Genomic DNA, 72,089 nt, shown 5'->3' on the forward strand with positions numbered 1-72,089 from the left:
AACACTTGGGGTTATTTTCACAAACTGTATGCATCCAGTTAAGCAAACCTTTTGATGTGTTTTAACTGAAATAAAAAACTGATCAAAAACTGCTTCTCATCAGATCCACAGTTCCATAAAACACCATAAACCTAAACATTTTACACAAAAATAGAAAAAGCAGACTGAAAGCAACGGTGAAAAGTAAGTGTATGCAGTTTAATGTCACATTTAAGAATCATTTATTCATTTTCTTTTTTTGCTGGCGTGTTACATAACAATGTCCTCCTGTGGGATTTCTGTTGCAGACGTGACAAAACTTGGACCTTTCAAAACACAGACTGAATACTAGCAGAGGAGAGAAATAAGGCAAAGCAAATATGTGGACTTAATAAAAAATAACAGTGAATTACAGAATTAAACCTGCAATGACAACACGTGTTGTTCAAAAAAATAAATATTTCAAACTTTTACATTTGAAAAGTAATTTAAGTTTTTTGTAATTAATCATTACATATTTGTTGCTCAGTTCTAATTTTTATTTGATATCTGTGTAACATAAAACATTTTAGATTTACTTTAAAACAACATCTACAGCATACAAACTGGGAATAAATATATGCAAATAAAAATAAAAATATCATCCACAGATAAAATTCACTTTTGAGACAAGATTTTGATTAAATAAAAGTATATTTTGCTGTTGTAAAATCAATAAGCAAACAGTGGAAGAAATTTTGTTTGAGCATTTGCAGATTTTGCCAGATTGAGGCTCCGAATCCTCTATTTTACAGAGTGATAGTGTGAAAATCAATAAACTATACAAAATGTTTTGTTTCAAATTATTTAAAATTGTGAATGAATTGCAAAACATACATTTACTTCAGCTCAGTTCCAGTGTGTGATGATTGGATAAATCAATGTTGATGTTAAGAAATCCAAGCATATTTATTCTTCAAGTGGTGCTGACCGTATATTACTGAAAACTATAAAAATCAAAATAAAAACAAAGATTTTTTCTTTTTTGTTAAAAGTACTTCAAATAAAGGAGCACTCCTTCCATAATTACTTTCCAATTTACAATATCTGAATAATAATCAGGGACACACACGTATACACACGTGCACACACACACACACACATCGATACAGTATAAATCTGGGGCTGAAGCAAAGTGCTCTGCCAAGTTTAGCCATGTATGTGGAGTTGCAGCAGCACAGAAGGTGTTGCAGACTGAGAGGAGATCGGAGAGACGACAAGCAGGGAGAGACGGGGTATTTTATTATTCACACAAGGCATAATAAACCAGGCACGCTCGGTTAGCAACACTTAAAGAGCCTGCGCTGTAGCGGTTAGCCACTAATGCGACAGCAGTGATTTGGACACGTCCTATTAATAGTGCAGGGGGAGGTTTCCATGCATGTTAATGACGGTGTGTATTAGCTATTAATAGAATCAAATGGGAGGTCTATGGCTGGGACACTTCTGTGTGAGTGTCAAAGGTAGGACTGCGTGCGTGTGCAGGGGTGTGTGTGTGTGTGAGGAGTGAGTAATGTTCACAAAAATAAATGCTAAATCATTGTTTTGAATCAATTAAAAGTGAAAAAAGTGAGTTGCTGAACTAAAACTGAGACCAGAGAAAAAGTGTGTAATATTTGGTGGGTTTATTTTGTCTCCACAAATATTTAAGCACTTTTTTTGTAAGTTTTTTTTTTCTTTCTTTTTTTAATCCTTGTCAATGTGAATTTCTAAGGTTGTAAACAGAGCACAAGTCAGATGGGAGGAAGAGACGGAAAGGTGAAGCAAAATGGGGAAGGGCTGTGCACAAAAACAGAAAGTGCACAGTGAGGTTTTCAAAGGCAGGAAGATGTGGTGTGCTGTAGAGGGAAGTTTGGAGGTGCTGAGCGCTCACTCCTCCTCAGCATGGATATTTAATGACCTGAGACCCCGACGAAGCCCTCAGATTCTCCCCTCTCCCCATCCTCTCCACCTCCACATCCTTCTGCTTCTCCACCCCCTACATTGCGATGAGAAGAGAAAGCTTCCCTTCTTTGCTCAGAGTCAATGTATATGCCAAGAGCTTAGAAGCATCAAGGAGAATATTAGAGAAGAACCCCCTGAACCAAGAAGTCAAAGTCAAGAATGTAGAATTTAATGTACGAACCGCTTTCTTTTTTTATCCGACTAGGAGAATAATATAGAAAAGAAAATGCACTTTGTTGCCAAATGTGAAAAACTATCTTCAGTGTGGCCGTATCAGAGTTGATTTTTGATTAAAATCAAGATTTTCTAATGGTTTCAGAATAAAAGTATATGACAAAGAAACAATGCAGCAGCAATTCAATTATTTTGTCTGAGGCTTGTACTGTTCTCTATTTTATTGTTGTTAATTCTGAGTGGAAAGTGAAAAAAATATCATGAAGTTTTTTTTTTGTTTTAGTTTGTAATTTTTCTTGACTAAATAAAATTTAAAAAAATAGAGTGACTAATTATGTTTTAAGGAAGTAGCATTTTTGGTTCTATCTAGAACAACAAATTCAAAGAAATTTCAAAATAACCTGTATTAAACATGAATTTTATTGGTCAAACGTTTCTGTAATAAAAATGTTTTTTTCAAGGCTCGGATGTGTTTTTATCTTAGAATTCAGATGTCCATTTATTGATGAAATTAAGGGTTGAAATCTATATTTTGTACTTGATCTACATGAGTTTCCCTTAGTGAATTGAGTATGAGAAGTATGTACTTTTTTACATATTCTAATGTGTTGAATATGACAATAAACACACAAAATCACTGATATATCAGGAGAATGTTCAGCTGGTGTGAAACTTTCAAGGTCAGCAAAACATCACTGGATTCACAGTTTGTCAATTCACTCAGTCAAAAGAGAGATGATAAGTTTTTTAAGTTTTAAACAGAAATGCATTTCTTCAGTTGTGGTTTTAAAAAAAAAGCTGAATTCAGAGCCGAGTCACTTTAACATTTATTATGTTTATGATGTATGTGTTTTAAGTAAATTCCCATAAGATTTTAGCAAGCTTTTACAAATATGACTGACATAAACTCACGTTTTTTTCACACACGTATATTTAATGCATGGTAAAATGTCTTGCCTGATTTACCAGAGAAAGCTTATTGCCTTTCTCTCCGCAGAGCAGCTAAAAACCAAATTTGAAAGTATTTTAAGCAAACAATTAGTTTAGAAAGTGATTGTTCATCATGAAATGGTATTACTTGACAGTTTGGAACTGATATATATCTAAGTGTTTAGGTGTATTTCTGTTTTTCCAGATAATCTTTTTTTTCATTGAGGTGAGACAGCATGTGTTTGCCCGTGCAAGAGCACATGATGGGCAGGCAGGTGTGTGCTGACAAAGGTGACTGCTTTCACTCTCCATATTTTCACACATGATCACATAATTCCCACATTAAAACACACATCTGCAACATGCTAGGACACTAAATCATACAGTATTTGAATTGCAGATACAGCCCAAATTCATACGTGTTGGTTCATGTTAGTAAAAGCGTTCTTTGTTTTGTCCGCCATGCTTCTGATCAAACACCTTAGCAGCGGGGTAACCGAGAAGAAGTTAATGTGGATCTAATGAGTTGTTCATCCAGCAGGATGAAGGAGTGCATATGTGGAGTAATGTGAGAAGATATGCTAGTGTCTCCTTGAGGGATGTGGATTTTGAGCGGCATTAGATGGAAGACCGCAGCAAGGCCACGCGCTTCCCTCCTCCCACCTTATACTGTTTCCTTCACTCTCCTCTAAATAATTCCCCATACTGGATGTATGGACTCTTGCCTGCAGCCCGACATGCCCGCCCTGGGAGTAATTGATTTCCTCAGAGCTCCCTGTTGTGGTGGTGGAGACGATGGTGGGGGAACCAGCGACGGAAGCTCTTAGTCTTTTCTATGTTTTCAGCACACTCATACACGGTAGTGATGCATGGGGCGGATTACACCAAGACTGAAAGGATAGTTGTATTCAGAACAGGCTATTTACCCAGATCACCTTTTTTGATGGAATATTGTGGTAAGGGTAAGGAAAAGGGGTTTTATTTGTTGGTCAACTACAGAGCTTTACAAAACTATCTCTAACTTTTTCCCCATTTTGTCACTTTGCAAACATGAGATTGCATTTTGATTGTGGTGTGGAAGAGATTCATCCCCCTTAAGTTTATACATTGTTGAACCACCTCTTGTTGTAACTATATCTACAACTGTTTTAGAGTGTGACTCTAGCTCTGCATATCTAGAAAATGTAATCACCCATTAATTTTCTTTACTTGTCCCTTTGTGGGGTCGGGAGGGTTGCTGGTGCTTATGTCCAGCTAACGTTCCAGGCGAGAGGCGGGGTTCACTCTGGACAGGTCGCCAGTCTGTTGCAGGACAACACAGAGACACACAGGACAAACAACCATGCACACACACTCACACCTAGGGGCAATTTGGAGAGGCCAATTAACCTGACAGTCATGTTTCTGGACTGTGGGAGGAAACCGGAGTACCCGGAGAAAACCCACCATGCACAGGGAGAACATGCAAACTCCATGCAAAAAGACCGGGGCCAGGAATCAAACCCAGAACCTTCTTGCTGCAAGGCAACAGCTCTACCAACTGTGCCACTGTGCAGCCCCAAACTAATCATTCTTTGCAACATAGCTTAAGGTCAGTCAGACTACTTAGTTTTAGACTTTGATTGGGCCACTCTAACACAAGCACACACACATACAGTTTCTTAAATCTAAATTGGAGTACTCCATCTTGAGATTTTAGGGACTTGAACAATTAGATAATTAACAGGATTTGACTTCAAGCTGAGAGGATAAAGAACAATTTTATTCATATCATTAGACGATCTAAAAGTTACAGTAGATTGTGAGACCCCTGATCTTAAGCTTAAAGTGGGTTTGGCTGTTTAAGGTTTCCATCCCACCTGAAGATGAGCCTTCAGTCCAGACCCTTTTGTATTCTGCAACAGGTTTTCTTTTCTTCCCTGTGTTTAACTCCATCCATTTGCCATCAGCACGCTGCTTCTCTGATCGATGCTCTGCTCGCTGATGTCTTGGTATTGCTTCCGCTGTGCCATACTCTTTATATTTTTTGGATAAAAAATTAAAGAATGCTGTGTGAAATATTCAAAACTTGGGATATTAGTATAAAAACAAATTCTGTTTCAAACCTCTCCAGTTTAACCCTGACCTCTCTAAAGCTGTACTTAGTTTTCATAATGCTGTTTCTTTAATAAGGCACTCTACTAATAAACATTTGATCCTTTCACTAAACAAATGGTTTTATATTGAGAATTAACTACACACTCCAGGTGTGCTGGTTTTAGGAAATCATTTATTGTAACCAAGAATTTCTGGCCTTGCTGAAATTTTTTATTAATTCATCTTTTCAGACAATGCCTTACACTTAAAAAAAGTGTTTCATGAAAAGTGTCTTAACATTTAAATGGTACCATTCAGATCTGTACAAATAGCCATTTGATTCAGTTTATCTGCGTGCTTACACCTAGGTGTGATATTTGACAGGTGACTTGTGAATGTTTGATCACGGCTCTTCCCCCTCGTACCTCTGAGGACCTAATGATGGTGTGCATGAGGATACAGGGTGGGATTGCGTGTGAGCGTGCATGGCCGGCTGTGTGAGTGGTGATGATCATGTCTCGGCATTGAAATTCAAATATTCAGTAAAAATACAAACCCTTATGTCAGGGATCAAGGACTCGCCTGGTTTCAACACAATCACATATCTCTGTGTGCACTTCTCTCATAAATAAAAGAGCAGCGCTCCACTTTATATCACTGTGTTTTAATTATTAAGATCGAACTGAGGAGGTTATCTCACTGTTCTCTGCCTGGAACTGGAGAGACGAAAAATTTGAATACTGCCAGCACAGTGCTTAGAGAGCAACACAGCAAAGTGGCAAAATGAAGGACAACAGAATTTCAGGGCTAAACTCAAAGAGTTTAATAAAGGCACCTCTAGCTGAACAGGCAAATTACACTGATTTAGGGCCTCTTAGAAAAGATACAGGTGTATTTCAGTGAATTAGAATATAGTTGTAAATTTGATTAATTTCAATAATTCAATTGTCAATTTGAGTGTGAAGCTCAAATAGATTCACCAAGTGTTACATTTCAAGCATTTATTTCTGTTAATTTGAATGATTATGGCTTATGGCTAATGAAAACACAAAATTATGTTTTCCCCCCAAAAAATGTAATATTGCTTGCCACCAATAAAAACAAGATTTTAATACAAGAATATTATGACATACAAAAACAGGAGATGGACTGTCAGAGACTACGGAATCTCATCTAAAAATATTAATGGAAAGTTAAGTGAAAGGAAAAACTGAAATAGTAAAAGGTGGTCCACAAAACAAGCTTTAGAATTTTGCAAATCAAAAGCCCACTTAAGTTTATATAAGTTTGGAAACTGATAAGATCTGGTTTGCTTTAATAAGTGCTGGAATCTGAGGATAATAATGACTTTACAGTTCTTTAGTTATCCAAACTGCTCTTTTTTGAACAAAAGTACATTGATTACAAGAATGAGTTCCAAGAAGAAGAAAAAAACAGAGTTCTTAAATACCAGGATACATTCTCTTCTTCCACACATTGCCAAAGGTAACACTGCCTAGTTTAATGATGATATTACAGTGTTTGACTGGTGGGTAATGTGATGAGAAAGATGATACAGATAAGCTTAAGTCCAACCTGGGCTTCCTCAAGACCTCATCCAAGCCACAGGATGATTGCTTCCATTATAAGCTGCATTAATGTAGTAACACAGGCAAAAAAGTCCCAACCAAATTGAATTAAAATACTTAAATATATTAACTTTTCAGTTACTTTAGTTAATCTGATTGAAAATAAACTTTGTAACAAAGCGTGTTTTCAAGACCACTTCTTTTAATCTGGGTTGTTGCTCTGGTGGGGAAAAAAAAAAAAAAAACCTGTAAAAGCTATGAGCCACAGGTGACTACTTATATTCATCATGAAGTGAATTATCATTGCTGGTAACCCCCACATACAGCACGAGCTGTATAACAAACAAATGTTAGCTGAGGCGCATTTTCTTTCTCATTAATTTAGTTGGGAGTTTCCTATTTGTTTTGCTGCTGTTCATTAGTCAGGTGAGGCTGACACGGTGGGCCACCAAAGTTGGGAACGTTTGTAACCAGGCAGACAGGAGGTGTGTGTTTGTGTTTGGAAGTGCATTACATCTTGCCTGTTTAGTGCTTAGTGGGAAATGGCAAAGATGGAAAAGGCGGGGGGAGGGGGGGAGCTGGTGGTTTTGTGGTAGTCTCACCCACATCGATTGCCTGTTTTTAATCGGGCATAACAAATATAACTTCCCTTGAATTGAATTCCCTGGGTAAACCGTTATAAAACTAACCTTGTTATATTTATTGACAGGACATTGAAATAAATATTAGAGTCATGTGGAAAAAGGGGGGAAGGTTCCAATCCATTGATTTTTGTGATATAAAAAAAAGAAAAATCCCATAGAAGTCATCTAACAAAGCAAAACCTACAGAGCTCCTCTTTGCTCCCTCCCTCTCTTCCATCCCCCCTTTACTCACTCTCCTTAGCATATTAGGTGGGGAATAATGTGAAAAAATGCTTAGCACACGGGAACGAGGCTGGTGTGTGCAGACGTGGGAGTGGGTCCCCTGGGGGTGCGCTGGAGCCCCTATCCCATAAATCCCGGCTCTGGTGCAAACAATCAATTTTCAATTTTAATTATTTACCATGGCCTGCTGGACACAGGCATTTATTTTCCAGGTCTGCCCAGATTAAAAATTAAAAATTAGGAGATTAATATTTTGGCAGAGTGGGCAAAAAACTAAAAAGAACCCTCTCTGAAGGAGAAAAACAATTTTTTTATTGTCTTTCAACCCTCATGCACCTGGCAAAGGTTAGTGATAGCTGAACGAGTCAATCAATAACTTCATAAATTTTCACAGACTTTCACGGTCTTGCCCTTGCCACCCTTTTGCACCCATTGTGATTTTAGCCCGAGCTCCATCTGTTGTCGGGGGCCGCTAACATTAAAGCCAGCGAGAAGCGAGGAAACAGGCGAAATGTGCAGCTCAGCATTTTCTGCCCCATAGCTCTCTCTGGGTGTTGGCCTCCACTCTAGCCCAGCGTTTTGATATTTCATCTGTAAATTTAATTACATAACCTGGAGCTTCAGCGGCAGCGGTATCCCCTGTCAAGTTCTCATTCATGCGCGGTCAGTATTGCCCGTGTCATTCTGTGATACAGCCGTGTTTCGTTCAAGCCAATCAGTAGAAAACCTCTGCTTAAATAACACAAAATCAAGAGTCAAATTGTGTTCTTGATCAAGATTTAAAGCACTTTCCACGGTGTAACCAACCTCCCTCAGGGGTGAAATAAATTACCTAGCCATCTTTAATTAACAAAAACAATTAAGCTTCCAGACCTCACATCTCTCACCCTTTTGTGTGGAATAGAAAAGCTTGCTACCTATTCTTTATTGTTTCAGCTTCCAGCATGATGTATCCCGCAGCCTGTAGGAGGGGGCTCTAATGTGTCCATAAATTTCAGCGCTCTGAGTACACCGGTCGCTCCAAAGTGAAGGTTTTAATGCCGATCAATGTGCTACTGCAGATGATCTCATCCACATACTTGACATTCTGTGTTTAGAAAAGATCAACTTCATGTGACATTGTTAGTATCTATTCTTTAAATTCTGTCCTGTCCATGATTTTTGATGATTGTGATTTTAGACTTAACCTCTTAAGAATTGTAAATTTGGAACTGTGTCGAAAAAATACTGTTAAGCAAGGATTAAAACATGCCGAGTAAGTCTTATCGCTCCTTAAATTCAATTATCTTTACTTTGTTCCCATTTTAGCCACAGTGGGATTTACCCATGTACAAATTAAAAAAATATTCAGATCATTTCGAGAGGGAACAAGATTTCATTTTCAAAACAATATTTTGTAAGGCTTAGAGAAATATATGTAGACGAAAACAAAAGATAGCTCTTTATCTGATTATAGCAAGTAAAAACCAAAAGAATTTTAAGAAGGCAACAGGAGCATTGCGACAGAGGATGTTTGACCTATGTGGTCAGATAAACTATTGACAGTGTCTTGCAAAAGTATTCTTCCATATTAACTTTCATATTTTGCTGAAGCACAACAAAAGCACCTCAGTACATTCAACTGAGATTTTATGTGAATAATCAAAAACATTGTGCATAGCAAACATTTAAAGAGGAAAAGGTATATAGCTGTAAATCACCCGTGGTCTTCTCTAAACATGCTCTAAAGTGGGATGTTCTTGGAAATGCCCCCTGGCAGAATCTTGGTCAGATATCCAAACCTTAATACTTCCAAACCAAGAGGTTTGGAAGTATTAAATGCACATTGAAGCGTTGAATTTTGCTTCAATGTGTAGAAGCAAGAATTTTATACTAACTCTACTTCGATTTTTTACAAAAAGAAAATCTGAAGAGTTTGGCATTTGCTATGAATCAATGCTATACACAGTAGTGGTGGAATCATGATGTGGCATCATAGACGGGGAGGCTGTTCCGAGTAATTAATGGAGTTGAATAAAGGGTGATCCTGGCAGAATGAAAGACCAGAATGGTTCAGATCAAAGGACATGCATGTTGTAGAACAACCCGATCAAAATCTACTCTGAAATCTGTTTGTGAATCTGTGGTAATGCTTGAACATTTTTCTTAATAGATGACCTCCATAGAATTTAAGTTGAGCTTGAACGTCTTTGCAAAGTAATAGGAGTAAAAATATTCCATTGTTTGTTTATCTCCCAAGATGAACAAAGCTGATGGAGACAAACATGCAGATGTAGTTGATGCAAAGATGGTTCCACAAAGTACTGACCCCTTAAAATGCTTAAAATGTGACAAATTTGAATACACTGTTGTGCAGCAGAACAAATGAGTCTTAAACATAAATCAATGCTTAATAATGTGAACATCAAACCTGCTGGGTTCAGACAGGCGTCATTTCATGGGTATCACATGGTTTTCATCCACAATAGTTTCTGTTTTCTTTTTAAATGTGTCACATTAGTTGGAAAACATGGAAGCACAAAAACAAAGCTGAAAGAAACAAAGGATGCAAACAATTTTCAGCTGTTAATGAAACAGCAGTTTTGAAAGCACACATTGGTTCATTTGCATTTTAAGTTATTTTGGTGATTTTTTTCTTTTTTTTTTTTTATAAAAAAGGAAGGGCTTTTACACAACATATGTCAGTGATGCATATATTAGAGTTTCTAAAGGAGGAAGAAACAGCTAGCCCCTGGCTGTGTTAGTAGCAGCAGACAGGTAGACGTGAAGAGCAACAAAAATACAAATAACTGTCAAGGCGGTGGAGAGGGAAAAAGCAAGCAAACAGTCTTAGTGAGGGAAAGGGAGATCTGAGAAGCAAAGAGACATAGGGAGACAGAGAGTGTTTTAGTTCAGAGCAGAGTGTTGTTATTTATCTGCCGGCTGCTAAACAAATAAGGAGACTCCCAGTTCTGTGATTGTCTCTGTGGGGTGCTGTCAGATTTAGGCACGTATCCTCCCCTCAGCATGCAACAAGCTCAACACTCCAGCTGTGCTTTCTCCCTCTCTCTCTCTCTTTGCGTTCTTAACATGTTCAAACACCCTCCAAATGTTCTGCTTTTTTGAGTTTTAAAAATTCTGCTTTGTCCTTCATCTATTCCCTTAACACGCTTTTTCTGTTTAGGGAAAAGCAGTACAAACTCTTCTATGTCATATATCCACATGTGACATTTCCTCATTCAAGTTTTTATTTTTATTTGTAGTGTGCAATCAATTATCTCTTATTTTCTTTCTTTATGTTTAGTATAAGTAGTAATTGTAAAAATTTATTAGAAATCACAGTCAAATTTTTCCACAGAAATCAATATTCACCTAAATCTTTGACAAAAGTGTTAAATGCTTAAGCTATGCAAACAAGTCCCATGGCATAATGCCAGTGAGGATTCAACTTCCAACACTTCCTGTTAGGCAGATGAATAAACTAAAACCACCTACAGCTCCAACACCTGCTACCTCTGTGCCAACAGTGTCTGCTGCAGCTCCAGTTGCAGCTCATCATGATCCCAGCCAACGCATTAAAGTGGACCCCCCTGTTGCATGGAACCCTATGACCTTTAGTCAGGTCTGGGGCCTCTGACACCTGTGTGGATGAAGGAAGCGGAGGTGGAGAAAGCCTGACCTCAGCTAAAGCCTACGTAAGAAGTGTCCAGTCGCAGCTGCGGTCAAGGGTTTAACCTTTGGGCTGGGGGCAGTTATTGAGAGCCGTTGACCCCAGCAACAGGCCACTTGACCTTGTGTACCCTTGGGCTTCGGTAGCTTTCAGTGGACTAGGGCCCTGTGGCGGTGGCCCATCCTTCCACCACAAGCCCAAAGTAAAAACTGGTCAGGGCTGAATAAACAAGGTCAGGGCAGTAGCACTGGGAGATTTATGTCCTTCTGATGCACCAGTAGCCTTCTGGCTCTGATACCTTATTATTTGCAGTGTGCTGCTGGTGAATGATGGATTTCTACAGAGCTCCCATTTTGTTTCTGCAGTTTTGTAGAGAAATAAGTTTCACTTAAGAGGCTAACATAGCTTTCTATGTTAGCCTCTATGTTAGCAATGTCTTTGTGATATGCTGTGTATCATTGCAAAATTATTGAGTTAGCTTTCAATGTTTTTTTTTTTTTGGTATGTGGTCTTTTAAAGTAGTTATTCAGGCTTTCAGAAGTCCTTTTAAAGTTTACCTTGTCTGTCCCGACTCCACTTATTCACTTCCACATTATTATGCGATTGTTTTCAGAAGACTGATTCAAATCTTTTTTAATCCACTAAAATCTCAGCTCTTTTAGATAAGGCTGGAAAAGTCAAGTCAAGCAGGTTCCATACATACCCAGTTCATTTAAGTATAATCAATGATCGCAATGTCTAACATTCTCTAAAAGGCCTTGAGTTTACATATACAGTTCAGCAAAGAACCAATTCTAAATCTGATCTTTGTTAAAAGCAGCTTTACAGAAAGTCATAATTTGTCCACATTTCTTAAACTAAATCTATAAAAAATATGGAAGACTAAAAAAAAAGCTATTAAAAACTTTGATAAAGGTTGATGTCTATATTAGTTCTGCGTATATATTTTTATGTAAGGCAGTTCTCTCAAACTGTATTTCTTGAGGGCTTTCATGTAAAAAGCATTGTCAACTTTTCTGTTTTGTCCCAACTTTTTAAGATTTCTTACTTACCATATCTGGCAAAGAAGCTGGTTATACAACAGAGTTTATTGTCCTGACAAGCAGAACACATCTCATGAGCTTCATTCAACTGCGTGAATGTGGGTCTAAATGGGTGAATGAGACTGATTGCGGTTTTTGCAGCTCTTTGCAGATCTCGGACATGATAAGGAGCAATGCAAGTACAGGTAATTTGCTATTTTTACGGTTCAGATGAAACTTGTAGAAATTGTTCTCACCCCCCGGATAAAATAAGTAAATTGTCTTGTAACGTGCATCTTTGTTTGCCATTTTCACATCACATCTTCTAACACTGAACAAACACATCGGTACAGATGTGACTCTTAAAATGTTTGCCTTATTTTGCACCAAATTTCATATTGTTGCTTTATAAAGCACAACCTTCAAGCTCTTGTCTTGACATGACACCACCTGCAGGATAAACAAGTCATGATAAGAAATTCTCATCTCTGAGTCTTAAAAATGCAGGACGGTAGAGCTCAAGGATATCTGATGTAATTGTTGAGAAACTACATCAGAGATATAGACAGAAGCCAAGAAAAAGGGTAAAAAACAAATATTTTTTCACTTCTTTTCTCTAATTGTAGCAAGCCTTTAAACCATGCTTTCTTAGATTGCTTTTTAGGTCACTGGGGAGGAAGAACAGCATGGAAAGATAATTACTTCACAGTTGCGATCACCCCAACTTTCCAGAAGCAGCAAAGTAACAATAAGTCACCTTGGAACACTAAAGCTTACTAATTCCCTCTCATTCTTCCTTGAGCTCTATAAAATATAAATAAATAAGTGCACAACACACATATCAATCTATCTCCCTTTCACTTTGCACAGCCCACTTTTAAAGCGGTGCTGTGGGCTTTTACCCAAATGGCGCTGGGGCTACCGGTATCATTTATAACAGGACGATAGCACTAATGCAGCGCATGGTTCAGCCAGGATGTTTTATTCATGCTGTTTTATTATTAGGGCCCCACTTAAAAAGGTGAGGCGCTCTCTTCTGCTCTGGCCGCCTCCTGCCGAAGCTGACTGAGGCGCGAGCTTTATCTATCACCCTGACAAGAGCGTCTTCCCTGGGAAGTCTTTCAGAAAACTTCAAACAGCCTCACTATTGATTTCTCCCCCTTCTCTACCTGAGCATCGGCATACAGCTTCCCCCCACCGTGCACAGAGACCGAGAGGGTAGAAGGAGGTGCTGGTGGTGGTGGAAGTAGAAAGAGAAGTATGGTAGAAAAAAAAAAGGATGGAAAGTAAAAGAGACTGAGAGAGATAAAAGGCAAAGAGATGAAGCCTGGCCACTGCATAATAATATGGGTGACCTCACTGTGCTTTATTGCCCAAATTCCTGTAAGCTTCTTTTAACTCTTCTGGCAAGCTGGCGTGAACGGTGATTATAGAATCCATGCCATTCCAATTATGCATTAAAAATAAGTCCTTGTGATTCAAACAGAAAGATCAGATGCACACTGTGCATTTTGTGCCAAGTGATTGTTGGGAAGGCCTTTTTGTAGAAAAAGGAACAATACTTTCAAATCCAGGAACAATGTGGCACATTTCAATGTAAGCAAAAACAGCTAAATCTTATATTAATCAAAAACAAAAAAAAGGACCAAGTGGGAACTGTTGAGTAAGGAAGATATAAACCTTTATCCTGATTGCATCTTTTTGTTCATATTTCAGCAAGATATAAAATGTAAAGACTGAAAGAGCATTAATATTTTTACCAATCAAAATCTCTTCTTGATAACACACACAACAGTAAGGGATTGAGATCATTTGATGATGGGATTTATTACCTCGCTCATTTGTTGCCAGGAGAGAGGCCTCTCAGACATGATGGAGATATGATTTAATGAGCTGTTAATGAATTGTCCTCAGAGGGCTAATAAGAAATGATGGGAATATGAACTGTTCAAAAGTGCATCTGTATTTAAAGATTATTTTAAAGACCCATACTCAACTCAAAAGGGCATGTATAAATTCAATTAGGCTTGAGCTGATAAGGGAGCAATTAAAGCGCACAGTGCCCTGTAAAAACATTCATACCCATTAAACTTTTCAGTATTTTGCCAAGTTATAGCAACAAACTTCACTATATTTTGCTGGGATTTTGTATGATAAGTCAACACAAAGTAGTGTGAAGTAAAAGAAAGATAAAACAAGTTGTTTTTTTAAGAAAAAGTGTGAAGAGCATCCGTTCATGCAGTGTGCTCAGCAAACGTGAAGGAAATTACTCTGTAGGCTGAGACTGAAATTAAACATTTGCAGTAACATTTACAGGATATTACCGTGTCATATAAATGTCCTGTAAATTTTGGATGCGTCTCTGCTCAGGACGCACCTGAGTCAAACAATGAGGTCATTAGCAGGACTCTGGAAAACTTAACTGCTACTAATGAGGTGATCCAGCCGTTTGATTCAGGTGTGTTGGACTAGGGACACATCTAAAAGTTTCAGGTCACCAGCCCTCGAGGCCTGGGTTTGAAGATCCCTCGTCTATCATGTAAAATCTGAAGCTGTTTGATTGTAAAAGAAAAAAAGAAAAACAAGACAAACATGAACAAATTCAAAGTGTACGAGACTGTTTGCATTGTAGGGTATTAACAGTGAGACAGAGTCCAAAACTTTGGCTTCAATAGTATCCTAAATAAAACTCTTTTACTAACTTTGCAAAATGATCAGGCGTATACTAGAAAATTATATATTGGGTGGCAAAGAGGGTACATGTTTGGAAGACAATTTTTTTCAGTGGTGTGAATCTTCCGCATTGTTGTGAACACCCCCTAGCACTGTAACACAGTATGAAATCAATAGCACAAGGCCCCACAGGAGAAACAAGGAGGAAGCCATTGATTGACACATTGCTCTCATGTCAAACAGAACAACATGGCGTGGCAGCCACCACCTGCTGTCTGCTCCACCTGCTGTTCTCACCTCTGTCTGCACCAGGCATTGCTTGATATAGGCTGCATTCCTTAAAAAAAAAAAAAAAAGCTTATTCTAGTTGTGTGTTTATGAAGAAAAAACATTGACTTTAAAAACACTGCGTGTATGAATTGTCAGATGCAATTGTTATATCTCAGCTCACATCATTATCAGCACTGTCGAGTGTCTCCCAACAAAGAGACCAACACAAACTCTGCCTTGTAGCAGTCTTTATGGCCTCAAAGTATTCTCGGATCCCCAGCGGACCCGTCTGTACAGCATTGTTCTGCTGGAACAGAAGCAGAGAAAAATTACTTACTGTGTGTGTTGTTGTGTTCGCCAAGACGCCTCTACATCATCTACACTATGATATAGCCTCCAGCCATCTCACCCCGGCCAAGGTGGCTCATTTCTCCTTTACAACAGAGCTCACTTCTCGCTTTAATTCCATTGATTCTCGTTTGCACTTTGGTTTGAGAAACAGAAAGTGCACCTGGGTGTTTGCCCATGCTGCGATTTTTGAAATGCCTGGTGTTGGGTGCCCACAAAGAGTATAAATTAGCACCTGGCACAATGGTGCCCAAAGCAAACCCCTGGTGTGCGACATCAATATGGAGTGAGAAGCAAACTGCAAACAGCTGAGAGGCGATGTCACTGTTCAGCAAACGTTATTTAATATTCCAACATCAGCATTACTAAAATTAAAGACGATAACTGTCGACAACTATTCACGTGAAAATAAGAAAATGAGACTTAATCTTGATGTTATTCAACTTTCAGGTGGAAGCACAATTTAATGCAAAATGAAGGGGAAACTGTATTTACACTTCTGGCCAATATGGTGCTCCTGTTTTAGAAGTGTAACATAAAACAAATTAGCTCAATGATGGACTGTAATTTCATATTTCAAATATATTACCATGCTACAGCATCATCGCAAAATGGACGTGTTATATTCATCTCGAAAAAAGCAAAATACACTGAGTTCCATCTGGATTAAACATCTTATTAAACGTTACAAAAATGCCAGTGTAATATTAAATTGCTAAAATTTTATTATGTCCTAATACCCAGTATTTTTAAGCTTAAAATTAAAGACATGAATCATGTAAACCATGAAACAAACTTGTGTCTCTGGCTGTGCAGATCCTTTTCTCTCCAGAGAGAGTCAGCTCTCCTGTATGAGGTAAACGCCTGCTGTCGTCTTGAAAATCAATTCCCCCTCTCTTCCTTTAAGTGGTCAATATTTTTGTTTCTTACGGCAAGCACCACTATGGCCCTTTTAATTCAACGGGCCAATTAGAAATACTGTCATATCTAATTCTGGCCACGGAGATGGTTGTTTGTTACCTCGCCCTGGAGGGAGAGGCGCTAAGAGAAAGCAGGCGGCATAACCAGTCCAGTTTAACCCTGACACCTGTTTGTCCTTGCAGGCACATTGTCTTTTTATTTCTTCTTCCCCGTTTTTTCTAGGAGTCAAGGGCATATGCAATAAATATGAAACTTTCAAAACTGAATCCAGCCACATGTGTCACTCACTGAGAAGGTAAAAGGGAGGGTAGCTGTGTCTGAGCCACCGCCACTCCACTGGGATCATTTGTTACTCAGCCCTGATTGGCCCTGACAAAACAATACCCTAAAAACTCACCAAAGTAAATTATGGTCCCGGTAAATGGCCAGAGAGGGCGGGGAGGAAAGGAAGGAAGGAAATGGCAGTCGGTCAGGACAAGGCCTTCGAGCTACATTTGGCTTAGTGCCAGACGCAAAACAAAGTAATGTGCTTTTGATATTAATAACGGAGATGATATTGATCTGCGTTGTGGCCAGAGCCACTCTGCCTGACTTCAGTGGGTCTCGGTGGGAGGGGGCAGGAGGGAGGTAGGTAAAAAGGAGGGGTGATCCTTGAAGAGCCAATACCCCATTCCCAGGCTCTCTGCCTCTCATCCAACCTCCTACAGGAGCTCATCTTTGCTCAAAGCCACTTTTCCTGAGGGTCCATTTCATTTGAGTGTCTTTAATTATGTGAAATGGAAGAAGAAAAATTGAGATGATGACGTAAAAAGACATCAAGGTTAAGGTGTAATCAGTGGCCACTTGGTTCCAGTCTGTGCCTGTGTCTCTTTTTGAGTTAGGACTGGTTATGTTTCGGTGCTCTGATATCAACAGACACATATATTTAAGAACTATAAATCCACCAAAAATCTAAATACGTCAAAAATCCATCATCGTTTGTTTCAAAAGTAGCTAAGCAATTTTAAGACATGCAATTCTAACATGAAAAAAAAAAAAACTTTTCCAGCAAATTGGAATTCCCTTACATGCATGATGATGACGTGCAAAAGGAAAATCTGGAAAGTTCTCACTGCAGTCACATAGAGGAAAATGTCAGATGATGGAAACAGATCTAGTAAAGACTTGTTGCAAACATTTATTCTGGAAACATGGGCGAGCCTCTTTGTTGAAAACGCTTTTTCCTCCAGGGTTCCGAAAAAAAATTGGATCTTGGAATTAGAAAAGGCGCCACACAAAGTGACAGAAGAGAGCACAGCACAGGTTTTGCCACAGTTACTGCCAATAGATTATGCAGTGAACCAACAGTCAGACCACAAACATGATTCCAAGAATTATTAGAGCCTAAAGTTGACCAGGTAAGAAAAGGTTTTTCTTTTCTTACCTGGTCAAGGTAAGAAAAGAAAAACCTTTTCTGACCAGGTAAGAAAAGGTTTTTCTTACCTGGTCATGAGGTTGTGATGACTCAGGTTTTCACCAAAATATAATGTGCTCTCATGGTAATAATTTTTTTGCTAAATAAATAATAAAAGTATTCTAAATAACTTGTTTAAGATTTACTTCATTCACACTTAAAAAATGCAAATGCAAAAAGAAAAAAAAGACTATGAGAAAAAATTAGGCCTAGTTTAGCATGGCCAAGTATAGAAGGACTCCTAAAATCCCACCAAAAACACACACACCCAAACGCAATCCAGAGTCACCATGAGATGCCATGGGGTGAGTTAATTTTTAAGTCTTTTTCTTGACCCTTTGTTGCTTTGTGTTTTCATCCTCGATCACTAGCATTATTAATTTTTGAAGTAGTACATTTCTGCTTGGGGAAAATCTTCTGACAGAAACAGAAGATTCACATAAACACACACAATACAAAAGCCACATGTCTTCTGTTGGAAAGGGGAAACGCTTGGAACCATAAAAGCAGAGTATGTCAAATGTTGTATGTGTAATTTATATAATATCTCCAACAAAGGTATTTTATACAAGTTGAAAAATGACACTGCCTTAGGAGCTTTTTCCACAAAGTGATATAACTCGATAATTCTAGGACTGTTTTACTGTTGTGGTCTCTTACAAAATAACTCGACAGGAAAAGTTGAGAAAAGTGAAATTCTGAGAGAAAAAAATCTTATGTGAGTAATTAGTACATCATTTTACAAAACCAAAAAAGCACAAGTGGCAGAAAAAGAAAATAAACACAAGGAGAGTCATCACTTGGATCCAGCTTCTATTTAGATGTTGCTTGACATCAGAAAACATAACACTCTTTGTCACAATTCTTCCCAAATCATTCTGTGTCTGTGCTCCCACATGGACAGAGGTGAGTCCTGACAAGCAGACGGCAGATATTTCCATACAAGAAGCTTTTATCACCTGCTTCTTTTCAATTGTCAGCATCTTATGACGCATGGAAGGACGTTTCTGCCAGGTTAAAATATATCATTTTTATGATATATTTTCATCAACCAAGCACCCGTGCTTGGTTGATGCAATTAAACCGCAGACTAAAAATATAAAATTATTTAATTTGTAGAATTTCATCATTTGTAATAAAACTATTTTGTATATGCATTGCACTTCATATAAAATGCCCTGCTTTAGGAACACTATTCCAGGACAGCCTTCATATATATATATATATATATATATATATATATATATATATATATATATATATATATATATATATATATATATATATATATATATATATATGTGTGTGTGTGGGGGGGTGCGTGTGTGTGTGTGCATGCGTGTGTAAGTGTACAGAATTACACTGTGTTTCTGGTCTATTTCCAAAGTTCTTTTGACAGTTGCATTGATTGCTCCAGACTGTCATGATGTGCGTTTCCTGCGTCCTTTTAGTTTTTGCTGAAGGCACAGAAACTTTTCTGGTTTAACCACTTCTGGTTTCGATTTGTCCCTCCTTTTCTAAACCCATCTAACAGCAATGCAGGCCAACAGAAAGATTTCTTACTTCAGCTGTGTTCAGGCTTGTTGATATGGGAGGACATAAGAGGCTGAAGGGTTTGGAACTGGGAATAAGAACAACTAAATCATAAGGTGAATGGCATTGCTTGTTTAACACTGCACAGAGTTGTGTCTTGTCAAAATGGATTTTTGTGCAGTCATTACACAAATGGTAGGGACACTAAAACTGAGAACAACAGTTCACAAAAGTGGGTGAAAAAAACTGCTAATTCCCAAAATGTGTGTATTTATTTGGGCTGCTCAAGAATGTTAGAATCATTAGAGTTTAGAGCAGTTTGTACCTAAAGGGCAGTGTTTTTTTTTAATGCATATCATGCACTAATGTTATTACCTTATCAATAACGCATCTGGAGTGTTGCTTTGATTCTTTCAAACATGTTTGAGGAATCCTTGAATGTTCCCTGGCAGCCATTCGAGAATGTCTATAAGTTTGCTTATATGAAGCACCACCTATTTACTCAAAGCTCCTCCTTGGAGTTTCGGCCTCCACACCACCCTCTGCCCCACAGAGCACCCCTCCTCCATGCCTTCTCCACAAAGCCACACCTAGCAGAAGCAGAAATTAGCAAAAACCTGGTGAAACTGCTGAGGTTATCATACAAACTATTTCTCAGGCAAATTATACAGTCAAATTTCTCTTAAGTTATGTTTGATACATGCAAAGTTTTTACAATAAATGACAGTCACATAGTTACATATTGATATTTAACTATGTAACTATGTCATACACAGTGAAATTTAATGTAGGGGTGCGCACATGTGTGTGTGTGTGTGTGTGTGTGTGTGTGTGTGTGTGTGTGTGTGTGTGGGTGTGTGTGTGTGTGTGTGTGTGTGTGTGCGTGTGTGTGCGTGTGTGTGTGTGTGTGTGTGCGTGTGTGTGTGTGTGTGTGTGTGTGTGTGCGTGTGTGTGTGTGTGTGTGTGCGTGTGGGAGTGTGTGTGTGTGCGTGTGCGCGTGTGTGTGTGTGTGTGTGTGGAGGTCTGAAACCCTTAATGTAATATTTTGGCTGACATCATATCAAAGTCACAGTCTACATCAGTTTACCTGTTCACATGTAATCCCCATTTGTACACATGTAACCCTATTTTTGACTTTTCTAAATTTCTATGCACTTTCTATTTTTGTTTGTCCAAAATATAAACAAGCTGTGGATATTATAAAATGCCCTCCCGCTCATACTATTATATTAAATATTGAGTCAGAAATGAGCTGCAAGGTGTCTGTAAATGCTAAATAATGGAGAGACTGCATTCGTCTGGGTCAGAGCTCTCTCCCATGCTCTGTCTTCTCTCTGATACATTATTGAATGAGGATGCACTTCCCTTTTGCAGCAGGAGAGAACAAGGGGCAGGGGGCACCCTGTCTTCTCCACAGGAATGGTGAAAGGGAGGGGTGCAAATTCACCAACTAGATGGACGTAGAAGTGTGCAGGGAGAGGATTAGGTGGGCAAGCCAGACAACGGGCAGGAAAGACAAAAGCCTCCCCATCTGCATTACACACCACCTCATGCACAGACACCCACTTCTTGGAGAAGTACCTCAAGCCCATTTGCACTAATGACTTTTTTCCTAATGCACTTTGTGGAGGGCGAGGTTGATATTCATTTGGAATATCATTTGAGAGGAGGAGGTGTCGGGACGAAGCACTGTGACATAACGTTTCCCATCCAACCATTTTATCTGGGTGATTTTGTTTCATAGCAAGAGACTTAGCCAGTAGTTGGTGTTCATTAATCAAGAGGTGAAGTAGGTAAGAGTTGTGATTTTTCCTCAGCTTTCTGGATTATTCGGACATCTGCTAGCAAAACAAGTAGACCTGCCCAAATACAACACCTTATAAAATTGTCCATACCATTTGAATTTGCTTTACATTTTCTCACAGCACACCCACAAACATCAGCATTGTTTATTGTGTCTACAGGTGACAGACAAACTCAAAGTAGTTCATCTTGACAGGGAGAGAAAATGACTCAGTTTTTCACATTTTTCACCAATAAAAAAATCAAAACAGGGAAGGGTGCCTGTTCATTGAACCCCTTTTACTCTAATGCTCTAAAATAAAACCTAGTGCAAGCAATTATTTGGAAGGGACACTAATTATCAAAAATCCAAATCAATTATCAAATGACAAAAAGTCCAAAATCCAAATCAATCTAAGTAAAATATATAGCTTTGCCACAAAAGCCTCAGATACTTACTTACGTTACCAATAAATGGCACAACTCTGAACCTACAAAGATAGAGTGAAACTGATGGCCATGCAAGGATTTCATCCATTTCCAAGTCTGCTAGGAAGACCATAGTAACTCTGGAAGAGTGGCAAAGAGCAAACATGTGGAAGAAACTGACTTATTTACATGGGACCACCTGACCAAGAAGGGATAGAGTTGCTTGTGGAAAAGAAAATAACACTCATCACTCTGAACATTCAATCCTTACTGAGAAACGTGTTGTAGTGATGTTTTTCTGCAGCACAGACAGGAATGTTTATAAAGTTTGTGGGAAGATGGATGCAGGAAAACCTGTTACCCTGCAAAAGATTTGGAAGTGAGCGAAGATTCAGCAGGATAGAGACCCTAAGCTTACACTCCATGCTGCTAATAACTGGTTTCAATGTATTTCAGATCTTGACAAAGTTACATTTTACTACATTTTGGGGCAAGACTTGATATTTAGTTTTCACCCAGATCTGGTCTTTGAGAAATCTTGCAAAGAATGTTCAAAAATGTTATCATGATGTGCACAGCTGGTAAACACCAACTCCAAAAGACTTGCAGCTCTGCAGTATAAATGTTGAGCAAATAATGACAGAATATAAAGGCACGCCACACTCTCTATATTTGTAAAACTGTAAAAAACAATGATTATTTTCCTTTCAGTTTACATCTATGCACGCCTTTGTGTTGCTCTCACATAAAATTAATTCACAATACATCAAAGTTTGTGCCTGCAAGGTGAAAAATGTGAAAAAGTTCAATGTGTATAAATATAAATCACAATTTTAAATTAGTTCCCGACAGGTTTCTATGATTTGTGAAAATGGCAAAAATGCTTACAATATTAAGGAAAGTTTCATGTGCTTGCTTTTAATTTTTACTGCCACCTCAGCAAAATCTGAAGAAATGTCCTTGTCAAATTATTAGGCTTTGTTTTCTCATAGGGATCCATGTGAGTTTAATGCAACTTCAAATCTACGTCATTTAAACATGAAGTGATCTCAAGGTGAGCATGTAGCTCGCATAACAAAACAGAACCAATAAACATTTCTTCTTTGGGTCTCCATGTCGCTGTGTGTCTGCTTGCTCTCCAAAAGTGGTTACCATAAATGAGGGAGGTACCCTGATCCTTTGAACACAGTGGAAGCCGAATGGAGAAACTGGTGGGGGTCCCATATTTAGAGCTGCAGAGACCCCCCAATCTCTTCCTTTGCTCATTTGTTCACCACCAGGGAAGACGCACCTGCAACTGGTGTTGGTGTCTGAGGACAGAATGAAAACACAGCGGCACAGGTGACAAATACATACACCACTCAAATACAAACTCTGGCTCTCTTTTCCTCTTTACTCCATGCACAGTGAAAGGGTATAATAAATAAATAACTCATAAAGAGAAGAATCGTTTGATGTTACCTTGTGCTGCCTGAGGCTAACACTACACCGGGGAGCACTGCCACCTCTAGCACACACACTTACACCAATACGCACTCCCCCGAGAGGCAACTAACATAAGGGGTGGAGGAAGAAGAGCAGGTTGTCTGCCCAAGAGGCTCTGCTGACCATCTTTGGATCAAGAAACATGCTTCCCTACAGATTATAATCAAGTGTATGGAGTGTGTTGTGGTGGTTGCAATGTCTGATCTGGAGTTAAGGATGAAAAAGTATTTGCTCCCATACAGATTTCTTCTGTTTTGGGGTTTTAAGTGTTTCAAATCATCAAAGGAAATGTTAGATCAGCCAGAAAATGCCTGAGTGAAGACGGAGAGCAATTTAGAAATGAAAAGACACCGCTCATGTAAAATCTGACTAAAAGAGACTAAAGCTGAACTGACTCATTTGTTTTTTTGTGTGTTGTACTGTCAGTACAGAAGGACATCAACTGAGTCATATTTTAGGATGTATTTTTGCTAAATACTGTATACAGTTTGTGTATAGGAAATGTAAAAAATAAAATTAATTGGGACTTTCAGTACAACAGCAACACCTTTTCCCAAATTGGAACAGCTGGAAATTCTGATTTCCAAATATAAATTTAGTGCAGAATGAGTCAGGGAGTTCATTAACTGAATAATGTGAGTCATATCCACGTTAATTTGATTTATGGCTGTTTTTTTGTTAATATTTAGAAGTCAATATGGCTGCTTTATTTTCAATATTTTTGTTTGTCTTAAGTTTGCTTTAATAAGTGTTTATTCCATTTAATAATGTATTATGAAATGCTTTTTGTAAATGACCACTAATGTTGAGGTCATTATGTAGGTTTTTATTCACTTCGATTTTACTTTTGCTGTCTATTCAAAAATAAGGAAGCTTATAGCTACATAGCATAATACAGACTACTGTATATATATATATATTATAATTTCATTAATATTAAAACACTGCAAACCTTGCTTGCATTAAACATCTGCATGTCTGTACATTACAAAAATTAAAGGATCATCCCACTGAGGAAAGCTAACCCAAACAGTGCCTCTAACTTTATTAAAGAATAACTTGAAACTAAAATGATACAGAAGCCCCAAAAGGCTTTTTTATTTTTACATATTCTTGTCTAAGTCCGACAAATTTATCTTCTCAAGACTTCAGAAGTTATCGGCAAGTTAAAAGAAAAATCTATGTAAATGTTTTTCTCGTAACAGACAAGTAACTAAATAATAAATACATTCTAGTGATGTTCCATATCTTACCAGCTGCTTTTCCATTAAAAAGTTAGTTAGAATTGCATTTTTTTCTAAATAGTATTCCTTCTTTATTGCTGAACTGTAATGAACTCCTTACAGATTCTTAAGAGTTACTTAAAATAAAAAAATTGAGAATAAAATATACAGCATATTGTCTTTTCCTCATGGAGCATGTTTCCCCTGCGTAGGCAAGCAACTAAATGATAAATACATAAATTCTAGTGATGTACAAAATCTGACCAGGCATGCTTTTCCATTTAACATTTAGTTACAATTGTATTTTTATTTTTTCACTATGATTTAGCAGTTATTTATATATGTATGTAAAGTCTTATTTAATAACTGAGATGTCCATTTATTTCAGAAACACAGTTCACTAAGTGAAGCATAATATACAGAATAAGCACACACACCATCTGCCTTTATTTCTAAAAATTTGGCACATTTTCCGTATAAAGTTAATGAAAACATTTAAGATTAGAATGCTACTTCAGATCATTGTTTTTAACAACTCTAGTGTGTGAAGTTTGAAGCAATGTGTGGGTAAGGATATCAAAATATTATACTGAATTTTGGTAGAAAACCATCTAAAGTCACTCAAACTAAAATCATGAATAAAACACTTGATTTGGACATCCTTGTTTAAGAGAAACACATAAAAATTGCAAACAGAAAAATATATACAATATATTTTGTTGTAGAATAAAATAAATACTAATGTGTTTAACTTTTTTTTTTAAGAATGGCTGATGTCCAAACCCCTAATACTGTGTGGCAACTATTTCTGCACAAAAAACTCAAGGATAATCTATTCAGTTCTAACACTATTGACTACATTTTTAGACTATATATTAAGGATCGACATGGAATAGGGAAGCGCGGCCCGTGGCATACCCAGAGCTGACATATTTGATCGCTAAATGTTCATCTTTGTATGACTTGATTCTCTCAAAGGATTGGAAAAGTATCATGAAATACGTGAGGGCTGCATAACTGTTGTTGTTTTTGCCTGGTGGCGCTGGCCCACACTGGTGTTACAGACTTTTAGCTGGCATATGTTACGATGTGGGGGATTTAATCTACTATGCCTCACAGCTGGGACCTCGTTAAATAATGTAAGACTCACTGGGGCAGTTTATGGCTCGATTTTACTTTTGCCCTTCTTAAAAACTTGTTCTTTGCAGTGCAACAGCTAAGAGATTTGTGGGTATATAAAAAAGGAGAACAGTTTAGGACTATAAAACCTCTTTTCTTCACTGAATTGGGTCCAATCATAACATGTTGGACATACACTAAATGGTGTAATTAAAAGGTGGAGCAAACAGAAAAGTGATAGACTTAAAGTGAAATTTTGTTTAGTGAATGAATAGAAGCATATTTGCAAAGTGAAAGTTTGGGATTTTCTGAAGAAATTTAATGCAAATAATGAACAGTGAAAGAAGTTTTAACCAACAAAACAAGCAAATACACCAAGGCCTCTGTATGAGCATACTGACAAGTAGTTATGTTAATCTAAAAAAACATATATATATATTTTTTTTTTTTTCCAAACAACCTATGCCTTTTTTGATTACGAGAATTATTTTCACAATAAATGTAGAAAAATAAACTTATTGTGTTTTTCTGCCCACTGTGTTTCTGAGCTTAAAGAGCACACAGTACAATGAGCAGCTGAAACAACAGCCATGAAAAATTAACTTTTAAAGCAAAACGTTTTAAAAAGTTGTAGGTCAACATTTTTAAGTTTTTTTACACAATGTAGTTCTCATTGGAATATATTGCTATGAGTCGTTATAACATGAAAATATAACATGAAAGGTGATTGTATAGCATAAACACACACAAATTAATATGTATTCAACATGATGCACTTGCATGTGTGAAAATAAATGCATTTGTTAGCAGACCACAATTTTCCACCAAATGATTCTTGTGGTTGTTTAACTTTGTTTTCTAAGCTACTGAAGAGAATTGAACAAGCACAACATTGAGTGGAAATACATTTTACATGGACTTTGTGGTTGTGTGGTTGGCACCTTGTGACTGGTCATAGAGCAAAAAAAAAAGAAAACAAACATAGACAGGAGGTATTGAGGTCTTGTCTGGTTTGGGATGACTGTCTATCTGGGATTCTTGAATGGGACAACCCAAAAAGAGACCGACTGTTGGGACTAAATATGCAGTGTATTTATAATGCGTACTTTTCCATATTTTCATGAAAGTTCACATGTTTGCATACAAACATTCAGCAGATATGAGTGCATGCATGCTCATAAGTAAATTCATGAATGTGATTCTGCCCATTTTCCCATGTGTCTGTTCCATGGGGGCCAAAACACACAAGTGCAAAGCTGCCTAAAGGGTGATTGAAGTTTCTGACATTTTAAGGCTATTGAAAACAAAAGCTAATAGGCAGAACCACGTGCCGGAATCGTGTCTGGTTCATGTTTAACAAAACAAGGTCACAGAGGTTGTCAGGCCATGAATTCCATAAATAACTTGATAATGGGATTTTAAAACAAGCCGTCCACCAGTCTTCTCCAGTCCTCTCACACCCTCCCTTTTGCCCATAACGGGCCCTATGTGTGTGCGTGTCTTCAGAATAGAGAGAATATTAGAATGCAAATGGATTCACACCGCATCCTCATAAACAACGGTGTTCATTTAACCCTCGACCCCTGCATTTAACTGCCCATCAAGTCATTTGTGTTGGGCAAGACACGTGGAAGTAGAATGAGAGAGGCCAGCAGGCGTGTGCACGCATGTGTGTTTGTGCTGCTTATGAAGAAGTGGACTTCAAGCTGTGTGCAGATAAATATGTGTTTATGAATGCAATATGTATGTGTTTATGTGCATATATCAGTCTTTGGGTTTTAATCTCCTCTCCTCATCAGTGTATCAACACCTGCATCTGCGCGCACATGCCCATCGTTCTTTCTTTTTGTTGTTTTTGGTGTGGGTTTCGGAGTTTACCATTTGCGATGCTCAATTAATCTTGTCAGCATGCATTTACAAGGGAAGTGAGCATCTTTTAAAGCAGACGTGGCTTTGTCACTCTCTCCCTCTGCATCTATTACAGAAACACAGACGCAGTACTTTGGAAGAGCCGCAGAAAGCAGCTGATTAAAACATATTAAAGCACTGGCAGGAATGAATGTGAGCCAGGTTTACACCATTCCAATCCTATTTCAGCCTCTTTAAAACTAATCTGACAAATGTTGCAGTCCTGATCTGTTTTATTCATGTATTTCCTTTTCTTGTTTTTTTTCTCTTGTTTTTGTACACTAATCAGGCAAAAGTCTTTACATTGTTTTGGTCCCTATTTTGATGCCAAAATTGCCCTGGTCAGTCAAGTCACAAACTCCACTAAACCACAGTTGCCCTAAAGCTGTGCTGTTGTATCTGGAACCAAAATGTTAACAGCATATCCTCTGCCTCTTTTACAGCATGTGATGGGCCCTTCATGTATTCTTCTATCACCTCCCACTGTTGAATGATTGGTTTAAAATTTGAGTAATTTGAAGACAAAGTCAACACGTCAAACTTGTATAATCTTTTTTTTTTTGATTGTCCATAAAATTGGCTTGGTTGATTAGACACATTATTATGTGTAATTAAAAAAAAAAACAAAAAAAAACAAACATATTTTTATGCTGCCTACTAAAAGAGTCCATGACGAGGATTTAATCCATGTTACTTATGTCACCTATCAGTGGTTGTGAAGCTACGCCTGTGTGTTGTAAATAAACAAATAGCTTTGATTCCTCCTCACGTCTCTGAATATCATAGTGATTCTTCAGTTCAGTTCAAAGAGGCAGCTTCCACACATTGCAGCAGTTATGCTTCTTTTTCCTCCTAGCCTGAGGCTTTTTACCCACAGGCATGCAGCTATCTCATCCTTTCACTGTTCGAAAAGCTGCAATAAAAGCTGTCAGTGAGGAACATAGTGGACAATGGCAAAAACTGAAATCTGCTTTTTTATGCTGTAAACAACAAAGATGAGAATGAGTAGGGATTAAACAAGGAGGAGGACATAAAAAGAGCAGTTTAATGATGAAATGTTGTAGTGGGGATCAGCAGAGAAGGATGAATCTCTAAGAGGAAAATATGTGAGATTTGGTGAGATGAGTTTCCTCCCCAGCAGCTCTGCCCCAGAGAGTCTCGAATCTTTTGACTGCCTTGCAAACATACATAGTTCACATACTATAAAGCAAGAAATGAAAGAAAAGTTGAATAATAAAAGAAAAGACTGAAGTCAAGTTCTCACATCGATATGGATGACAGAAAAGTCATGCTGTTAACAGGGACATAAGAAGAGAGTTAGAGGAAAAGTAAGAGCAAGTCGGGCTTTTTCCTAAGAGGGCACGCAGTGTTCAGCCCCCTGTTTCTTCATCCCGGGCGTTTGTCGTGGCTAATTATGGTGGACAAGCCTCTTTATCGAACCTGCTCCTGCCATCAGCATTAGGATGCATGAGCTGCGCCTGTTGTTTTAAACGCTCTCATTAACCACACAAATCAGTGCTGTTGACAGAGTGCTTTTGAATTAAGCGTCTCACCCCCGCCGCCGCGCGCCAATGCTTGCAGGGCCCAGGACAAGGAGCAATTTATAACACCATTAGCCACACTCGCCGAGGTTACAGGCATCAAAATTGTTCACGTCTAATTATTCTTAATGGATACAGGGAGAGAGCGACGCTCAGGACAGCTTTTTCATTAGCCCTCAATCAAGAGGGTCGGGGGAGAGAGGGGTGGGCCAAATGTAATGCTCAGGCAAACGGGAAATCAAAAATAATCATGTTTGCTTTTTTCATAATACAACACGAATGCATATATAGGAGGGTGGGGGGACTTGAGTGAAGAGAGAAAAAGGAAGCTCTCCTCTTGACATTATAAGAATCCTTACTGTGTTGAAGACACATACGCATGCACACATGCACACATCCTGGCAAGTGACAGTTCATTTGCTTTTACTGCTTTGCAGACTAATGGCAGAGTAAACTTATGCTTCTAAGCCATTGTTATTGCTTAATAAATGCAGAAGTGAAGTACAAAAGAGGAAAACATTTAATTGTTAAGAGACGGGAGCTTCATCCGTGTGCTTTCATGTTTGATTGGTCATTTTAAATAATTACAGAAAGGGTTCAAAATGTACTTTATTAATACACCAACAAAGTTTGATAAATAATTCAGCAATCGGCCACTAATAACTGCTCATTTTAAATACTTTAGACTGGGGCTGATGAGAAGCTAACTCTGAAAAATCAACAGAAACTAATTGAAAATTTAAGTGTTTTACCAGTTCACTCACTGGCAACTTTATCAAATTCACCTTTTGGCATATATATATATATAATGTAAGCCAGTCACATGATGGCAAACCAGTGCATCAAGATATGCTGTAGACAGTTTACTGAAGTTCAAATTGAGTTTGGGAAAAATTGTTTCAAGAAACTCTGATCAGGTTTGGTCCAAAGAATGCAACATATTGAGTAGAGTCTCGGTTTGGCAATAAAAATGATCCCTTCATCATCATAGTGCTCTGGCGTGTTCCTCCAGCAGGATAGTGCACCATGTCACAGAGCTCAGAATATCCAAACGGGTTATTTTGCACATGGCAATGAGTTGAGTGCATTCTAGTGGCCTCCACAGTGACCAGATCTCGATACTTTGAAAGTGGTGGAATGGGAGACTGACACCATGTGTGTACAGCCAACCAAATCTTATCATGGAAAAATGTGGAATGTTTCAGACACCTTGAAGAATCTATTCCATGAAGAATTAGGGCAGTTCTCAAGGCCTGGTGTACATAATAAATTGACCAAAATGAGGGTCGTTTAGTTTCTATAAATGATCTGGTTTCAAACGCCAGGGTGCTCTGTGGTTGCAATTACATCCCCAATGAGAGTTTAGTCATATGGTTTCTGTCATCTCACTGTGGCACCCGGAAGAAAAAAAAAAGTAAGCCAAAGAGTGAGTGTTAACATTCCTTACGAGCCATTAAACGCAGGGGCATTATCACACGACACAGTCCCTTAACGAGGACTGACATATGTGCTGAAGGCAGTTAGCACCTAACATTAAGACGGCACAGTCCACAGATGAGATGGGACATTGTTCATGGGGGAGGTATCTGTTTTAATTAGGGGATAATCGACTGTGCTCTACATCTCCCCTTGCTAGGATAACGACTTCCCTCTCCCCCCACATTCACTGTGAGATGGTATAGCTTATTATTATGGTGGAGACTGGGAATTAACTAGCAGAGGATACATGGTAGCAGAATGTGGCACGAGGAATCTTAAATATGAGTTTCTGTGTTCGGGTAGCCATCATCCTCTCATAGCTGAGATTAAATATGCAGAAAAAAAGTGATATTTTAATTGTATTTTTTAATATAAATGTGTTATCTTTAATCCAGAATTTACCAACAAAACAGCTTAATGGTATAAACAATTTTGGTACACCTACAATGCAGAGCAACTGATACTTTTCAGACTTGTGCATTAGTTCTACTAGCTCTATGAAGCTTTAAAAATATAATTTTCTTTACACCTTCTTTCTTTCACAATTTTTTATGCAATTTCTGTAAGTACTTAAACCTGGCCCTTTTCCATATACATATTACCATTTGAGAAATAAAATAGGACAGGGATATGCTGAAGTTGTCTGGGATTTGACTGGGTCATTCTAACAAATGGGTGTGCTTTGATCTAAATCATTGCCTTGTAGCTTTGGCTGTCGCTCTGGCTGCTTGTTTATGATCTTGTTTATTGTTCTGCTGGAAGGTGAACCATCATTTAAGTCTCAAGTCTTTTCCTGACTCTACCTGGTTTTCTTCCAAGATTGTTTAATATTTAGAAACATAGTAGTGACAGTACCATACTGTGGGGATGCTTTTAAAATTCTTTTGCATTAACTTCATTTTATATGTTTTTACAGTACCACCCCACATTACCTTACTGATTATTGCAAAACCATAACTGCTTTCAATATTTTTGGTTGGATTTCTGAAATATTCCCAAAGATGACAACAGGCGAAAAATATGTGTAATGTTTTGAAACGTCCAATTGGCTTAAAAGATTTGCATGATCTAACATATTTAGCAGTTCTGTGAATATGTTGAAATATTAACCTAGGCCATAGACTCTGAGATGTGGATCAGGGCTGTCTACACCCATAAAGCAGAGAACACGATCCTTACAACCCTGAGCTCTGACCTGATGACTAATGAACACAATGCCTTGTAAGTCACCTAATTATTATATAGAGACTATCAGAGACCTTATTCTCAGTTGTTCATAATGATAAAAAAATAAAAATAATAAAAACACACGCACAAGACAAGGTTAGGGATGACGTTTTGTAGCAATGATAGGAAGGTGACTGGAGCAAAATGATGCTCCAAAATAGTTCTATTCTTGTTTTTTTTTTTTTTATGTATTGTGGTTGGTACTTATGTGAATTTTTAGAAATGTTCTTCACCTTTTCAGTATTTTATTTTTCATACTATGATATCAAACTGTCAAAGGACTACTTGGTAAAAAAAAAAATGCTTGAGACCAAGGCATACGTCAAACACCACGTTTGATTATTACCCCGATTGTGGTGAGACAAAAAGCAAAAAGAAACCTCACTTAAAATAAATATCTTCACAAACAAAAAATAAATAAAAAATACAATAGAGCACAAATAAAATACTTAAAGCTTAACGTGGAATTTAAAGTATCTGTGAATTTATCTCACAGGCACCTCATTATAAAGGAAATTAAATATAAAATAGTTTTATATTTACCATAAAACACCGCATGTGTGCAGTGCTGAGGGGGTGGACTGGTCAGGCATGATGTAAGCATGGCACATTGCAAAGTTTCCCAGGCCATCTTCTCTGGTCTTTAGGGCATGTGGAGGTACTGAGGAAGACACAATCAGGATAAGCATCCCTCGTGCTCCTCAGTTTAGCCCATAGCATTTTATGTCACGATCAGGAAACAAAAGAGGAGCACATGCTAGAGTGCACACCGTTGGCACGTGTGAGGGAGAGAATGTGAAGTATGAGAGAAGTAATTGTGTTAGAAAACATGGCAAAAACGCAAAACTCTGGAAGTCTGGAATCTCTAAGTTGAATGGTGACTGAACATCCTTGAAGAGTCAAACTCTCTACCCAAAAGTAATATTTATAGGCCTTTCTAACATCTGACTGAGTCACCGGTGGTAACTGAACCAGGATAACAGCTTGCCTTTCCACCCCCTTTTTCACAAAGCCCCCAGGCAACAGTGATGTACGTTGCCGGACAGGCCAGAATCATGCCTTCCAGCAGAGCTAGCCAATCACGATGAATTATACTCCCCAGGAGCCAGAGCGACATGTCAACGGACATTTGGGTTGGACACAGCAAAGCCTCGTTCGTTCGGTCAGCCAGTGCCCTGAAGACAAATGCCTCGGCCTCCATGTGTAGAAGACTGGCAGATATGTCTGTCTCTGTGTGTGGCCACAGGTAATTGAAGAGGAATGAATTTGAGGAACTACCATACTGTGAAATCTACAAGAGACCTAAACTGTTCAGGTTGACCTGTGACACTAGGCTTCTTTTATTAAAATCTCTTCATCGCTTATTTATCAGATATGAAACCTTAATATGTAGTGCAAATTCTTTGGAAAAACACAAAACTTTTTAAATAATTAATTAAAAAGGATCTTAGATTGGTGCTGCTGTTTAAAGACAATGTGATCATTTACAGAGAAAACCATAATTCAGTAGGTGGTGTCAAAACCAAATTTAAAAAGATGTTTCAGAAACTGTTAAGTCTTTGAATGCTCCAGGTAAATGACTGGACTTTGACTGGGCCATTGTAATACATGAATGTGCTTAGATCAAGGAGTCAAATGTTCAAGGAGTATAAATACTTTTGCAGAGCACTGCATTTTTTCTATTTTAAGCAACAGTGTTGAGTTCATATGTCTCTTGCAATACCAGAGCAGAGACATTTTGATTATTTATATGCTAAAAATATATATTTCTAATACAGTCCTTTTGATTTGCTCTGATCTAGACTACTAGAAACTAAAATTGCTTATCTTGTCATCCAATAGAGGGGACTTCTAGTAGTGAAAAAAAATACAATAGATTGATAATATAGTGTTTAAGAAATAAAGGCTGTGAATCAATCAATTATAAACAGTTTTATCAGTGCACATCCTAGAAACGGCAAAAAGCAGAAAAGCATGGTAATTAAGTGAGACTAGAAGACAGCGATAAGCTGTGATTAATATTCTATTAAAGCCAGAGGAATTTCCTTTCACAGTAATTAGGCTTTTATTAAGCCGATTTGTAACCCCTGAAGTGTCGCAGAGTATGCTAAATGCCAAGATGCAACACACTCCACAGCAAAGATACATTTCACTCGTAGCCCTTCCCGTCTCCTCATTCAGATGTGATGCTACAAAAGTCTCTTAAAAGTCTTGAGACATGCCAGACTTGTTTTCGTTTCTCCTCCAAGGAGCAAGACTTTTACTACGCTTTAATAACAATCGTAGTATCTCTTGGCAGTACATTTATAGGAAGAGTGGATTTGAGTAATTTAAAGAAACTGGGAAAGGAACGGAAAAAAAAATCTTTGTACATGGTGGATTCAGGAAAAAGAGAAAAGAAAACCCTTCCTGACCAGACTCAAGCTTTCAGAGATAATGTACACTATCCTATAGTAGTTCATCTAATGACAGCAAAGTTTGCATCTAATATATTTTTAAAGAATCATCTTGTCAGTGAAAAACTGCATGGCACGTCAGGTTGGTGACAACTATTAACTTTGTTTAAAGTTTAGTCTGTTGTTCAGTTGTTGTATCTCAACACTTGAATATCTTCATAACCATTTGTTACATGGCCACTCTGAAAATTGTAAACTAGCATAAGGCAATGTTTTCACTTATCCTGCACTATATGTTGGAGACATTGACCTGCAACAAAAGCTGCAATGACAAGGTCTGGTCATCAAATGGCAACTTTTTTTTATGTCAAGGTTTTTGTTCCACATGGCTCAATAAAACATCAGACTGAAGGTTTAATAACATTTGGGACCTTGAAGGAGACAAAGATGAAAAGAAGGAATCTATTGACATAAGAGGACAAAGAAGGAATCAGGGTATGAAAACCTTCCTGTTTCAACTATTGGAATAGATTTACTTGAAAAAGAAAAGCAGAGCAAATGTATTTATAAAGCTAGTTTTGTACAACTATAAATGCACATTAAAAACAGCAACAATAACAGACCTTCAGACACAGATTAAAGCTCTTTGAAAAATATCCAGTTAAAGAGCAGAGGCATCCAATCTGCTCAAATTTGATGAGAATAGCTATAATCCATATTAGCTATTTATGAGTCCAAAAAGTTAGTGAAAAAAACAAGAAGCGTCGCATGTTAGTATAAAGGCCTGCAGAGATCAAAGTCAACGGTGGTACTAGTATTCTGAAAATACTCAAAAGGCATCTAATCGGTTATTAATCAACACTAACTAGACCAAAACTGTTCAAAAATAAAATTCTGTCTGGGTATAACATATAAATAAACACTTGCTAATCACACTTCTTCCGTCAACTCCCAGTTGTTCATGGGAAACAACTGCTGCTCACACAGATAATCGTTCCTTTCCAGAATCACATGTTGGCTTAGGAAGACACTGCTGCAAAGCAAAGGAACTCAAATAGATAACTTATGACCAAAAAGCAATACAAACCAAAATTGCATTTTATAAGTACAATAGAATTTAAATGCATGTCATTGATTATGAGTGGGTCTAAATTATATGGTTGATTTAATTAGATATTGATAGACTCATAGTTTTGTTGAAATTAATGTAAATGTGACAATTTTATTGGAATTTTGTAAATGAAAGAAAAAAGAAATCACTAACCTGACTTTAAGTGCATTTGTGTTGCAGTTTTTTTGTTTGGGAAAACCCCAGAACAGAATGGATGCAATGAATTAAAATATTCAAGCTTACATTGCTGCCACATTTTTCATAAATTAAACACCTATCATATGCATAGAAGACCACAGCAATGTACTTAAAGTATCATAACAGATTTCAACTTTAGCTGTTAACACTGCACTTTCAATTTTAAATGCCTTCAAAGGTATGAATGGATCCCTCTCATGACTTAATTGTTTGGCTTCCATTGAAATGTGTGTATGTGAACATGTGGTTGAACAATGCAGTCATGAGGCCTGACAGGTCACTCCGCAGGGCACACACCAGTGCCATGTCCATCCGCTTCTCTCCTCACAGTGCCACACCACGTCCTGACAGGGTCTCGCTACCTCCTTCTGCGTAATTTAACACAGCTTTCCCCGGCTCTGCGAGCAAGTGAAGCCCAAACACACAAAGACATGTGAAAAACTGCTCATATATGTATGGAGTCTTCTCTGAAATCCTTCCCACCTGACCTCTTAGGTCTGGTTACTCAAAAGGCTTCCAGTCTTTGGCAGCTGATTTACTGTTTAGTTTGCCTCTTATAGAACCGTTTCACAATATAAATTAAGAGTTGACAGAGTTAACCTGACTTCCTTAATCTAATCTTTGTGGGAATTATTTTGTGTAAGACTTTTTATTTCTTAACCTCATTGCCTTTCAAGTCACACACACACAAGCTTGGCTCCCTTTTTTCTTTCCACCTTTGACAGTTTCCTGTAAAACAACCTTGATCCTCAGCCTAAGCTCTCTGTATCTGCTATCCGTCGAGCTTCTCTGCCTGGCCTCCATCTTCAAGCTCCCGCTCCCCATGGCTCTCTCATCTCGTTGCTCTGTTTGACAGCTTCATCTGATCCACAGGACTTTCAGCTCATACATCTGGCATTCTGCCCTACCCACAGGACTCTAAATCCCACAGTTCATCCTCTTAGGGCTACCTTCCTCCAGCTTCCTCTTCCCACTGGCTCTCAATGTGTGGCAAAGAGCTATCGCCTCACTGCTGACTAGAGCACAGGTAAGACCGTCAGGGGTTAGCTTGCCTGTTCTCACAATCCTGTAATACTTTGGCACATGGGAGGAGGAAGGGACGGCATTCTTCGTCTGCAGTTAATGGTGTGTTTCCATGTAAAGCAACAGAAGCCCTCTGTAGGTACATATGACTCATTCTGGGCTACTTTAGCTCTCAACGGACAGTGACTTGAGGGACATAAATCCCTCTGTATTTCATAAACACTGAGAAAAAGAGATCTGTTGTCCCAGAGAATTTTAGTATGTTTAAAACCTAAAACTCTAAGGAGACAGATATGCTGTTTGCCTCTCAAATGCTCTTTGTATGAGAAACGTTTCAGAGAAAACAAGTTCAAGTCAGGGATACAAATACAAGTGTATGTCAGCAAATTATCGATCAAAATGTTATTAAATTCAAAGAAGAAAAACTAAATATATGTTTTCATTACACAAAGAGAGACATTACAAACATTCATTTATGTTAAGTTGGTGATTACTGCTTATAGCTAGTAGAACCCAGAAGAAGACTGTGGATTTGACAGCAGATTAGCAGACAGCCATTGGACAGTCAGAAGTTATTGCTAAAGATGTTGGGTCTTCACGGAATTTTATTCCAAATATTAAGACAGAAAAAAGTGTGGCTGACAAAGATCCACAAGAAACACTGATAAGTGCAACATCAATGTGGTGCTGATTTACCAATTTAAAAAATGTGTCTGCTTGTCTCTAGATATGTCATTGTAACAGACTGACATTAAAGTTGGAGTATCATGTTTCTAAAGTGTGACCAAGACAGATTAACAATGCATGCATTGTTATATGTTTGTGTAGTTTAAATAGTTCTTAATAAGTGCATAAATATGAATAAGCCTATTTTGCACAAACTCTGTGCACAAAGTAAACAAATCTAGCCTTTAAATATTTCTGCAGAGTAAATTTAATGCTTTCTGAGCTCAGGTTTTTCTGCTAACACTGTGGTGTCATCGCAGCACTGGACTGTCTGTGGAGCACAGCAGATATCGCATCACTTGGGCTGATCCGAGTCTAAACAACTCCTCCCATTGTGGTCAGCCAGACATACACCTCCCTTAACTAAACACACAGGCACACTCTCACCATCTAATTCGTACACCCACAGTCCTTCCCGCTCCTCGTTTAGTGAGACAGCAAGGGTCCCCACTGCCCCTAAGCTCCTGTTAAAACCACCCCTCACCTCCCATGTCACTAGGCCATGTCTGTCATTTTGAATCCACCCATCCTTTCCCGCTCTCGCACAGCAGGCCAAGAGGTTAATAGGGACTGAAACAATAGTGCAGCACAGACACAACAAACAACGGCTCGTGGGAGCTGTTCGCCTGTGGGCTGCATCATCTCCCAGCATTCTCTCTGGCTCCATCTGCTATTTCCCCCCTCTCTCTCTCTCCCATGTGCTCCTTCTCCTTCCACCAATGTCTCTTTAAGAACAGGACCTGTCAATGCCCTTATCTCCCGGACAGTCATTTATGCCCATTTGCAAGGTTAATTGCCATTTTATTGCCTGCTATTTATATTTTAAAAGCTCTGTTAGGAGGCTAATAAAGTGACTGTGAAGATGCAGCAGAAAGGTAATTACCACATACGGTTAACAGTCGTGTGGTGTAAAGTGAAAAGGATGTCGAATTGTCATTTCAGTAGCAGAGTTGAGCGTAATTGTTTCAGTCTGGTGGCGTTTAGAAAAAAACCTGTTAAGCATCCAGTTAAAATGATGTGTAAAAAAATGCATTGAAAGTGAAAAATTTGTACTGCGCTTGTCTCTTGGAAATCAATCAACTCACTGTAATTCAGGGAGTATACATTTTTTTACATTATTTTCTTCACATAAAAATCACAAAGCTGTATAGAAAGACAGCTGCATTCAGATTGTTTTATGACATCACTTTTTGAGTGCTTTTTTTGGTGAGAACACACAAATGTGTATTTATGATGTTGTCTCTGCACATAGCAGAACAAATGTACTATATATACAATGAACAAAACAAATATTGTAAGGTATGCTCTATTTCAAAATGTACTAGTAGATAAAACATTTTTTAAAGTTTTTCATAAATATATTTTTGTAATGTAAAGTAATCTGGTCTGTTTTGAGTGAAGTGGCTTAAAATAGGTGCTGTGTAACTTCAGTATGTTATATTTTTTTCTGACTCTGTAATAATGTCTTGTCTCTTTATTTATCTATTTAGATCTATCGAAAGCTTTTTTTCATAACAGAAAAGATTAAATATCACACAGGTCAATTCTTAATTTGGGTAAAAATGATCTTGACACAGTTTTGGAGACAATTCATGCCCTGTATAGTCCACTTATGATGTTTTAAGACAGCTATTACATGACAAATTTTGAAAAATGAGTGTAAAATGTCCATATAAAAATGATCATCAACAAGATGAGATGATGGTAATGTCAACATTTCCGAAATCAAACTGATTTTTGCAAACGGAGATCTGTTTAGCCTGTATTCAGACCACTTAAGTGAAACCTGATCGGCACATGGCCTCCTTTTGAGCAATATGGCTGAAAATAACATGCCCAAAATGAATTGAATGTATCTCAAGAACTACAGAGTTTATTTTAATTGTTTTGGTATCAAAACAAAGGCAAGACCCTAGGGAACATGTTACAACTCTAAAAACCATCCTGCCTGTTACTGAGGAAAGTGTATTAATATGATAAACAGCAGAAATTAAGAAAAAAATCAATTTCCGCCTAAAAAAAACCACTTCAATCTATGAATGCTCCTTTCAAAACATGCAGTGAAAGCCAAAAAAAGTAGCAACAACAGTACACAATCTGACCTTTTACTGTGCCAAGTTTCATGAAAAAAAAGTTAATCATATGAGTTTTAGAGAGGTGCTTCTAGATAAAAATCTAGGCGGACCTTCCAAATGAGCCATTTTGGCACAATTTGTGCCATTTGAACTTTCTTAGTTTTTATTTCTGTAGGGTCTGTTTTAATCATTTATTCTTTTCATATAATAAATTATTATTTATCATAAATAATAATTACATCTAATAATTGTTTTTGGGGGTTCTTTTGAAAAATCCACATTGCATTCATTCATAAAAAGAGAAAAAAAATAGACAAATTGTAATAGACTGAAAATGGACCAGATTAACTCACAATAACACTTCAAATAGAATTATATAACAATGAAAATGCAAATAGCAATGAAAACTAAGTTGTCAAAATGATATGATCAAAGTAAAAACTAATATATCTCATAATTACATTACAATAGCTGCGCTCTGCGCTCTGTGCGTAAAACCTCCCAATTCCCCATTCATTTTTTCAAAACTACGCGGGGCAGTTTCTCGGGAACCCATTGGTCAATTTTGACGATTGACATGTCGTTCGAACCGTCAGAGCCAATAGAATCTGAGGGCGTTGACATTAATACGGAAACTAAAGTCATTCACCAATTACAGCTAAAAAAAGGCATGTGACGTAAATTGACCAATTTTCACCCGGCGTAACGTCAATCCCCATAAAACACGGAAATGCCTCTGCGCCTAACCAAAAACCATTTGAGATGTACTCAGGGAAAAGGGATTATCGGACCAGGTGGAAATATTTACTCTAATATGGATTATGACCACGAAACGGCAAAGGTAGGACTGGATTTTTGATTTTACCTTCGTGAAATGAGCTATTTCTGTTTGTCTTCTTTAGCTGCTGGTTCATTGAGTTTTGCACGTAGCGTGGTGACTCTAGTATTGTTAAAAACCTCAGAGCTTCGGCTTTACTCTGATTAATAGTTTTTGTACATCGGGCCTCCTTGCTCTTTTACTATTGCGTTTTTTACCGGGTGTGCCTCGTTAGCCTCGTTAGCGTCTAATTGCGTTTCTTTTTATTAATCTGCTTAGTGTTCAATCTGGGTGTTGTTGAGGAAGAAAATATCCATCTTATCATTTAGAAGAGCTTTTTCCCTTTATGTGGATATGCAATATGCCTATATTGATAAATGTATAGCATGTGTTTTTAATTGATCTTGTTGCGGCAAGCGCCGAGGACCCAAATTTGGGTCCTCTAGCGACGGAGACGTTAAAAAATCTAAAAACTCTTAAACCATATTTATGTCCATTTCCAAGCCCATCAACAAAAGATTTGAATATCATTTATGCTATGTGGTTTTTTCTAGTGTCCTTTCCAATTATATGGATGTGTCCAGTTGTAAAAACTAGACAGTAAGGCAACTTCTACCAATTTTTATGACAGCCAACAGTTTGTTTCCTTCAGAGGAATTGGCAATACCTCTGAAGGAAGGTATTGGCTAAGACAGAGCATTGCTGAGGATTTTCCAAAAACAATTAATGTTCTGTTTTACACTGCTTATCCTCTTCTCTCCACTATAATATATTTTAGCCTACATTTTAATTTTTATGGCAACAAAGCAGAAAAGCAGGGGATGCAATGTGTAAAGTTAGCCTTTACACAAATTGTGACTTATCTCTCAAAATTAAACTGACCATAAAAACCTTTTGCACCAAAAACTTAGTGTGGACAAAAGATGCAAGTTCAGCACAAAATTACTTTTTTTTTTTCCTACATGACCATTAGTGCAGACAGGCCCCCAGTTTTATCTTATCCCACATTTTTTGTAGTTCTCATAGTTGTTGCAGATCACATTTATTTTAATAAAAACTGACAGCGCAGCTTGTGCTTTGAGGACGAATAGACAGGGGCTAGGCATAGACAGCATGAGAACAGCAAAAGACAGAGGGAGGGGAAAGGTGAGAAAAGAAGGATGGGGAGGAATACCAAGAAGTGGCTTAACAGGCTGATTCTTCCCAAATCCATCCATGCACTCATACTGTGAGCTGAAAGAGAGAAGGAGTCAACTCTTTGCCTTCTGTTTGCTCAGCAACCTATCCCAGCAGGGAGGCACCGGCGGAGAAAGGGGGCAAGCATGAGGGCTGGGTGGGATGGGAAGGGAGGCTGGTGCAGGGATGCAGACAGGGTCAGCAGAGGTTATGTTGTTGATTTCATTTTCTATTCTGTGTGTTGAGCTTCACTAACATGCACAAACTCGGTCTGTACACACATTTCAACACACAAAAACTGTGGAGGCTCCCAGAAAGATGTTGTCCTCCCTGTTCCCTTAACCCAGTCCCTCCCTTTTTGTGCTCTTCAATCCTGTTTTGTCAGAGTCAGCAACAAAACGGACGGTCAAGAAATAAGATCGGGAGGGGGAAAAAAAGGAGGAAAAAAAAAAACAATCGATTAGCCTTCAGAGTTCCACGTGGGCCACTTTCATCGATTAGGAATGAGAGAGCAGCAAAGCACCAGCCATGTTCACTCTCTTCCCCCTCTCCTTCTGTCTCTCCAGGGTCCTTTGTCCATGAAGAGAGCGATATAATGGTCCTTTGAGAGGGAGAGAAGGAGGGAGGCAGGAGACACAGGAGAGAGGGAAGGAGGGGGAAGGAGGAAGACAAGGAGGAGTTGGTGGGGTGACGGCTGTGGCGTCTGGAGGAGGAATGGGGAGTTCAGGCCTTGCGGCATGTGGGGGAAGTGTACATAGGGATGGTAAAAGAGGGGAATGGAGGAGGGGGGAGAGGTAAAGAAAGACACCAAGGCGAGAAGAGAAAGTCTCAATGACAAAAGGTCGGGGCAGCTGGGCTCAGGGCGACAGGGACCAAAGGGAGCAGCGGGATAATCTGCTAAAGCCCAGAAAGGAGAGATTCAGCATGCGCGCCACCCTCGTAGGGCCTATGAGCAAATTTGCACATAAATAAGGAGCCAACTTTGCTTTGAACGGGAGGTCGAGGGAGAAAGCATCAGAGAAAGGGAGAGAGAGTCAGAGATAGAGTGAAGTGCCGGAGCCACAGCTGCCTGCCGGCTGGTGGCAACCGGACCTAGACAAAGTTCAGCATTTAAAGCTCCGCAAGGGAGGATTTTTTTTCCCTCCTCCTCCTCCTCCTCTCATCTTTAAAAAAAAGTAAGCAAAGATATTTATCATATATTGCCCCACACACATACGTAGGTTTTTCTTCCTCTGTTTAGCTTCTGGCCATGAGCTTTCGAAGTTTACCCCTCAAAGACTCCTCGCTCTTTCGTGTCGTCAAACATTTGTGGACTCAGGGGAGAAAAGTGTGTGTTTTTGAGGACTGCTGGCTTTGTCGAGGCAATAATGCCCTTATATGGTTCAAAACTATTGACAGTAACCTTAGACTATTCAAGCTCAAACAGTAGAGAAAAAAATCAATCTGTTACAAACTAATATAAATAATGTAAGAACACAAATGATCAGTTTTATCTAGTTTACAGCGACTTGTTCAAAATCAATAATTCTGCTGCTGATTTAACACTTCAAAATGTAAAAAAATAAAACTTCAAATTACCATTGTTTTTTTTTTTTTTGTCACACTTATATGCTTTAAGTTTGAGTTAGAAAAAAAATGTTTAAGCAAATCTGAGACATGCCTTTGTGTTGTTTTATTGTCACCAGTGGATTTGACCTTGGAACTCTTATGGAAGCCATTTGTTCCCAGTCTCTTTTGTATTGTTGTCTCATGTAAACTGAGGCAAGTGATTCCTGCAGTACTGTAAATGTGTTTCTGGGTTATTTTGTCAACTTCTGGATGAGTTGTCAATGCACCCTTGAAGTAATTGGGAAAAAAATGGACATGTAAGCAAATATCAGATAAAACACAGTAGCAATCTGAAAGGGGTGTTATTTTTCCAAGACTTCCGAGTCAAAGAACTTTACCAACTAAATCTGAGTTAACCCAATGCAAATGTCAGCTCTTTTCTTGTACCAAAGAAAAGTAAAACTCAATAAAGCCACTATTCATTCTAAATATTTGAATATCTCCATGAATCTTTTAAAAACAATGCAAAGACTTATCCTTCATAAGTACAAGCATGAATTAACTTTACAGTTTTAATTAAAGTGAATAGTTCTTCTTAAGGCTCCCTGTGCCTCAGAAAAGGTAAATTACAGATTATTTTGTATTGAAACTGTCTTTGTGTCATTCATACGTCCTTGAAACATCATAGACACCTTCACATGGGAACTTCATAAATTTAAGTTATAGTATAGTGTTCTTTTCAAACCTGAATGCTATTCTTTGAGATGGTGGTTGTAGGGAGAGGAGTTCTTGCAGAGACGAGTGTTTCAGGAAGGAGTTGAGCTACTGCAGGTATTTATTGATCAGCCTTGGAAGTTATGAACTAGCTGTCATTTCCCTTTCATGAACAGCTCAATAGGTATTGACTGGAGATGAAAAGCTCGTGCAAGCATGGCCAGCCTTAAGGACAGGACAAAAAGAGGAGACGACGAAAACTCAATGAGGACGGCACGGGCCCTTGACATGCACAATCATCACTGCACACAGACAGAAACACAAAGTACGGGCGTAGAAGAAAAAAAGAAAAAAAAAAGACATCCATTTGTGGGGTTGCATTACTTTATATAAACCCAGGACTGGTACAGTCATTGAAAGATTGCGATCCAAACAACATATCCAGCTCAGTGTGTAGTGCTATTTGAAAGTATTCATATCTGACATATTTGGTAAAGTTAAAGGACATAAACAAAGGAAGCAAATATGAAATAGGACAGTGAAAGTAACAAAAAGAACTGACAGTATAAATGAACAAAAAGGATAACTCGGACACATAAGAACTCAGACAAAACCAATCTTAAGTCCTGGGATTGCAAAATACAAATTAAACTCATTCACATGTTGTCTCAATGTATCTAAATATTTTAGGGATGTTATTTTTTGTGAAGTGGAAGGAAAATGTAATTATTTTTAAAATATGTTTAAAAATAATAATGTTAACAGTATGTTTTGAGTTTGTGTTCTGGATCCCTGAATCCATATTTTGTAGAACTGACTTTTTGTAAATACAGATTTAAGTCTTCTAGACACCATACAATTTCAGATGTCTTATGCTCCTTCAATATTGGGTTGATAAACTGAATTGTATTTGTTGTAGTGAAATGTAGTGTTATCACCTAACTCTGCTCTATGCTTCCCTACAACTTTGCACCTATCACTCACCTGTTGTGTTTCTTGGCCTTCACAACAGGCCAAGAAACACATATCACAAATTCAAGAAATTTCTGATACGGTTGTTTAGTGCAGATTTCACTGAGAAGTATAAGAGTAAGGGTAATAAAAAGCTCTGGTTAAAGTTCTGATGCTTATTTTTTTTCCAAGTAAATGTAGAACTCTGTTAGATGTTGTAAATGTGGCTTAGTTTGGCTGGAGATATAATGAGATCACAGTACGGACCAGAAGGCAAGATAAATACTAAAGATAGAAAAAGAAGCCTGAAGAGAGGGGGACTTAGTGGCATTGTAGGTGTTCAGGGATTTGTGTTGATGTCACTGCACAGACCTCGGGTAACTGCTTTGTGGACAGTGACAGGCGTGTGCTCCCTTCTGAGCGCCATCCAGATCACAGACACCCTACAAGGTGCAGATGAAGGGAGGGTGTCTGGGCCTTTCTAATCCTGGCTCATCCGTGTTCCATGTTCTGTAGTTCTCGACCATGCTTAGCAGAATTTCACGCCACAAACCTAAAACCAGCATGCTACGCTAAAGGGATAAGGCCGACTGGCAATAGGATGAGCAATCTTTTGTCGCCAACATCTCTTGGTCTCGCTTGGCGGTTGTTTACACATTTTCCTTTCTACTCTCATATTCCTGTCTAGTTTTTGGTCTCAATTGAATAAAATGTTAGGTTTCCTATATAAAGTTCTGTTTTTTTTCTTTTGTATCCAACACCACTTCTTAATTTATACCATTATTATATTTTTTTTTTTCAGCAAAGCAGTAAGTGCAGCGACAAGGCACAAACACATAGTGGGGGTAAAGAAAGCAATAGAACAAAAAAGAAAAAAAAAGAAGGGATGGAAGGTGGATGGTAACCTCCACCAGCAATTTACTTTGCTTAACAGGAGCGCCCACTGAAAAGGAACCAAGCTTTGAACTGCTGCCATCAGATGCCATCCCTCTCCGCAAGACGCAGGCTTTTTGCTGCAGGCGCAAAGGGAGCAAATCCACACCAGAACTAAGTCTCACTGAAGAATGGCAAAGCAGGAAGACAACAACTAAGCATGTTAGTTTCAGTTCTTGCAAATGTGTATGTGTGTTGGCAGATGAATGAAAGATGAGTGGCCTTTTGCAAAGCCCAGACAATTACAACAGAGCGGCAGTGTTGTGTACTTCACAAATAACGTCTTCCCAGGAACCAAATGTGATGGCAAGCAAATGTGAAAGCTGCCATTGGGTTTTTCTTTCTTTATTTATTTTTATTGTGGGGCACTGAAGAATGCTGGTATTTACTGTGTGTTATCTCAAAACCCAAACACATTAGGGACTATTCAGCACATTGAGGATTGAATCTCTGAGCCCATTCTGTCTGGACATTTTTATCCTTCTAGATGTTTTAAAGCAAATTATCCTTGTTAGATTGGCTTTGAGTATAGAAATCTGCATGATGAAATACTTCACTACTGATGAAATCCTGAAAAGAATGCACGAATGGTTTGAAATCCTTCTCTTTGTGTACACAGCAAAGGTGTACCTTATTTGTTGTTTGCCTTAAATGACCTCCCTGTGGCCTACTCACACATCCTAATTACAAGACGGATAGGTCTCTACGAGCAGTATGGTGTGATCACAAGGCTGCCTCTGTCTCTGTGCTTCGGCATACAGCCGTCTGCAGGGCAGTTTACTTCAGCTTTGATAGCAACAGCATCAACAGCAGGACCTAATGGGGTGCATGACCAGGAGATCTGAGCTCAGGCCTTCCATATTCATCTCCCCACTGCATCGCAAATCTCATGCAGTATTACCATGAGCCTAGGAGAGACGAGTGAGCTACGTAGAGCTAGAGATGTTCAGTCACGTAACATCAAAGTAAATGGGATTCTTCGAATTTGTGTTTATGTGAGCATTTTTGTGTATGTGTAGCTTCTTGTGGTTTGTAATTTGCAAGGACGGTGAGAAAGCCTCGCTATAGTGTGTGTGCGCGTGTGAAATGCCATTATGCGTATGCATGGTTTTTAACCGTCTCAGCGCAAGTACATGGTGAGAAGTTGTTTACTGCCTTTTCACCTGCAAGAATGCATGACGGCATCCGACGCCGTGGGGGTAAAACAGCGAATGGGTGAGGGAGAGAAAGCGGCAGGGTTATATAGCGGCTAACTGGGGAGCTGTTTAGTTTTATGTTAATTGAAGGGGCTTACACAGAACTCTATTGACAGTTAACATGCCCTTCAAGGTGTTCTTTGTGGTTCAGCACTTCTGTCAAGACACGGGCAGTCATTTTGCTTCACCTTTATTTATATGCTTGAGTACTCAGAACATTATGGAACACGGTGGGGCCCAGTAATAGATGTAGGAGAGGGGCAGGTGTGTGTATGGAAGGTCAGATACCTTGCAGACAGTGCACAAAGGTACCTGGGCCCTCTGTGAGGCATCGAGGGGGTACAGACAAACACAAAAGGGAAACTGGGGGCGAGAAAGGACGTGGTATAAAAGGCTGAATAGCTTAAGATCATGAAAACACAAAAAAGTACATTTGAAAGTCATGTTGAGATAGTTTATCGTGTTTTCAGAGGGTAGTACCTTTCTTTGACCTTCGGAACAGTGATTATACACATCAACTTCAACGCAAAATTCACCAAAAGATTTTGACTCGTCCCTGCCTTGAGATCTGTAGCTAAGGATTTCATTTGAATTCATGAACACACTTGCAAACTGTTTTGATAAGTGGGGTGTGAGTGTCAGTGCCATTTCATGTCTAATTGGTTAGGCGTACATCTTGAGTCAAAACTGGACAGGGCTTCTTACTTTCAGATCAGAGAGCTCCAAAAACAACCAACCAGCAGCTACGTCTTCCATCACGCCACCAAGGTCACCTGTCACTTAGCACCCCTCGACCACTGTGCATGTTTGATTTGGATGACACATTAACGGACAACTGTGACATTTAGTTGTGGATGCTAAGAGGGCTGTGCCCTTTAAACTTCATCTCCACACACACACCACAAACCTGTGGTTCTGCTAGGGCAGCAATGGACCATGTTGTGAAAGTTGTGGTCTTAAATTGAATATGTTGACTTCAGCTAATGAAACATATGTACATTAGAGTACCATTAAAGAATAAAGTTGTGAAGCTCATATAGTTAATCTGGTAAATTTCAAGCATTTATTTGTGTTTATTGTGATGAAAATGGCTTGCTGCTAATGAAAACCAAACATTGAGGTGAACGCAATGATTAAGGCTACAGTACTTGAGCTCCATATTTGGTTGTACCTGTTTATGCATTGATAAGTACATGAATGTAATAATGCATGGAGACAATCAGAATGTGGCCCTGCTGTGGTGCTAAGGAAACTTGGGTTGTTTTAACAGAAATCATCCCTGTGTTTACATTGTTGCGTTTGGAGTCTTTCATTTTCTTCTTGATAAGCCTCCATTGATTCTCTGTGGAGTTTAAATCAAGTAAGTTATAAAGCACAGTGTAGTCATTAAACAAGGGACTGGTACATTTAGGAGTGTGGGCATGTATCAAGCCCTACTTAAAAATGAAATCAGCATTTCTACAATACTGAGGCAAGCATGAAGCACTCTGAAATTCCAAGGTAAAATGATACATGGTGTTTTTCCATCCAACCACCCCAGCACCTAAATCCTATAATCTTGAATAGGATTTGTTTCACAGTCCCCTCAAAGCTGACATTATCCCTTTTATTTGTTAAACATTTTCAATCAGACATTTTCCTTCCATTTAACTTTTCATAAATATGCTTGGATACAACACCTACTATCTTTATAAATGATATATTGGGGATTATCCTTCTTGTCAAGCACTGTCTGTAGTCTTTCCCATGATTGTGTTGGCCATACCATGGTCATCCAATATTATATCAGTATTACCAAAAAAAGAATAATACCTATTGGTCAAATGTAATCAAAATTTCCAAAAACTAAATATTGAGTTTTCATTAGCTGAAATGTGAATATGTTTGTTTTAGGCTAAAATTAATTAAATAAAATGCAAAACATTTAAAAATGTTCAACTTTACGGGCTTTCAAGACATACACTAAATTAACATTAAAATCTCTATGTTTAATGGATATACAGTATTAATACTCTTCAACAGAAAACATGGTAACTTTGTCAATAAGATTAAATATTTTTACTGGGGTACAGACATTATATGTAACACAACAGAACTGAATAAAGTTTTGGGGCTATTATCAGCCTGGCTGCGAAATTACATGTTAGTAAAGGGTATTATATGACCACAGCTAATCATATAGGTTAATTGAGGTTTCTACAGAGCAAGGTGTTGTGGATTTTAAGCTGTGCCTCATGTGGCTGCACCCCCACACAGTCTCCATGTGCCTTTGTTAAAAAGGTATGTTGCCAACCTAATTATTTAACCCTATTATTATCAATGTTTGACCTAGAATAACTACACCTAATGACAGGCTAAGGTTACATTGGAAGGGATGATATCTTCATTTTACATCCTTCTTATTTCTACAAGCAGATTTTGGGCTTAAATGCTTGACTTGTTGATGGGGCTTCAAAGTTCTTCTAATCACAGGACCTCCACTGAGTCTATCTTGCCACCAACCTGTTCACCTTTGTTCCCTTGGTCAAGCTGGCAAATCAATGAGCCCAAAGGTCCATATACCTTTCTGGTTGACCCAGAGGTGGCTGACCAGCGACCAGGCATACACTCTACAGTGGCGCTGGATCCCATACACAGGCAAAAAGCTGCTCGTCGTGCAATAAAGATGATTTAGTACTGTAACTCTACCTGCCCGGCACCAGTCTCAGGTTTGTGCGCCTTTTGATTAATCATGGGCCAAGGGGATTTATTGTATGGGGGATATTTGCCTCAGCGATTTAATAATGGTAGGGGAGGAACATAATTAATCAGAAAGGTCCACGCATGCCCCCCTTCTAAAAACTGGTAGAATTAATGACTATGAATATGTATGTTTGTTTGTTAGCAGTGCAAAACCTGCATCTTAGTGGCTGTGGTGTAACTACATTGCTCAACAGCAGTCATGTGCTCTGTGAATAACATAAACTCTCTTGTGTATGTGCGGCATATCCATCTCATGGGTGGCCGGATGTCATTCTGCTATCACAGGTTGGTGGAACTGCTTATTATTGTTTAGACTTGCCATGTATGACTCCATCGGATGTACGCACTGACAAATAGAAAGAAACCCACAAACAAAACCCCCAAATAAACATTAGTGTATTACCACATATCTTTTCTTGCAGTTTGTTGCAAATATGCTCTGAGCCTAATGCAGGTATGGGAAGCTTGCTCCCCCTTCTCATCATGTACAAACAGTCTGGCACTATAGAAAAATAATGATGTGCCGTCCTGTTGGCTCATTTATCAGCATGTTTTACAACAGGCGCCGGGTGGAAGTAATTAAACTCTGCCATCATTACAATGAGCCAGGCCCCCCTCTTAATAGACACCCAATGAGACACTGGAGGGTTGCCTGGTAATTGTATCTCCAACTATTTCTATCTCGTTTTCTTTCTGTGTGTGTGTGTGTGTGTGTGTGCGCGCGTGCGTGTGTGTGTGTGTTTATGTGTGTGCAAGCCTGTTTGTGTGTATTTGTCTACAATCTTGTTTCATGTGCAGTTTTAATTAGTGAAGAAAAAGAGCTGATAAGCAATTGAAAAAGAGAATATCTAAGTGAATTACATAGTGAAGGTTAGGCCCTTTGATACTGTGTGTCTGTTTGAAGTTTTGAACAATGAACAAGCAAAATTAATCCATTTAGTAGAAAATGTGGATTAAGAGTTTAAGTCAAAAAACTCCATCAGTGAGCTAGCAGTTATATGGCACAAAGCTGGACCTAGATACGTAAATCTGTTAATTTAGCAGACTTTGACTTTCAGGATTTAAATAAATTTTTATTTGCAGTGAGAAAATATACCCTATTAATGAACAAGTACCTAAAATATGTTTGATCTTTACTTTTTATAATGTTTCTGTTTTTATTTTTTATTTTAATTATGTAAAGCACTTTGAAAGGCCTTGCTGCTGAAATGTGCTATACAAATACAATTTGATTGATTGATGTTGCAGTTCATGTAAATATTGCCATCATCAGCTCTTATTGCACTTTTGTTAAAGTGTTCGTATCACAAAAAAACTTTAACAAAGTTAACTAATGATGAGATCAAGACAAATTCTTAGAATATTATCACACTGAAAAAACCTTTAAGGTACAGTATATTGTGCAGCTCTAATATTGTGATGTATGAAATGCCATATCTTCAGCACAATTGTCTCCGTAACAAGTTTCATGCCAAACTTTCCTTTGACTCAAATGTTTCATGATTTTCTGTCCTATTTTTTAAAGCATAAATAAAACACTTTGTATTACATTCATTGAAGGCATTCCTATTGAATTAAGGTGTCAAATATGAAACTGATGTATGGATGGATCAATCAAACATTGATGGATTAATAAATAAACCAATAGTTAGATTGATGTCTACAACATAAAGACACTGGAAAATGGAATAATATCTACAAATTTTCACTCTTACCGAGATTTTTCATAATTATGTGGGAACACGCATAGCTATCTTCGTTGCAAAGCATCATAAGCAACTGTTGCCTGTGTGCAGAAAAGCTTAAAAGATTAATATTTCACAATCAATTTACAGAAATTAAGTTATTTCTATTCAGACATGTTTAAAAAATATTTAGTTGTAATTTACTTATTTGCATTTTGTTCAGCTGTCGCCAAGAGTAGAACTATCAGGGAAAGTAAAGCTAGAAACCTGGTTCAGCTCAGGAGAACAGAAAGGACAACAAAGAGGAAAAAATGTGAGTTTGTCTGGCACTAATGAGATTTCCCCAATAACTTAATAAAAAGCAAAAACTGTTGTTTTTTCTTTTTTTCTTTAAAGGAAGTGCAACTGTGGCACTGTCTGTATAATCTGCACAAATTGAGCATGTGTGTTTTTTTTGTTTTTTTTACAGGAATGTCCTTGGATTGTAATTCAGAAACAGAAACCCAATACTCAACACTCTTTTTTATAATAATTCTACACTTTTATAATAAAGAAATGCTACAGGCAAAATTAATTCAATGCGATTTGTTCCCTAGATGAAAATCCTTGTAGTGTGTTGACTTGGCTGGACTGTGATATTTTAAGCTTATCTCTTTTACTGAAACAATGATGGGCAATTTTCTCAAGGATACACCAGCTATTAAGATGGCTGATCTGAGATTTATATTAGATTACATGCCAGCTCACTATAAGCAGTGGTTCCTTTACTATACCTGCACCATTTAGTATCACTTACAGCCCTAATGGCACAATTACCCTTCAGCAGCAGCATTAATAGTGCTCTTTTGACGTAGGACTGATGTTATAACCCTCAAACATTTTCCATTTAAACCCCCATCTAGCTCCCACTCCACTGTCTGCACTAAGATCCTCCAAAGCTCCTGATCGCTGGATATCGATTAGGTCCATCACCCCAAATGCTGACCCCATTCCTTAACGCCAACTCTGTATCTTTACCATGCTCTCACCCTAATCCCATGGTAATCAAATGGGCCCCGACTGGCCCGTCGCAACTGTACCAATTAGCTTGCGAGCAGGTTTGGGGTTGATGATAGTGGTACTGGCAGAGGTGGCAGCAAACACAGTAGTATCCAGGGAGGCTGTAAACATCCATTAGCGGTTAACCGTCCCTACACATTTTTCCCTCCTAAAGCTCTCTCATTAGTGCAGTGAGCCCTGACAGGTAAACAGCACTAATGGGAATGGCCTATCAATAAATGGCCTGTGTGTTAACAGGAAGTGCTGGCGAGGGGACCGAACACACAGAGCAACAGCGATACAGTGGGGAAGGGCAAATTTTCTGATAAAAATACCTATAAACATGGGAAGGAAGGTTATTAGAGAAGGAAGACTGTGATGCTGCAGTTTTCCTGGGCACTTTTCAGAAAAAAAACCAAAAAAAACATTTGAATTTTCTGCTTCTGAAACTTCTAAGAATAGTGTACGAGAAAAGACACTGACCAGGATATTAAACCTCACCTAAGAACATCTAGGAAAACACTGAAGCACTTGTTGCCACATCCAGCGCAATTTTTTTTTCTTTAGATTTTTTCTTAACAGCCACAGATTGTGGCTGTTTGGAGGGTCACTTACACCAAAATATGGTCCCAGAGTGTGAACTGAAAGAGAACTGAAACATGGTTTTCACAAAAAAAAGAAAGTAAAAAATTCATTAAAGTTGTGGCCTACATATATTCAGCCCTTTTTACTCAATTACACCTTCATGAACTCCAGTGCAAATGACTGCCTTCAGATTTGACCTATTTCTTAAACAGAATATGTCTACATGAAATTGATTCTTATTGTAAATGCAGTTGCTCTGTGAAGGCTTTGGAGTTTGTTGAAGAACACCAGAAAACAAACAACATTACGCAGAACAGGAAACATACAAGACAAGACGGGGATAAAGTTGTGGAGGAGCTTAAAGCAGGTTGGGTTATAATGCAGTGTATCCTGGGGCTATGTTCAGGACATTCACAGAGGGTTTGAAGCCACCGCTTTGAGATTTTGGCCATGTGCTTTGGGTCATTGTTCTGCTGAAAAATGGACATCATATAGGATTCTACCCCAAAACACTGACATCTGCAACTGCAGTACTATATTTGTTTGTGGTTGAAACAGGAAAATGTGAACAAGTTCAAGGGGTAGGAATAGTTTTTAAATTGGCACTGTAGTTGTAAAAGGCTAGGGACAGTATTTCATGGTATGACCTTGGTTGTTTCCGAAGACATGTCTTTATTCAGGTGTTGTGAGGTGCAGAATGTGCATTCTCCATGAACATGTCTGGGCATTGTGTGTCCCAGCTCACAACAAAAAGCCTGAAACGGATCTGGAAGGAAGAGACTGGGTGAACAGAAAAAAGAGGGAAAAGTGCGAGGGTTGGAAGGAGGACTGTGGGGGGCAGGCAGACATGAGAGATTGATGTTATTTATGTTTTGAGCAAGTTCAATCTGAGTTCACCTAACCGTGAGACGTCCCCAAGCTGTGACAACCACGTAGCCACCGATGTGCCTTTGAGCATGCGTGTGCCTGCAAGATCATGTTAGTTTATTTCCTTTAACATAAACATGAGTGCATGTGCGTCTGAAGTGAGGGTCAACCAGTGGGCAGTAAACTCTCAGAGAGGACCAGGTATAAAGGTAGGATGCACAGCATGGTGCAGCATGGTATGTGTGTGTCAGGGGCCCATTAATGTGGCTCTGGGACATTAAATCAGCTGTGCTTCTGCAGTATATGAAGCCAATGATACACGGATTATATCCACCCTCAGTCTCTGCTGCCCACCTTTATCCACAGTTAGATGAAGAGACAACACACAACGTGGGTCTGCTGTGTGCAAGACTGTGCATGGGCCCGCCTCTAGGTATATCTATGAGGTAAATTTTATTATATGCCTTAGATTTTGTCTATGGTCACATAGACACAAATGTTTTAGGGTGTGTGCTTCTTAGGTAATAAACATACTTTCTTGATTAAAGTGCTTTTACCCAGGTCACTTAAATTTACACAGACACTTGTCGTGACATCTGACACAAAACAAATGAACTCAAATCCAGTCAGTGAACTCTGGGAAAATGCAACTCTTCCCTGTGATTCTGAGGACAAATTTAACTCCTTAGCGGTGGCATAAAGCTAATTTCAAGAATGGTCACAAGTATGGGATTAACGCTCCACATGAAACATTTATAAAAGATGACGCAAGAGACTAAATTCAACTCCCAGTCTGTCTTGTCCATGTATAAATCTGACCACTCCAGCAAATTCACAGTCATTCTGAAGGCACTTCTTTGATATCTTGGCCATGTGCTTTGGGTCGTTGTACTTCTGACAAATGAGCTGTCGCCCCAGTCTGAGGTCAAGATCAATCTGACGCAGGTTTTCATCAAAGCAGTAGAAATTTTTTGTATTTTTTTTTTTAAACATGTGCAGCCTTTAGGATTTATTAATGTTGTCAAAAGATGTAAAGCAAAATTCCTACATGAACTTAATTTAAAAGGAAATTCCAAACAAAGAATAAAATGTCATATTAATGTTATGTTGCTCCTGGTGCTGCTCATCATTGAGCTGATAATTACACTTCTCCGCACTGAGCAGCTCTCTGAAAGCAGACAGCATGGGAGCCGCTCCACTGCCATACTATGAGAAATGTTTAGAGTTTGCAGTGACATAAATCATGAGCCAATCAACAAATGCAGCCTGCTGTCAGTCAAATCACTTGTGCGCAATACATGGCCCGACTCAGCGCAGAGTCATGCAGGATCTGGTAACGGAGAGGAGTCTGACCGGGGCAGGACTGGTACAGAACCAGTTAAAGTCGCTTTACTGGAGAAGCAGCCTAACTGCATACCTGCTTCCCTGGATCTACCTTTTATTGACCTGATGAACATAATGTTTTAGTTCCATGCAAAGGTACACGGAAGACGTGTAGAAAAGTTGATCATACAGTTTATATGTGCAGTGTGGGGTCTAACTCATTTCCAAACTCCAGCATTCTCCTCCAGCACCAAGCTCACCCCCAATCCTGCATTAGACCTCCCATGTATAATTACATGGGCTGACCTCCCACAGGTCGCCTGAGCAAAGGCCCTCTAAAGATCAATATTCATTCTTTTAGATCTGTCATCCGCTTTTGACACTATCGACCATGTTCTGTGTCTGCTCTCCCCTCCTGTTTTTTATTCATCTATTTACCCACTGCCAACCCCTGTATCTGTGCTTCACTTTGGCGGTTTGTACAAAATTTTATGGAGAAATCTGACGTTTTTTTTTTTTTTTTCTGTGAATATTTTGCTTTACAAATTACATTGACTTGCTTAATTAACACTAGTTGAGAAGAAATCTTTTGAGATGTATGAGAATTTAAAGCCATATTATACAGTGTTGGGAAATTTGATTTCATACACGTATTTACAATTAAGTCTACACTTTAGAATATTCACATAAAGGCAGCACTGGAAAATGAGAGGTTTTAAATTTTTTTTAAACATGGTGAAAAACTATTTACCTTAAATTTTATGTGAGTGCCATAGGAATAAACATCTAGAAGCTAACTCAAAGTCAGTCAGATTAGATTGAGAGCGTCTGTGAAAATCAACTTTTGAGTCTTTCCAAACAGTATCAGAGGTTTACAGGTGAACTGCAACCTTGTGTATTTACCAATGTGGGGACCTCTGAAAGGGAACAGGATTTCATCTACCTTTTAGGAATGAAGAGATGAATACACTTTTTCATTTTTTTGTTTTCACGTTTAAATGTTTTGGTAAAGAATTTAATTCCAGTGTATCATCTTTCCTCCATATTACAAGAATGAATCATGAATGGTTTGTCTGTTACATCAAACTGAAATGAAACTCACTGAAGCTTGTGGTTGTACTGTTAAAAACTGTGGAAAAGTCAGTAGGTATTACTTTTGCAAAATCTTGGTAGATGTTGACAATCAAATGCAAAGGACACCAAAATAAGTCTTTTCTTATATGTTATTTGACACTTTCTAAAAAAATGTGAGAAGTTACGTTAAAAGTTCCATTGTTTACCAAAGAGGTTGAAAACCTGCTAAAGTGTACCATCACAAGCTAAACTAGCCCCTCATCTTTCAACCTGTAGTGCATCGTTGACTTTGGAAGGGCCCAGTGGCCTCATATTCTCTTCAGCAGTATTATTGCAGATAAGCACCACATGGCTAATGAACAGAGAGAGGGCTTGTTGAAGGTCAGCCTCTTCATTTAGGGGCCCTCCAATGAGCTGGCCCACTCTGCATGGTTAAACGCATCAACATAATAATGCCAAGGACCCACCGTTTTAAGTCTTGCATCTTGTTTCCACCTCCGCCCAACCCTCTCCCTCAACTCCCCGCTTCCACCCACTATTGCCTGGCATACTTTACCTTATGTCTCGGCTATTCCCCTTCATCTGAATTATGTTGATTTCCCCGTTTCCTTCTGAAAGGCTTTTAAAGGTCTTGGCAATTATCCCTCTGTGGATGTGCTTAGAGAAGGATGTTGTCCATCCAGCGTCTGCTGATGATAGGGAAACATGATTTAACACAATCAGAGATGCAAAGCATTGCCAGATACGGGTGCTGATGTGACCGGGTGCCAAGGTCGGCCAAGGTCATGTTCATCTGCATGATTAAGGGAGATGAATTCTGCCCTGACCTCTGAAATATGTCAGGCGGAGTTCCTAGAGTCTGTGTGCTTGAAATTAGTAAACATTGCTGTTAAATCATGGAGCACAGGGATATTTTTTTCTCAATTACAGCGCAAAATTCTGATTCTGAAAACCATTATTATGAACCTGGTGAACACTCAGTTGTTTTCCTGATTCTTATGGATATCATGACCTAAAATATCTCTATCAAATCTTCCTGTTGAATAAACAGACAATTGAGGTCTCCCTACTCTTTACTGTCCCCTCCTGGAGGGACCAGGCAGCTGGCTTCTGTACAATGACATCTGCCCATCAGAGTCTGAGTAAACAAAAAAGTTCATTTGAGTAATATTACTGATGTAAGATCAGAATACTGAGAAGAAAAAAACAAACAAACTGAAAATTACTTCTTCATATATATACAGCCCCAGGTGTGCTACATATGGCAAAATCCAAATAAGTCCAAATAGGCAAGCATTTTATTACAGGAGAATTATTTCACATGGAAAGAAATGAGATTAACAATTATGGAAACCCCCAAAATTCCTCTAAATAAATATAATTGAATACCTTTTTTTAATTTATACTTTACTTTTTAAGTCAGTCCGAGAGTGACGGAACTCTAATAATTAATAATCTTGCTTTAGCCAGCATTTAACCATCTTGTGAATTAGTAATTACAATTACAATACTACCTGAATGCTTGTGCTGCTGTACAAAGGTAGGAACCATACACAAATATTGGAATCCCTGGCAAAGATGTACAAAAAGGCCTAAAATAGGCTCATAAGTTATTGCAGTAACATAAATCAATACAGGATTCAAACATCGATTTGCAGAAGGGGAAATCGCAAGTTAAGAAGTATTTGTAATACAATTAATTAGTGCCTCAAATGTCAAAATCCCTACAACATAAATGAACTGAACTTGTTGGTCATTGTCTAAAAAAATCAAACCTGCTTGTATTTACATATGACACCAATACTTACTTCTCATACCCACTCTGCAAATGAGGACAGACAAGAGAATATGCCAGCTAAAAAATAGCTGACATTTCTTAGCTATTTCAGTCTTTTTGTAGCTTTTTGTAGCTATTTCTTAGCTAAGGTATAGCTACAAAAATATTTTTTTTCAGACATCATTCAACATTAGTATAAGAATAAAAATGGAGTAATGAACATGTATAATGTTTTGGAAATGTTTTATTTTGAAAGGTGATGTTTTACAGTGAAAGGTTCCCCCGGATGGAGAAACGAATTGAGAAGTTGTTTCTGGGGGGGTTTGGTGCTGACTGGCTGAAAAGCTTTAAAAAAATTAAATGTTCAACAATGGGAAACAGCTCAATTGTGTCTCTGGATTATTCTACAAAGGAAGGTGACATTAGAAATAAATTGTCATAACTAAATCCCAATAATGGTTTAAGATTATTATTATTATTATTATTATTATTATTATTATTATTATTATTATAGTGCAAGTTAGTGTTTGTCTTTGGTTCATTCATTTGAATGGTAGTTTTGCAGCCAGGTAATGCTTATGCTCTTGTTTCTTCCAGGTTGAAGAAAAGAAGGAAGCAAGGACATAAATAGACTAGACACAGAGGCATGTTGAAATGTGTTCATGCAGGACTGGATGTGCATAAACATCTGTTGGGGAAACAAAGAGATTTCAACCTCACATATCCAAACAAAAATAACCCTAGATCACCCATTTTGCCTCACAGAGCCTTTTCAGTTGTCTACATTAAAAACAGACAAATTCAAGGAAGTACCACTAGGTGTTTGTTGGTAAATCCATGAGCTGACTTGCATTTTTTTTTTCTTTTTAGCATCCCGATGGACAGAAAACTGATGGCTGGAGAAGGAGGAGCAGAGAGGGGGGTGAATGTGGTGAACGACTATAGGAGTGGGAATCCTTCACAGCAGAGGGCCAGGTGTCAATCACCTTCTCAGCCTTGCTTCTTAGGCACAGAGGTTCACACACACACACACACGCACACGCACACACATGGGTATCATGAAGCTCCAATATCAGGGGGAATTAAAGAAAAAAACACTGAGAAAGAGGCAGAAACCGGAGATAGACAGAGAGAGGGGAGGAGGGAAATACAAAAATATAAAAGAGCAAATGGGACAAAGGTTTGTGTAAAGAATTGGGCCCCAGATGATCCAAAGGTCAGAAAAAGAATTCAAAGAACGCAAAGCAGATTCACCCAAACTCATTACCTACCACAAATTACCTGAGCAACAACCTCAAAATAAATAAATAAATAATTCACTTTACATCAACAAACCAGGGAGAACAGGAGAGACAGGGGAGATGCAGACGAAAAGCTGGTAGGGGAGCAGAGAGAGAGAGAGAGCAGGAAGGGAAGGAGGTGAAGGGGGAGCTAGTGGCAGGAGAAGGATGAAAAATCGATAGACAAACAAGTGAGAGGGTACTTGCAAAAAGGAAGCCAAAGGGGGGAAAATTAAGCATTTAAAGAAATTGCGTTTTGGTGGTAAGAAGGAAGATGAGGAAAAAGTGGGGGCTGGGAAAGGAGGTGAGAAAGCCGGGAGCACAAAAGCGCCTGAGGGGTGGAGGGGCGCGAGCGTGGCAGAGACGGGGGTGAGCCACAATGCCCTGCAGCTCGATAGGGTTGAGTGACCACATCAGGTCGAGAAGCAAGCGGCGAGACATGGGCAAAAACCCAGCGGCTTTAAATCAAGAGGATTAGACTTAGGGTCTCTCCCTTTCTTCAGTCTTTCTCCACATCTCACTCGCTCTTTCTCTCTCACATGTCTGTTGGGTGGACTGTCCCAGTGCTGCCCGTCCAATCAGAGAGGAGAAGGACCAAAGTATTACTAATAGCCTGGTTTTAATGTTTCAAGTGGTAAACCAGAGTACTGGCCCGAGCTTCACGGCACCAAGGTAAACAGGTCAATAGTATTGATCCTGATTCTGACTCTCTCCTCCCCTTCTGTTTCACTCACATACCAACACACACACACACACACACACGCACACACACACGCACACACACACACACACACACACACACACACACCCGCATACACACATTCTGCAGCTCTGAAACAGAATGTATTACATGATTTATCCAATGCACTAAAATTGTAGATGGGGAGTTGACATACACGTGTATCTCAATAAATTAGAATATCCTTGAAATATGAATTTATTATTACAGTGCTTCAATAAAGATTTTGAAACTGGGTATTCACAGAGCATAGTAGTGGAAAGTTGAGTGGAAGGTAAAAGTTTGGTAGAAAACAGTACATCTGTGACAGGGTTAAATGCAACCTTGAGAGGATTGTAAAGCAAAGTTCACCCTAGATTTCCAAGGAGATTCTGTAGGTGTGAAATATGGCAGGGCATCCTGAGCCAACACACACAGACATGTCCAGGACATGGGAAACAAACATCACATTTCTTGTTTTATGCCACTAACAAGCCAGAGAAAATGTCACAAGTGTCTTACCTGGACAATGACAAAAAGCCCTAGCCTGTTGGTTAGGGAAACAAAGTTTTCTTTTCAGAGAGTACATTTTGCAAGGTTTTTTAAAATCAAGTTTTCAAAGTCTGGAGTAAGAGTGGAGAGACAGAATACAAATTGCTTGAGGTCCAATATGAAGTTTCCACAGACAGAAAATATTTGGGAAACGTATGTTACAGGCTGCTGTTAATTTTACCAGGTCATGTCGCAGCTCCTCATGCTTTCCTCTGCAGACCAGCTTTATAGAGTTTCGTATTTTATTTTTGCATCAACAGATTTGCCAACACCACAAACAGAATGTATGAAATAGAAAAATGAGAGACACTAGATCCAACACTGTGCATGAGCTGAAAGGAGATATTACAGCAGCCTATAACTTCCTTAGCGCCTTACCAGAGCCGCAGGTCAGGCTTGCATCACTACTGTAAATGCAAGCCTGGCATTTACAATAGAAACTTCTAGTTAAGTAGTGAGTGCAAATGCCTGTACAGCAGACATGTCAGGAGAATGCTCCTCTATATAAAAAAATAATGTTTTTTTTTTATTTTGTATGTAATAATATGTACAATATTGATTTTTTAAACTAGTGAAATAAATTAACTTATTCTTGATTTTTAAATTTCTTTAAATGCACCTGTTCATAGATACAAATGCCCAAATTTAAAAGTGCACTTTTTTCATAATACACACATAAAACAGCTTGTCACTCATAATGACCTAATAGTCAGAAACAAACAGGTATTGTTACTCAGACTGTCGTAGCTAATTGCACTCAAAAAGTAAAAAAAATATTTGATAAAAGCAACGATCACTGCAGCAACAGCAGCACCCAAACATAAGGGTAGATCATTTGAATACAGATTCCTATTGTCCTTCTTATGTCAATAAAACTCAGCAGTGCTAAGGAACTTGCGTGGTCAGCAACATTATGGGACTAATTAGCATTTTCTTCTTTTCTTCTGCTGGTTGATGTATTTAAAAAAAAAAGCCTGGGGGGTCTGCTGTACTTACTGTAATTAAAGCAAAAGGAGCAAATCTCGCTTTGGAGTAGGAGCACATAAAGGCTGCCTCAACAAGAGTGTCCCCGAGTGATCTTTTTTACAAAGAAATACAGATGGACAAAGGATAAATTCTGGAGGAGTGAGTGTTAGGTGAGTGAGTTCTCCATTCAACAGAGTTCACATTTTTGCTACTCAATAGGACCATTTTCATCGAAGATATCCTAAATGAGACTTGCTTAACCCCCAGCCACTCCAGGAGCTCTGCAAAGTTGCTGAAGCTGCAATGCATAAAGAATATCAAAACTGATAATGAAAGGAGCTGCAATAAACACACAAGCCTTCCTTCTTTATGCTGAGCAGTAGGAAGCTGAAATGAAAAAATAAAAAATATAAGAAGATATTTTTGAGAGAGGTGGCTGCTTCCAGACAGTTCTTCCTCACGGATATGGAACATCTTTTCTTGCAGCGAGCCGCGGCACAAATATTGGCAATCATTGAGGTAGTAAAGTCTCAGCGATGACACCACGGTACTGCAACCCTTCTGCTCAAGATTATGACACTTATCATGAATTGGATAGCCCTTATTAACGTGTTCATTTAGGCTACGCAAGTCAAATTACAGGCTGTCATAATGAAGATACACTGGTTGTTTGGACAGGGGTTGACACCGAGAAGCTACTGTTGCTTGATTTGGCTGGATGTGAATAATGCATTAATCTTCCTAAGGTGACACATCTGATTTGATGAGGGGATTTTTTTTTTTAAATAATCATTTTACTTTGGACGAGGATTTTCTTGGAAAAAATTACGGTGGCAAAACAGAATCAATTAAATAATCTTAAACAGGAACATCATGTTTCATTTTGCAACTAGAACACAAAAAAGATGGCTTTCTCTGAGCAAACGAAGAACTTTTTTTTTAAATGGCTCACTGCTCTAAATCTCTAAATCTTCCTCCTTGTTACAGCTCTGTTTCTGCTCAAAAAGCCTGGCAATAAATGAACGCAGTCCTTCAAGCATATGCAGCTGCCAATGCCGTTTCCACACAGAAACACACAGACACATAGATTATTTGTTTGGCTCATTCTTGACTAGCACAGCTTTCGCTCTTGCTCAACAAACCATCCAACCCTGCAGCAAATGTTGGACAGAACTCTTAACAACACAACAAAACTACAAAGAGTGTTCAAAATAAAGAGGTAAAACCTACTTGTAAAGTATTGAGTATAACTATGCTAGAGCTATAGTTGCAATCCGTGACACAAGTATCACCAATGCTACTTGAGCTTCTTTTAGTGGTGCTTATTAAAACTTAATCAACTACATGGAGGCACAGATTTTTTTTCAATTCATCTTCAGATGAAGAAAGGAAGGAGACTCTGGATTGGAATCATCATCCAGTGAAAAACTTTACAATTCTCCTTTATAAATCAGAAACATATCTGCTATAGGGTGTGACTTATGTCCTGTACCTACTATTATTTCTCTTTTTTATGATCTGGAACTGTAAATCACTATCCATTCTATTTGTTTTTGCACTAGCTCTCAATCGTTCATGTTTTTTTTAATAAATCAAAATAAAAAATAGTGTAAAAAAAGAAGAGTTGTATAGTACTGTACATGTAAAAGATTTAATGCCACACAAGTCATCAATTGGGCAAATAGACAGGTTTTATAAATGTCTGATCTGCCACACTCGCATCCATCAATCCATCCATCCACACAAAAGCCCAACATCTCTACTTTTTATTTCTTCAAGACATTCTTTAAAGAGAACACTGTTGGTTTTATAGCACAATCTGAAAAGCCTGCCAAGACCGGATTGGTCTCCAGCTGATGGCTGGATTTTCAAAACAGCAACTGTCTATTCCTATGCTTTATAGGGGACTTACTAACTATTTTCAGAAACCTTTGAAATATTTTGAGAAGCATGTCTCTACTGAAGCATCTCCCCACCTTCTCATGTCGCTGATCAGGAAGCCACAAGGTCAGATTCGAGGCTGGTAGGAGTACGATTCACCTTCTTGTATCTGTAACAAGAAGGTGCTTGTTACAGATACATATTGCCATGTGTGTGCCAGGCATTTCAGCTCTTGAATGTGTCTGTACTGTGAGCAGCGATGACAGGGGCAGTAGTTCAGCTGTCATTTGAGGTGTTACGATAGGATTTGTCCGGGCCGACAGGTCAGAGGATCCATGTTCAACAGAAATGTACAGGTGTTTCTTTGTGTTGTATCCGCGCATTCAAAAGAGGAAACAAGAGTGGAGTCCCCACACTCATTAGCATCATTTTAACATGCTACTAAAATGTCAATTTAACAAGTCATCAATAGCTGCGTTTGCATTATAAATGTGTGCAAAATTTTGTCAATATTACACTAAAGTAGAAAAAACACAATGTCACATTTGGAGTGCTTCCACTAATTACGAAACAATTAAAATCACACATGAATAAGTTGTTCACACAAAAGTGGAGGAGCATTAAAAAACATGCTCCTCCATCTACTTCCCTGCCGTGTTGTTCGTTGTGGTCTGCGCCATTGGCAACATCCAGCTGTTGATCGTGTGACTCGTGAAGCGAAGAAAAGAGTTTCCATTGTAGTTACTAAGTGATTTCTAAACAGCAGCAGTTGACTTCAATTTAGGTGTATCAGATTTATATCAGATTTATAGGGAATGGAATTTGTGAAAAAGCTTAGAAATGTATTTATTATTTTATTTCTGTTGGCCTACAGCCTAACAAACTGATAGAATACACTGAAATTTGTAGTAATGGTAAAAAAAAATGTCCAAAGGATATGGCTACTTTTGCAAGGCACCGTAATTATATTTCAACACAAAGTCAAAACAAAGCCAAATATGTAGTTTTCATTTAATATTTCACACCGACGATATCTAAACATATTTGTGGACAGTTACTTAAAGTACACCAGGAAACCCAGTACAGTTGATTATTGCATAAGTGATGGCAGTTACAAAACTCTCTGACCCCCATCTGAATACATTACACACCTTACCTACTACTCCAACATGGAAGTTCCAGGGACTAGGTACCATTTTGCCCTTGAGCCACTCTCAACCTAAGGTTTCCCAGAGAAAGGCTAGTCGGCCACAACTGCCAGCCGCAATGCACTAGGTGACATTGAGAGGCCCCCCAAGTCTCGGTGGATTTGGGGTATCCATACAGCTGCCCACGCACAAATAAATAATGCAATGGCCAGCTAATGCAATGGGCCCTGACGCAGTGGCTGACGTTGCCTGCAGCTACCTTTGGGCTGGAAAATAATTACCATGCAAAAGAAGGGGGAGAAAGGCCCCCATATACAGTGTAATGGGTGAAAATTGGGTGATACAATGGAACTGACCTCCATTCTTCGTTGCCTTTTCTCTCCTGGTCTCTATCTCTGACACTCTATATCCCTCACTCTCCTTTTCTGTAAACAGCACATTCATTTCCCTTCATCCTCTGAGGGGCACTGGGACATAAATGCTTTTTAGTTGGCATTGCTCTGATATTCATGGGTCTGTGATTTCTAATGTTTAAATACCACACCTACTATAGTAGACTCTAACTATCGCAGACATGTAAACAGGGGTGAAAGTAAGGGGGTACGGCAGGGTACTGCGTAGTGAGCATCGCTCCTTCAACCTGAAGTTCCAGCGTTGAGACCAGAACGTCCTCCTCTGGGTCCTTATCAAAACATCCATCCAGCCATCCATCCATTTTCTTACACCCTTGTCCCTCAGTGGGGTCGGGAGCTCATCAAAACATTCGTAACTTTATTAAAGAACAACAACAAAAAAATCAACAAAACGTGTTCAAATTAATGATCCATCAACAATAATAATCTCATTGATTATTGTTTCAACAAGGTGTTGCTCAATTCTGTTAGTTTTGGTTCCATTACCAAAATAACCAGCAGAGCAGGAGTTTAAAATTAACTAATCAACCAGGGGAGGCTTATTAATGATCGCAAAATAAATATCAAGCCTGAAAACCTAATATCGTAATGGACTGAACGTTTTTAACATAATCTCTGGTCGGCTTGTGGAGCACAGGAGGTTGCCATGGCAACGGGTGTGCTTAAATGGCAGAGAAAGACGGAGAGTAAAAATGTGAGTGGTTTAGAGTTGATCACCTGTTCAGGTTGTTTTACCTTTGCCTTGGCGCATCACAGCCGCTATAGTTTTTGAACATTCAACTAACGACAAACTTTTACTAATTACCTCGTTCTTTGTGAGTATATGTCGACCACAACAAACATCAAACACGGTAAATACGTTTCATTAAGTATTTAACAAACAAATGGCTTCTACCGCGATAATTATGTGAAATTAAATAATTGTCTAATATAAAAAATAGTTTGGTGCTGTCGGGCTCAGAATCTGAGAGGCTTTTCCTTTATCAAACAATTTTGTTTTTTGCATCTTATTTAGAGTAAATATTGATGTTGATGTGACTTTCTCCAAAATAATAACCTTTTTCAATCTTTATAGCTCCATTTTTGAAAATGAGGCTCTAACATTCACAAATGACATTGAAATAAAATCCAGTCCAACATCTGGTTTGAGGTGATTCCTCTGGAACCTGTTGGAGGAAAAATATCCCAACTTCAGAAGATGAGCTTTAACCTAATAGAGCTCTGTGGATGAGAGTCAGGGTGAGGAGGCGCCATGTTAGGAAGAGAAGTGGAAGCTGCAGGATCTCCAGAACAAACAGGTCATGATGCTGGGCAACTGATTATCCCTCTGTCTGGACACAGGATCAATAGAACCAGTTCAAAATATAAAATGAATGGTTATATTCCAGACATGGAAAACTATATAATAATATAATATATACAGTATGTATATATAGGGTTAGGGTTATATATAGGGGTTCCTTCCTTCCTTCCTTCCTTCCTTCCTTCCTTCCTTCCTTCCTTCCTTCCTTCCTTCCGTCCGTCCGTCCGTCCGTCCGTCCGTCCGTCCGTCCGTCCGTCCGTCCGTCCGTCCGTCCGCTGGACCTGCCTCCAGGGTCCACCTCTGCCTACTGGATCATTTCAGTGGAGATTTCAGACTGTGGCAGGAAGCCGGAGTGCCCGGTGAGAAACCTGCAAACAGGAAACCTGTCAAATCTTTTTACCTTTTGTCCTCTGGTGTCTGATCAATTCTTCTCATAAATGTAAATGAAACCGTTGTTGGACATGTCTTCACTGCAGTCGCTGTCTGCAGTGAAGACATGCTCATTGTCTGCCTTCACAGTTTGTTTTCCCTTCATTAAATAACAGTAGACGCCTGTCAGCTTTGGATCCGCACAGATGACGGAGGACAGGTGGTACGTCTCCGTCCCACATTCTGCAGACACCTCGATGGTCTGAGTGGCTTTGGTTTGGTGCTTCCTGGTCAACCTGTGCAGAAAAAATACCAGGACCTTGTTATCGGTCAGGCAGTGTTTTTTCTGCCAGGGTGACCCGCAGCCTGAACAACGGCGTTTGCATGCCAAATCCAACCAGTATTCAAGCAGTATAGATATACTGGTTGAAAATAACACCGGTGGAAGGGCAATCATGGCGCCGTTGTTCAGGAGCCTGAGGGAAGTGGCTCCACAGTTAGAGCAAGAGTCGTTGTCATACAACTCTCTATCTGTGTCGCCACCAAACGAATCCAGCCAGACCAGCACAGACTCCAGCAAACTTTTGATGTCATAGTCCTTTCCCACGTCCGACAGGAGCTTCTTATTCCTCAGCTCCATCAGAACTGGGGAAAGGTCTTGTTGACTAAAATGCTTGCTGGGCTGACGGACAGCTGAGAGGATGAGACTCCCACAGCAGGGGATGGACGATGCCTCCAGAAAAACCCTTTCCTTAGCGAGACACCGCTTGGTGACGCTCAGGTTTAGGATGCTCTGGAAGGCAGCGTTCACCCAGCTGTTCTGGAGCTCGTCTGAGAACTTGAAGAAGTTCTCCTCCGCTTGTCCTGGTCCTGCAGATGTCCTCCCTACATCTAGCAGATCTGAGCCAACGCTATCTTCTGAGTTAATTGCAGGAGAACAGAAAACCTCGACAGCAACGGAAATCTTCACATTCAGAGAAGGTTTTTCAGACAAATGAGCAACACTGTTTTCATCTGAATTACAACGTTCCCCGTCCGGGGAACGTTGTAATTCAAAGGACCCTGTGAAAGTGGCCTTCAGAGGACTCTCCTGCAAGGATGGGACCAGCGAAACCAAAGCTTTGGCTGTCACTTCAGCCACAGCTTTGGCTGCGAGATCAGCCGCAGACAAATCTTCCCCAGCCGGGTTAGATTTTTCTGCGACTGCAGTCTCACCCTCACGCTGTACCATCATCTCCGAACAAACCTCCCCAGCCGGGTCAGTTTGTCCAGAGACAGTACCATCATCCTCTGTACTGTCTTGTACAGAGGACAAGATGGAGTCCGAGGTCCCAACATCCAACACCTTTTCAGAACAAACCTCCCCAGCCGGGTCGGTTTGTTTTTTGGAAGTGGATGGAAATCCTTTCCAAAACAGATCGTCCTCTTCATCCTGATCGTTTCCTTCATTGCAATCCTTCCCTGGGAAGAAACGATCGCACACTTTCTTCATCCCGGTGGTCACGGCATATCCAATGCCCCAACCAACTGGGAAAATAAGGGGAACAAGCGCCGTCGCAAAACTGAACATTGTTGCTATAAACAAATCTGAAACTCCCAAGAAATGTCTAGATCCTGACTTATACTTAGAGATTCCAGTATTCAAGCATTAGAATTTCTTTGATCTACTGTGATGCACATAGACACTGATGAGTCTAGTGACCTCATCAGTGAGCTCACTAGACTTCTGGTGCAACGCCTTGCTTCTGATCGTTGCTATGGAAATGATCAGATCAGATCTGCATGACTCAAGCTGACATGACTCAAGCTGACATAAATATTTAAATAAAACGTTATACTTTTTATTTATTTAACATGAAGAGATTAATAGATTTGTATATGATTTAATTTTTGCTTTTTTGGTTTTCCATACCTGCTGTGGTATAAATGTTCTGAAGCCTTTTATCCACTATTATTTTTAATTACTATTAATTCATTAGGATTATTCATGTATTAATCATTGCACAGTGCTAGGAACAGACTTATTATATTTATTTTAATTAATTTTCGCAGACAATTTAATGCTGTGACTATTTTACCTAACATAAGAAACAAAAGCAGAAGAGCGATCCAGACCTGCACTTATACATAATTTTATTGAGGTCCAGAACCCAGAAGTTCTTGGCTTGGCTTGTGTCATTCAGGAGCCTTGGGGATAAAAAGGCTTCAGGATTGTATGAGCAACTCGGGCAAGAGTTTGGGTCAGGTGCTATTTCAAGATGTAGACGTGTGTAGGAATCTCCACGATGTCAGTAACACAGAGTAGCATGTCTTAGTAGGTGTATGTGTGCGTGTGTGTGTGTGCTTGCATGCATGCGTGTGTGTGTGCAAGTAAGATGCTTGCTACCTGTCTGTGCACAATAGTGGATATATATATATATATATATATATATATATATATATATAATTTTTTTTTTTTTTTTTTTTTTTTTTTCATAGTACCCCCAAAAATGTAAAACTACTTTCACCCCTGCATGTAAGGTTAGTTTTTTTTGTAAACTAAACATGTGTAATGGTCTAAAATTTAAAAAAAGGCCTGTATTTTGTCATAATCCCAGCAACAAAATAAAATCCAGACACACGTGGAAGTCTCTAGCTCCATGCAACCATGTCCCAACAGTCTGTTGTATTCTAATTAGGCTTTGGCATTGACATTGGCCTCAGTTTAGAGTGGTGCAAACAGACAGGTTGTTGACTAATCCAGTGCAGGCACAGACACGCTGATCATAAATAAAGAACTGATCAATGTTCTGCTGTTTGCACAAGCCCAGGAGTGTTTACCAAGACACCTTCAAACACAACCCTCCCTGCTCACATGCATCTGCAGGGGTGCATGACCTGAGACAATGGCGTAATTTAGCTTTTAAAATACACTTGCTTAGCTTAATGTAATCAGAAATACATTTGTAAATTGAGTATTTTATTTATATGTATATGTTGATGTTACATATTTATTATACAGTATTTAGAGATTATTAAGCATGTATGTTTTTTTACTTGTCACTGCGTCTTATAGTTTATATTCATTTTTTAATAATTCAAAGATATTGTAATGAAGTTGAGATACATTCGAAAACATGAATGTTCACAAATCAATCTCCACATCAGTCTGCAGAACAAAGGCTATTTGTCTACATCACTGTAAAAAAAAACAACGGACCAGGATTTTTCTGCACATCTCTCAGAATTTGTTTTTAAAATCAACACAAAACGTTACACTTTATTAAAATTGGGAAAACTAACAAGATCTGATAATCTCTAAAGTTTGTGAGGGAAGACCTTATTTTCCTATGAACAAGAGACACAAACATTTTTACCTTTGTATACTTATGAAATATACAAAATGACAATACATTCCTTTTTACTCCTTTATCTTTACAAAGCCTCCTGTCTGTTTCGACTGCGCTTTGATGGCCCAACAACAGCAGATAGTTTATGATAATCGCTCTGAACCAATAAATATAGCTTCCCCCTAGAAACGCACTGTTGTTTCAGCAGAGCTAATTGGTTTCTCTTAATTATTAGCAATTATCAAGTTCAGCGAGTATCATGTTTCCACATAAATGTTCATCTGCAAGTTTCGAAGAGCAATGCCCTTCACATCGTTTGTTCAAATGTAATATACCATAAAACACTGTGCCTTTCCACACATCTTGACCCTCTATTCTTACAGTCCTGCTTTCTGATGTATATAGTGGGGTGGGAGTGAGCACCATGGAGACAGCCTGGCATCCTGGGACTGGGGTATGCCGCCTGCCGCCAGGTCCATTTCACTCTAAGTGTCTGTCAGTCAAAACGGTCGGAGAACTTCCCTTTGAAGCTCTGTGAACTCTCTGGAGTGTTTCTTTGCCCCAGTCCCAGCCTCCGCCACCTATTCCCTGACCCATATAGGCTCCACACCTCTCCTTATTCTCCCCCTGCTGCCCATTCATTCCCCTCGTGACATCCACTTGAAATCCTCTCTCCTCTGTCCCCAAAAACTTATCCCCTCATCCCCCCTTATCTTTGTCTCAAGCTTTGCAATCCAAAAATTGAACTTCGAGAAAAAGGGGCTGAACTGAAAGAGCTTAGTTTTACTTTTGCAAACCAAATAAGGTTTAAAATGGTAAGGCGTCATGAGGGAGTAACTCTCAAGCCTTGAGACAGACACGCAGGGTGATTCCCTACAGTTCGCTTGGTTCTGTCATTACTGACACTCACAGCTCTGACGTATTTTCCTTAAAAAAAAAAAAAAACTAGACGGGAAGATATATGAAGCTGCATTTAATACTGGCACATGCTTCTTGATAAAAGCTGATGAAGACACAAATTTCATATGGCTCAGGTGGCAGCAACCAAAACTGCAGCAAATGTTGGTGTGTATCAATTAGGATGTTGTTGGTTTTACAAACACGTATCACGAAAATGATAAATTTGACTTATCAGCAGCACTTTTTGCAGTAGATGTATGATCCTCGAGTGTGAGAGGAGCGTGCTAAATGCTGATGTTTAAGAAAACGGTTTGAAGGTGTATGTATCAAAGACTGCAGTTCTCATGCTGGAGCATTAGACTTGCTGATGGCTTGTTTAAGAAGTGATGAAATGCGTATTAGATTTGTTGTGACTCAAACAGCTGTGTTCACACCTCACCCTAGCTTGTTAGTGTCACCAGTGGATTTCAGGCAACTGATCATTGACATCTTGGTTACCTACAGTAGCAATATTAAGCTCAATTAAATTACTTCCCAAAGCAATCAGTCTGATATTCTTTCAGAATAAATATGAAGGACAAGTGCTTTGCTTTTCCAGAGAGTAGTTTTTGCTATAGAAGAGTCATCAAGAGGTTTCTGTATTTTTTTATCGGGTTATAATTTATGTGCAATCAACACAAAGTTTAAATAATACATCAATTGAAAATTAAATATTGATAAAATCGTTTTATTAAAACCAAGAATTACATTTATATCCAGCCAAACAATATCCATCAACTACAGCTTAATTAAAAAGAAACAAACAAAAATAACACTAAAATAATTAATCCACACACAAACTGAAGGAAGACTAGGAGATGTTCAAAACTATCTTGCACAAACTTTACAGAAAATATAAGAAGTATGATAGAATTGTCCAACTTTTCTAAATGTAATCATTTAAATGTAGGAGAGCACAGTTGATCATTCTGTTGAGAAAGCTTTTTCTGGCCAACCATCAGGCAGTGATGAAGTATAATTGTCTCTAATTTGTCTTTTGATTTAACCTAGTCAAGTGAATGTGGTTGTGATCTATTTATTTCAAAGGTGTTTCCTTGAAGCATGTTACACCATATTTCAAATTCACACAAAAAATAATATTTAAAGTTACCACTAATTATGGATTATTTCAACCTTAGCTGATTTTCCTAAATAAGAAAATTCATAAAAGAAAACTTTAATATGTATCATCACATACAAGCAAATATGGTCATATATGGACTCCTAAGTGTTTATATGACCTTGGAATGCCAGCTGCATGGTTAGGAATGTACTTTTCCTGGACTAGGAATAATCTGAAAAAAATGATCCTCACATCCGAGAAGGCCGCCCTCTCATCACCACGCTAAGGAAAACATAATGTGTGTGTGTATTTACAATGCACTTATTCATACAAGATCGGTCTTTAAAGTATAATGCATCACTTCTAAAATAATTAATTAAAAAATGGGAAGACTGATGGCTGAATCCTTGGCCTGTTGAATGTCTGGTTTAAAGAGAATTCAGGTTAGTGAAGATAATAGAGAAAGACTTAACCTTTTTATTCTAAGAGAAGCCTTGAGTCCTGTTCATTAAGACAGAGCACAGTTGTTGTGGTC

General features: G+C 38.7%; 1 protein-coding gene and 1 long non-coding RNA gene across 3 annotated transcripts; both read right to left on the bottom strand.

Annotated features, from left to right (window-relative positions):
• Positions 1–22,596: 22,596 nt before the first annotated feature.
• On the bottom strand, positions 22,597–57,660 carry LOC103477789 (uncharacterized). Of its 2 annotated transcripts, XR_535697.3 has the most exons (4): positions 56,373–57,660; positions 43,454–43,647; positions 32,182–32,299; positions 22,597–22,966 (listed from the first exon to the last, which is right to left on the bottom strand). It is a non-coding gene; the product is annotated as an uncharacterized LOC103477789 (long non-coding RNA). The 2 variants fall into 2 exon arrangements; XR_014084083.1 differs by lacking the exon at positions 56,373–57,660 and having other exon boundaries at positions 43,454–44,539.
• Positions 57,661–63,987: 6,327 nt separating this feature from the next.
• LOC145547768 (uncharacterized) lies at positions 63,988–68,592 on the bottom strand. The gene is made up of 2 exons (XM_081597707.1): positions 64,683–68,592; positions 63,988–64,605 (listed from the first exon to the last, which is right to left on the bottom strand). The coding sequence occupies exon 1, from the start codon at positions 67,791–67,793 to the stop codon at positions 66,276–66,278; it is 1,518 nt and encodes a 505-aa protein (XP_081453833.1). The 5' UTR covers positions 67,794–68,592; the 3' UTR covers positions 63,988–64,605; positions 64,683–66,275.
• Between the last annotated feature and the right edge of the window lie 3,497 nt (positions 68,593–72,089).

Source organism: Poecilia reticulata, chromosome 16 (assembly GCF_904066995.2).
Source record: "Poecilia reticulata chromosome 16, P_reticulata-male-v2, whole genome shotgun sequence".
In the NCBI taxonomy this organism is placed as follows: Eukaryota; Metazoa; Chordata; class Actinopteri; order Cyprinodontiformes; family Poeciliidae; genus Poecilia; species Poecilia reticulata.

Bases quoted from the DNA above. Each gene is read 5' to 3' on its own strand.
- LOC145547768 (XM_081597707.1), bottom strand. From the start codon at position 67,793: ATGTTCAGTTTTGCGACGGCGCTTGTTCCCCTTATTTTCCCAGTTGGT.